This window comes from Beta vulgaris, chromosome 6, assembly GCF_026745355.1.
Source record: "Beta vulgaris subsp. vulgaris cultivar EL10 chromosome 6, EL10.2, whole genome shotgun sequence".
Classification (NCBI taxonomy): Eukaryota; Viridiplantae; Streptophyta; class Magnoliopsida; order Caryophyllales; family Amaranthaceae; genus Beta; species Beta vulgaris.
The window spans coordinates 14,055,806-14,127,240 of NC_079207.1; the positions used below are offsets into that span (position 1 = coordinate 14,055,806).

General features: G+C 34.5%; 5 protein-coding genes and 2 long non-coding RNA genes across 11 annotated transcripts; 3 read left to right on the forward strand and 4 right to left on the reverse strand.

The window, feature by feature from the left end:
- Positions 1-972: 972 nt before the first annotated feature.
- Positions 973-10,441, forward strand: LOC104895837 (uncharacterized). Its single transcript, XM_010682463.4, has 5 exons — positions 973-1,235; positions 1,330-1,462; positions 4,330-4,454; positions 9,080-9,226; positions 10,188-10,441. The coding sequence occupies exons 1-5, from the start codon at positions 1,059-1,061 to the stop codon at positions 10,320-10,322; spliced, it is 717 nt and encodes a 238-aa protein (XP_010680765.1). The 5' UTR covers positions 973-1,058; the 3' UTR covers positions 10,323-10,441.
- A 275-nt stretch (positions 10,442-10,716) lies between these two features.
- LOC104895838 (hypothetical protein) lies at positions 10,717-12,045 on the reverse strand. Its single transcript, XM_010682464.4, has 4 exons — positions 11,701-12,045; positions 11,503-11,592; positions 11,318-11,414; positions 10,717-11,087 (listed from the first exon to the last, which is right to left on the reverse strand). The coding sequence occupies exons 1-4, from the start codon at positions 11,915-11,917 to the stop codon at positions 10,937-10,939; spliced, it is 555 nt and encodes a 184-aa protein (XP_010680766.1). The 5' UTR covers positions 11,918-12,045; the 3' UTR covers positions 10,717-10,936.
- Positions 12,046-18,705: 6,660 nt separating this feature from the next.
- LOC104895839 (uncharacterized) lies at positions 18,706-27,873 on the forward strand. Of its 2 annotated transcripts, none has more exons than XM_010682465.3 (15): positions 18,706-18,902; positions 19,387-19,800; positions 20,373-20,450; positions 20,660-20,715; positions 21,241-21,360; positions 21,434-21,504; positions 21,750-21,843; positions 21,990-22,199; positions 25,398-25,649; positions 26,081-26,189; positions 26,337-26,404; positions 26,579-26,648; positions 26,744-26,818; positions 26,925-27,016; positions 27,550-27,873. In XM_010682465.3, exons 2-15 carry the CDS (start codon positions 19,483-19,485, stop codon positions 27,623-27,625), a joined length of 1,689 nt encoding a protein of 562 aa, XP_010680767.1. In that variant the 5' UTR covers positions 18,706-18,902; positions 19,387-19,482; the 3' UTR covers positions 27,626-27,873. The 2 variants fall into 2 exon arrangements, with proteins under 2 accessions (XP_010680767.1, XP_048501823.1); XM_048645866.2 differs by having other exon boundaries at positions 19,395-19,800.
- Positions 27,874-30,806: 2,933 nt separating this feature from the next.
- On the reverse strand, positions 30,807-31,597 carry LOC125498195 (uncharacterized). The gene is made up of 2 exons (XR_007274975.1): positions 31,191-31,597; positions 30,807-31,062 (listed from the first exon to the last, which is right to left on the reverse strand). It is a non-coding gene; the product is annotated as an uncharacterized LOC125498195 (long non-coding RNA).
- On the forward strand, positions 31,390-34,188 carry LOC130592011 (uncharacterized). Its single transcript, XR_008970034.1, has 2 exons — positions 31,390-31,516; positions 32,104-34,188. It is a non-coding gene; the product is annotated as an uncharacterized LOC130592011 (long non-coding RNA).
- Positions 34,189-36,600: 2,412 nt separating this feature from the next.
- Positions 36,601-43,859, reverse strand: LOC104895840 (hypothetical protein). 4 transcript variants are annotated; one of them, XM_010682466.4, is made up of 5 exons: positions 43,319-43,859; positions 42,456-42,588; positions 40,106-40,341; positions 39,175-39,976; positions 36,601-38,992 (listed from the first exon to the last, which is right to left on the reverse strand). In XM_010682466.4, the coding sequence occupies exons 2-5, from the start codon at positions 42,469-42,471 to the stop codon at positions 36,948-36,950; spliced, it is 3,099 nt and encodes a 1,032-aa protein (XP_010680768.1). In that variant the 5' UTR covers positions 42,472-42,588; positions 43,319-43,859; the 3' UTR covers positions 36,601-36,947. The 4 variants fall into 4 exon arrangements, with proteins under 4 accessions (XP_010680768.1, XP_010680769.1, XP_048501822.1 ...); XM_010682467.4 differs by lacking the exon at positions 42,456-42,588 and having other exon boundaries at positions 43,319-43,856; XM_048645865.2 differs by lacking the exons at positions 42,456-42,588; positions 43,319-43,859 and adding an exon at positions 40,464-42,437.
- Positions 43,860-62,039: 18,180 nt separating this feature from the next.
- On the reverse strand, positions 62,040-68,667 carry LOC104895842 (malate dehydrogenase, glyoxysomal). Its single transcript, XM_010682470.4, has 9 exons — positions 68,427-68,667; positions 68,112-68,330; positions 66,508-66,822; positions 63,533-63,622; positions 63,370-63,453; positions 63,006-63,041; positions 62,659-62,748; positions 62,477-62,571; positions 62,040-62,347 (listed from the first exon to the last, which is right to left on the reverse strand). The coding sequence occupies exons 1-9, from the start codon at positions 68,496-68,498 to the stop codon at positions 62,275-62,277; spliced, it is 1,074 nt and encodes a 357-aa protein (XP_010680772.2). The 5' UTR covers positions 68,499-68,667; the 3' UTR covers positions 62,040-62,274.
- Positions 68,668-71,435: the final 2,768 nt, after the last annotated feature.

Here is a 71,435-nt window from a genome sequence, read left to right on the forward strand (position 1 = left end):
AAAATCGAGTTTCTGTTTAAAAAAAAAATTCTAGTATATTAACATATGAAGGTACCTAACCACCCCGAACTTGGCCTCGATCCGGATGTAGCCCAAAGGGTGAACCGGGTGCAAACAACAAAAAAAAAAAAAACATATGAAGGTTGTTGAGAGCTTGAAATACACTCCCTTCTTATTTACTTGTTCTTTACAATAATTAATGGCACACACATTAATTAACAAAAATATTCATCGAAAAACTTGTTTAAACAAAATATTTTAATGAATGATTTTGTATTCATCTGATTAAATATGATAATATGTTTGTTTTTTCGGTATAAATGAGAGACTAGATGAGATTCGATCCGATAAATAGGAACATGCATCCAAGTGCATTTACAGGATGATGCATCCTTTAGCACTCTACTAAACGACATAGTTTTAACATTTTAAAATTTCATGATTTTAAGAAAAATAGACGATTGTTAGCGAGATTCCTTTTCCTTGAAATTTAGAGTTAACAAATATGTTTTAAAATTTAGATTAGATGTTTGTTTATTATATGTTCTTTTCATTATAAACTATGTACTTTGATAATTGGTTATTTAAATGTTTTTAATGTTTCTTTCGGGTGCACAATACTTAAATCTGAAATCTATGATTATAGATAAAGTGAAAAGTGCAAATTAGTAGGTACACACATTCGTATGGCAATGAATGTATGCTAACAAACAAAACACTATGTTATGAACATCAAAACACTATGTTATGAACATAAGAGTGTAAGACCTATACCGATGAACATATACTAACAAAGATGTATACATATTCATTTAGCTTGTTAGTCATATACATGAGTTCATTTGACTTATTATTCATATTATTTGACTTATTAGTCATATAATACACACCTTTATTACCATTCACCATAGTCCATACGAACGGGTGTACCATGTACCGACTATTGGGAAAGAATGCAAGAAAGAGGATGAGCTTCTATTTTTTTTTATTAACTTGGAAAACATCCATCAATTTGCCCTATTTTCTGCGATATAATTTTAAGGTGGAGAAAGAAGAAGATGGATGCTAGAGAGGATACAGAAATGGCGGCAAAGGAAGTCTTTAAAGCCGCTGAAATTGGCGACACTTCAGTCTTCAAATCTTTCTCCGACGATAAACTCTCTAAATTTCTCTCTCTTCGAAACGACGACGGTCGTTCTCTTCTCCACGTCGCCGCTTCTTCGACTCACTCCGAGGTTTTCTTTGGCTTTTTTTTCTCGATTTTTGTCCAAATTTAATCATCACTTCAATTTTTTTTTTTAACTTTGTGTAATTCATTCAAATTTTAAGGTGGTGGAAATTTTAGCAGAAGCTGATTCGACAAAGAAGGTGATTAATAGTAAGGATGAAGAAGGTTGGGCCCCACTTCATTCTGCTTCCAGCATTGGCCATCTCGATACTGTCTCAACTCTCCTCAATAAAGGTTTTTTATTTTTACCTCTTTTTTATTATATTCTAAATCTTGTTGTTCAAGCTTCTAATTCTAAGAGTTTTGTGTTAATGGATTTGTCAATTAATCTTCAAATGGCAAGTATATAATGGATATGGATATCATTAATCAAACTAGTTTTTGCAATATGATTCACATCAACTAAGAATGTTAAATTGTGATGAAACCATTAACAAATGGAAGTCAGAAATTCACTTAGGGTGTGTTTGGTTTGGAGGAAAGTGTTTTCCGCGAAAGCTATTTTCTTCTGTTTGGTTTGGACCGCATCAAGGAAGGGAAATACGGGTTGAACTTCAGTTTTCAAGGGTGGAAAATTACTTTCCCGAAGGAGGCAGGAGAAGCCACACTTTCCCCCACTCTATCAAACAATACCACAATACAAACAAAGGAAAATGGGTTCAAGGAAAGTTACTTTCTTTGCAACCAAAAAAAGGAAATCAATTTAGAATTGAGTTTTCCTCGGGAAAATGGTTTTCATGGAAAATCACTTTTCAGTTTTCCTTCCAACCAAGCACACCCTTAGTTATGATATAATTTCATTATGTCATTGCTATGAAGAAAACGCCTTCGGTTTTGAATTTCTGGCAAGTAGGATCAACATAGAATTAAATGCAGCAGTTGTTCATAGAGAGTTTGCTAGGTCTTGAAAGCTTGTGAGAATTTAATGCAAGAATATCACTTGGATTAAATGGCTGTGGATCTAAGAGAGGTAAGAGTGACTATAGACTAACTTCTCTGCTTCTCCCTCCATCATTCCGTTAGTGTTCTAGGTTGATTTTCTTGCCGTTAAGGTAGGCAGGAATTTCAAAGAGCAGAAAAGTGCATATTCTAGTTGTTGCAGTGTATAGATGGCTTCTCTAGCTCTTTATGTCGCTTATTCTTAGAAGTATCCGTTGGGATTACAAGTATATATTTCATTTGGAGTGAGGCACGGTATCATTTGACCTACCTTAAGCATGGAAGGAAGGATATTTGAGTTGATCATGAATTGGATTCTAGTCTTTTAATTCTTCTAGACAGGTTATAGAGGCCCAAATAAGTGAGATGATGTCAACTCGAATAGTCAAATATCAAATTTCCACTATGTTTCCATGCTGTTGTGGTTCTAGACAAGTTTTAGAGGCCGAAATAAATATGCAATGTGGTGCTCTCTTTGTTTAGCGTGTTCTAATTTTGCAACAGAGGGATTCAGAGAGTTGGCCTGTTCCCACTATGTTTCCTTTTGCCTGTTTTATCTTCTAACTCTTGCCGTTGATTTCGGAGTCGATAATTGGTGACTTAATTTATCTTCTTTTGCAAAATTAGGGGAATAGGCTGTTAGCTGTCACCGGAGGATAATGCCTTTTGCTGGCTTCCTAATGTGTTTTTGCCTTGGTAGAGATAGCTTTGGAAACTCTTGTATTTGTTAGAATCTTCATTTCACCTTGATTATCCCAATGGACAAATACACATGTTAAGAAGTGCTATTATTGACCAATAGTATAGCATATTTTAGTAGGGTTATGCATTAAGTGTACATAAGTGATAATAAGCATATAGGAACATCCACTTGAAACATTCAATAATAAAATGTAGGGTACTCAATGTTAGACATAAGGTACCATGCTGTTGTGGTGAATATTTTCTGCAGATATTGCTTTAATGTGCATGTAATCATTTGATGAACATCCTGCTAAGCATACTAGGTTTTGCGAGAGACAAATCCACTACTTGAATTACTCCGTATATTTGAAAAGAAAGGAATAACAGTTAGCTGAATCTGATTTATTCCTATTCAAGAGCTTGTTCATGATGGCATGCCACGTTTGTAGGAAGATAGCATAAAGCTTGAATACATAACTGGGGAGAGATGACTGTAGACTACAAATGAGCTCTACTTCATACCAAGGACTTGCCATTGGCCTGAATTGCTCTTTAGGGTACATTGAGGATTTTTTTTCCCTCCTCTGTCCAATTCTTGTGTCATTTTACGTCTATTTTGTATCCGCGTGTCAAGTTACTCAAGTATAATATCCTATCTTATCAATGTTCCAGTTAACATAAATTTGCAGCTCTGGTGATTTGTAAATTTGTTTTTTTCTTTGGTCCACTTTTGCCTTGTGGCACTTTGACGTATGACAAGATGATAGTCCTTTGAGGCAGTTACTGCACCCTGGTGTTCCAATTATAATAATTACAGAAGATCATTCCAAGCAGTTTCAAAGGACGAAACTTATGTTCCTGTCCTTCCTCACCCCATCTTTTTCTCTTTTGGGCATCAATGTGATCTTTTTTTCTTCTTCTATGTTATTTTTTGTTGTTATGTTGCATTTACCGTGACATGTATAGAATCACTATTTCCTGAACTGTTGTTATTACCACCTAGATAAACCCTTTTTATCGATACTATTGTTACTTTGACTGAAAAGTATACTTTCAAGCAACTGCTTTTACTATGTCTATTAAGGGGTTAGAAAGTATTTGCCTCCCTTTTTTGTCCTCCTATTTTGTGCTTCCAGTAGAAATAGGTTTTCCTTTGGCTCTTCTGGAAACATTATTTCCACCGATTTCTGGTGGCTAGAGGTAAGACTGTCAGTTCTTAATCTCTTAAAACCAAAATTATGGTGGTAAAGTGGTAACTATGCTGGATTTTTGTTGTTGTGACTGCAAATTTCAAGGAGGCCTTTTTAGTTGTTGCACTTTGTGCAGAGTTGCTGATATGTTTGTATGGCAATGTTCTGGTTATTCATTATATTGTGTACTCGCTGAGTCGCTGCTGCTACTTTATGTCTCTGTTTATGGATGTACATTTTCATACCAAAGTTTTGTTTCTGCTATTAAATGACTAGTACTGTGAACAGGAGCTGATGTTAACTTGAAAAATGATGGTGGCCGAACTGCTCTTCACTATGCTGCTAGCAAGGGATGGGTGAAAATTGCTGAAATGTTGCTTGCTCATGGTGCAAACATCAATGCAAAGGACAAGGTTCACTCTTATCATAAGCATTTTTAGAGGTGTCAAAAACTGGGCCGACCCACGGGTGAACCTGCATGCAACCCAGACCCAACCTGTTCCGAGCCGAGAGTGGTCGGTTGGAAAGCCGACCCATTCCGACCCAGTGTTCACCCGTGCCCAGTTTAACCCGTGGAATTAGTAACCAACCTGAGTTGGGCCGACCCAGTTGTACCCGTACCAGTTGCACCCGTGAATAACGATCCAGACCCAACCCGTTTCCGACCCAAAATGACCCGCACACCAACTTCACCGCCAATGACCCAGTTAAACCCACCCAGTTATCACCCAACCCAGTTATCACCCAACCCAGTCACCACCCAACCCAGTTGTGACCCAACCCAGCTATCACTGACCCAGTTGTGACCCAACCCAGCTATCACCGACAATTAGTTGTGACCTAACCCAACTATCACCGACCCAGTTGTGACCCAACCCAGCTATCACCGACCCAGTTGTGACCCAACCCAGCTATCACCGACCCAGTTTCGACCCAACCCTGTTACCACCCGACCCAACTAAACCCGACCCAATTTTTTATATATCTATAAAATCATTTAAATTTATAAATTTATAAATTTTCTTATATTTAATAATTAATTAAATAAAAAAATAAATTACATTTAATTTAAGAGTTAAACTTTAAATATCATTTACTTATTTATATTTTCTATAATTACCTAATATCCTTATTCTCAAATAATATTAAAAAATTATCCTATTAAATCTTATATACTCTAAATTTATTATCCATTTTAATATTCTACTAAATTTTCCTCATTTTTCTTTACCAAATTATCCAATTTAATATTTTACCAAATAATATCTCAAATTCTCATAACAATATACTAAACAACAACATATGAGCTCATAAAAAATTTGCAATTATAATAAATTATACAAAAAAACTCAAAATTTAGTGAAATTGCATAAAAATTACACAAAAAAAATAAATGTGAAATTATATGAAATTACACAAAAGTCAATAAATTTGGGGACAAAATTGAACGATATTATTATTACACAAAAACAAAATTAATCAACACAAAAATTAACAAATTAAACTAAAAAATGGAAAAAAAATCTTGAACAGAACTAGATCTGGCCGGACGAGTGACGAGTGACGAGCGACGAACGAAGACTGACGAGCTACGAGCTAAGACGGAAGACCGACCAGCGAAGACCGGCGACGACATCAGCTTTACTTGGTACAACTTTACTTTCAGTGTCTTCAGCTCCATCAGCTTTCTTTGGTCCTGTCATAAGACCCATTACAGGATAATCTTCCATTGCTTCTGCATCTCCAGAGTTAGGATCCTCTGCTTCATCCTTCGCATGAAGTTCATCTACAGGTTCTGCTTCTTCAGTAGATAAAACGACATTTTCTCCAGCATCAACTTTGCTCTTGGACATTGTTCCCTAAAAAAAAGTGAAAATAAAGTCGCAGTTTGAACATTGTTCCCGTCAAAATCCAAAAGAAAAAAAAACAAAAAAAGAGTTTTAAACATAGTTTCTCATCATCATAAAAGAAAACAAATAGTACAAGTTTGAATACTTTTCTTCAACTTGATTTACGTGTTACTCATAATTACTAATTAGATCGTAGATTGTTCAACTTGAAATATATTTAAACATTTAAAGGGGACCATGATCTGGTCAACATGTCAGAAAAGAAAATTTTAGGGAGAGAGTTAAAGATAGAGTCGGTGGCGGTGGTGAGGAGAGAGGGTGAGTGTCGGTGGCGGTGGTGAGGAGAGATAGAAGGAACAGATGAGACTCAAAGGATGATGGAGGCAGATGAAATTTGTGGGGAGCAAATACACTTCTTTTATACCTACTAATATTAGGGTTTCTAAATTCAATCTCATCCGTTGGATTGATATTATCAACGGATGAGATTAGATCCCATCTTTTTTATCCTCTTTTATGTTTCAATACACAATTGATGGTTAGATTTTAATCATTCTCATATCAATGGTTCTAAATCATAATCCATGATATCATTCTTTAGCCAATAGAAAAATAGAATTACCTAGCACATGGATTGATGACCTAGCACATGGATTGATAATCTTATATTCTTATAATCTTAATAGTTGTTGTCTTGGTTTAGTAACTTAAAATATTTAATAATTAGTTAATTATTATTATTTCATTATAATTTAAAATTTTAATTACCTTTATGAAGTTATTATTAGTATTATTTAAGTATATTATTATTATTATTATATTTTATTAGACTCCTTATAGCGTTGTTTATACAATTATCACACTATTACTCAATTAAGTAATTGTATAACTATATAGTATTTAAGTGATGCATTTATTGATCTCGGCCAATAACTTGTTTCAATCCAAATACATGTTTTTAGTTTCAAAATACATTTCACGTGAAGACTATTAGCTAAAATAGAGTACTATTCTTGAATTAGCTTATAATATAAATTGATACATTCATTAATCTTATCTAGTAACAACTTCTTTCAACTATCTAGGAATAAAATAGTGAGTTATTGAGTTGTTATAAGTATAGCATATGAACTCTCGTTATAATAACTTTTGCCTCATACACACTGTTGTTGTAAACATATGATTGTCATTTGTTATATTATTATATCATATCAAGAGTCATTCTACTAATTTATAATCAATATAGTACTAGATAGAGTATTGTTATCTTCTATTAAGTTAATTACTTAACTTACATTGATACATTTGTTGATATATATTATCCAATATCCATTATCTTAAACGAACTTACGCCGTCTTGAATTAGCTAATCGACTTACATTGATACATCGATCTAATCCAATATTAACTTGTTTCTATTCAAATTAGATGTTTTGAGTTTCAATATGAATTTAACTTAAAGACGATTAACTTAAATGAAACATTGTTATATTGAACCAATCTACTAAGTTATACGATTAACTTAGAGACGATTAACTTAAAAAAACATAGTCACATTTACATGAAATTCGATCATGTTCATCCTCTACTAACATAGTGTTTGATTATGTATCATTTTCATATGATATATTGACATATTCGATTAAGTGATAAGTGATTAACGTTGATTATGTTAATTGTTAGTTGTTACTTGTTAGATGTTAGTTGTTACTTGAGTACTTATGCAATCATCAATAAGAATAACTAAATAAGTGAATAACTAATAGTAACTGTACTGATTCAGACTTGAGAGTGAGTAAGTCACTAACTAACAAAATGTTTAAGTTATTTAATAGTCTATTAACCCTAACACTATAAGTCTATAATCAATAATCCTTATGGTTGTTAGTTGTTAGTTGTTAGTTGTTACTCACTTACTTGTTAGATGTTAGTTGTTACTTGTTACTTGAATACATATGCAATCATGAATGAGAATAACTAAATAAGTAAATAACTAATGAGTGATACTTAGTAACTTAGGCAATAGGCCAATTACCAATAGCCAATAATGGTGAATGGCCCAATAATATAAGATTATAAATATAACTTATAAGTTATAAGTCTTACTTTAGTAACATTTCAAATTAGTAATATAAGTATCAAAGTATTAATGATTTAATGTATTATTAAAAAATTCATAATATCAGTATAATTACAGATTACTATAATATACCACTATAAGTATAAAGTATAATGACTATAATCTATATCACAATACCTCAATACCACATCCACAAGTTATAAGTTTATAACAATCTCGACCCAAATCAATACGCCACGGAGCCGCCGGTTCGATATTTAGTCGTTCCAAGTAATTCCGACCCAAGTTATTCCGATATCGATTTCTTTCGACCCAAGTAGCCCGAAAGCCGATTTATTCCGACCCAAGTAATTCCGAAAGCCGTATTATTCCAAACCAAGTTATTCCGATATCGATTTTTTCCGACTCAAGTAACCCGAAAGCCGATTTCTTCCGACCCAAGTAATTCTGAAACCCGATTTCTTTCGACCCAAGTTATTCCGATTTCGATTTCTTCCGACCCACGTAACCCGAAAACCGATTTCTTCCGACCCAAGTAATTCCGAAAGCCGAATTATTCCGACCCAAGTTATTCCGATATCGATTTCTTCCGACCCAAGTAACCCGAAAGTCGGTTTCTTCCGACCCAAGTAATTCCGAAACCCGATTTCTTCCGACCCAAGTCATTCCGAAAGCCGATTTCTTCCGACCCAAGTTATTCCGAAAGCCGATTTCTTCCGACCCAAGTCATTCCGAAAGCCGATTTGGACCAACTTCACCTTATTCCATTCCGACCCAAATTCACCCAACCCAGATACCGGCCGACCCAGTCTCACCCGACCCATTTCCGACCCAGTTCCGAGCTCCTCTCACCCAGTTTCACCCGACCCAAGTTCACCCGACCCACCCAGTTCCGACCCATGACACGGTGTCACCCAGATTATTCCGACCCAAATCATTCCGACCCAGCTTGGGTCAACCCAAACCCAGCCAGTGACCCAGATTGACACCTCTAAGCATTTTGATAGAGAATATAAGCATCAAACTCGTATCTACTTTATTGTACCTTTTATTTTAGTCTAAATACACATATTGTGCATCATGGCTAATGCTCAAGCATTTGTTTTAGGTTGGATGCACGCCACTGCATCGTGCAGCTAGCACAGGGAACGCAGAGTTGTGTGAGTTTCTCATTGAAGAGGGGGCTGAGATTGATGCCATTGACAGAGCTGGTGAGACTCCTCTTATGACTGCCGTCATATGTGAAAACAGACAGGTGAGTATTAGATGGAGATTACCTTTCCGTGCTGTCTTCTTTATGCTCTGAACTCCTCCACCTTCATTTGCCTCAGGTGTAGCTTATCGATTCATGTCGTGTCTGACATGGCATGAAGCTAGGACACTTCGTTTCAAACCAAAAACTTGACAATTTTCTATAAAATGGACAAGTCTGATACTGGGGCCCTCGTATCTGAATACACTCTTTATTAGAGTGTGAGTAACATAGCTTATATGTGATTTTTCTCTCTTTTTGCACTCTTACTTCTTTGGGTCTTTCCTCAAACTTGAGGGTATGTTTAACACGAGTCTCAAGCAAAGTCATCAAATTGCTTTTAAAGTCTTGCAGTGGGTTTCTAATTTCTCAGACTCCTGTTAAAACTTTGGTTGTTGATTTACCACATGATATCTTAAAATAGGCCACTGTGAGTAAAAAAAGTGGAAAGCAACACATTTTTTTTTGAAGTTTTTTCTATCAAACAGTATTTAGGAGTCTGAAGTGAGTCTAAGGGATAAAGTTTGGAGTTTGAATGATTGTAATGTGAGTCTGAATAATATACTAAAGATGAAAGTTGGCAAATTCTAAAGTTTGAGAGAACTATTAGGGACAAATTTGAGACAATCCCATGGTGGTGAATTAGACAATGATAGAGTTCCTTTGCCTGAGTGGTTGTCATCTTGTTGTGCTTAAACTTCGAAAATTTACCCTGCTGCTGCACTTAATTTTTTGGTTGAGATGCATTAGTTTGTTTTGTAACCACTTACCTATATGACTCATAGAATTAGAGAATAAGTTTTTCTTTTCTTCTTTTGTACTCAATCCCATAATAAACTTCACGCTTCTCATTTTCAGTTGTCCCAAACTTCATTGTAAGTTAGACTTGATGATGGCACCATGATAGACACGTGGAAAGGAACTTGGGTCCATTATCTAATTTGATTATCTGATTTGGTGACAGGTTGCCCTTCTTCTAGTCAGACATGGAGCAGACGTGGATATCGAAGACAAGGAAGGTTATACAGTCCTAGGTCGTGCTCCAAAGGATCTTAGAGATGTTATTATTGATGCTGCAAGTGCCATGATGGAAGGCTAAACCAAAATGACGCACTCTCTATTTTGGGGAAAGAGACTACCTATGTAATTTTACATCAAATGTTCACATACTATTGTAAATGATGTTAGATATCCAAATGCAGTGCTAGATTTTTTTTTGACTTCCAAATTGTGTGATCAGCTCAGGTTTGACATAATTCAGTATATGCCTGTGCTAATGCTTCTACACATAAGTAGCATGTTAACAACTAACAAGCTTGACCTTTTGCTTCATTGGTCAAGTACTCAGAAGCTTATACCTGAAACTTTAGAACGAACTTTTGTCCTTTGCAAAATTATAGGTATCTTAAAGTGCTCCTCCAAAAACTTATGTATCTGACATTTAGATTTCAGATGGCTAAATTTAGAAACCAGCCAATCAGGAAAGATATGAATGTTCTTCAGCAAAACAATAATTGTGCTGTACGTATTTGCTATATGATTACCAAAAAGTTTATAAGCATATCACTCTTTAAAATTCCTCCAAAATCTACAGTAGAAAATAAATGCTGACAAAATATAGTCTAAATTTCTATGAAAATGAGGTCTATGATATTACTTGTGCGAAAGATCGATAATGGCTATGGCTCACTGAAAGATATAAGGAAAGTTAGATCATTTGGTAGCAGCAGCAGCTGCTGCCTTCTGCTTCAGCATTGCAATGAAATTATCTTTCTCCTCTGCTGTCATCCCTTGTGTCGAGCAATCTCCCACTCCCCACTCCGCTCCACGTATGCAATACTTATCCAATATTTCTTGCTTATTCCTGTCAATTTTTCCGAATCAATTCTCTCAGTAGTGATCTTTCTTCTGATAATATCCCCTAAAACAAGTTACTAAGGCATGGCTGAGTTGAGGGTAATGCATTACAGGATGACGAAAAAAGCGAAGAAGAAATGATACAGATAGTGCACATAGGGTGACATTGCAGTTTAATATGAGAACTTTTTGGGGATATCTTTGAAGAAATAAATTGTAATGGTATAAGAATTATACTTGTCTTTGTTCTTTTTGGAACGCTCAAGGAGCTCTTTCATGATAGGGGATGATTTGATTCTTTCATCATCAGCTGCATACTTCTTTTGGTTCTCTTCTGCAGGTATCATCAGACAATGAGATTAACAAAAAGCATTAAGCTTGTATTAGCCACTAACAGAGGCTATTAATCAAAATTAACACACCATTGAAGCGATCGAGGAATTCGATAGAAGGCAGTTGGGGACCTGGAACAGATTCTATTCCAGTAGACCCTGACAAAAATCCTGCTTGAGCTACAAATTATCACCCCAACAACATAGAAACAAAAAGGGTAGAATGTTACTAAAGATATATAAATTAGATTAAGAATGATAGTTTAGTGAATAAATGAAGAATATTACCAGGATTTGACCAGGAGAGTACTAAAGAAACAGCTAAAGGTAGACAGTATTTTTGGAATCCTTGTTGAGAGAGCTTAGAAAAACAAGGATTTACATTTGCAGAAAAGTAAATTCTGGACTGCAATTTCTTTGAGTTTGAGTGGTGAAAAGTGGAAATTGAGGATGGTATTACTTGAAGAGAAGAGGTCTGGAAGGAAGAATACAAAGATGAAACCATTGGTATGATGTTTCTCACCTTCCTTCGTCCTCTCAAAGTCTCCACTCCGTCTTACTAGAGACTATAGAGTAGAGGATTAGAAAAAGAAAAACAAACGGTTGGTATTAGTTTTGTTTGTCTCCCGCCCCATCGTTAAGATTACACAGATTGTGCGTGTAAAATTAAGTAAAAGGGGGTGTGTATCCGTCCAGGACTGGTTCGACGGGTGGATCGGAAATATCCAGGTCCGGACGGAATTTTTTCGGTACGATCATGTTTTGAACTAGAATTTTTCCGGTCTGGTTTTTGGACAGGAATTTGTATTTTTTATTCATAAAAAATCTTTTTGCTTAGATTTTTTATTCATATATTTTCATATGTACTCCTTCCGTTTCCTAAAGATCTTCCCACTTACTGTTCCTACATATACCAAGGAAAATCAAGTTATGTGGGGCATGGTGTGAGTAAAGTAGGAGAGAAAAATGGGTTAAGATAAATAAACAAATAAAAAAGGGTTAAAGTAGGAGAGGGAAAGGGAGTAAAATTGAATTAATAATGTAATGGTAGACCATATGATAGTGACATGAGAGGGTAAATAGGGAAATTTGTTTTGCCAAATAAGGAATAAAGCAAAAGAGGGAAGATCTTTTGAAAACACCCTTAAATGGAAAGAGGGAAGATCTTTAGGAAACGGAGAGAGTACAATCTAATTTATGCTCTTTTCAAAAGTTAATATAGATTTAATGGCTAAAAACACATTATTCGACGATGTCAAAGCGTGGATGGTGGACTAGAGACCACCTTCCTCTATGTGGTCCTGCTCCAAAACGCATGACTTTAAATATCAAACGTAATTTGAAGAAAGGGAAATAAATTTTTTTTAAAAAAGGAAATAATTTTTTTTTAAAAAAAGCCAAAATGATAGAACTCCCCAAAAATTCCGGATGAAATTCCCCTACAATTGCGCTAGATGCGTGGAATTTATAAGAAAAGGAGATAAAGAAAAAAAGAAAAAAAAAACAAAATGGTTAATTTGTGCTGATAAATACCCACGCAAGAATTGCGGATTGTTCCTGTAAACTTTTTTTTAACAAAAAAAAAAAAATAAACTACTATTATTTATTAGTTTTTGTTTTTGCAAACATTGATATCTTTTATTTTAGTTTGACGTATTATTAAGTATTAACACTAAATTTACGAAGTACTGGATTAACTCATTCTGCAAAAAAAAAAAAATTACATCAATAATAGTTGATTGTGAATTTCGAGATGATTCGAATTGTCGTTTTTTTTCTCAATTACATATGCAAATGTTCTTTACTTCTTTTGATGGTGTTCTTTGTTTGATACTTTCATGTTTTATTCATGTTTATCTTTGTTTTGTTGTGATTTTTTATATAGTTTTTTGTATCTCAGGTATTATATGTTTATGTTCTTTTATAATTAATATGATGTTCTTTGTTTGGTATCTTCATGTTCTTTCATGTTTTTATTCATCTTTGTGATTTTTGATAAAAAAATTTTTGAATCTCAAGTATTATATACACATGTCTTTTGCAATTAGTATGTTGTTCTTTGTTTTATACCTTAATGTTCTTTTATGTTTATTTTCATGTTTATGAATTTTAAAAGCCTTTTGTTTCTCAAGTACTATATAAACATGTTCTTTTATAATTATTATGGTGTTCTTTGTTTGATATATTCATGTTATTTTTTTACGATTTTATTCATTTTTGTGATTTTTGATATTTTTTGTTTAATAACTACTATATGGACATGTTCTTTTATGATCAGTTCAATGTTCTTTGTTTTATATCTTTATGTTCTTTTTATAATTTTACTCGTATTTGTGAAATTTACTCTAAATTTAATTTGTTAAAAAACAGTTTGATGGTTTATGAATTGTGTTAATTATGCTACTACCTATATTTCATTCTAATAGTTAGGAGCATGTCACGTGGGCTTGAAAGCTCTAACTTTGCGCCACGTGGCCTGAAGGATTAGATATATATATATATATATATAGATTATTTTCTATCCAAAAATATATCTCTACGACTAATTATTCTCACAATTAAAAATTCAAACTATGTTAATAATGCTATGTTGAAATATAATAGTGGATATTTGTTTTAGTAGTTGAAAATCCCTCCCTAATAAGAAAACTTTGTTAACGTATAGGACTCCGCAAATGCCGGCGAGGGAGATGTTTTATTTTTATTTTATATTTTTTACAAAATTCCTCTTACAATATGACATCCGTTTTGTTCGGTATATTGTGCGTTTTCGACCGAGAGCAGGATGCTCTTGGTGGTCACGAGACCAGCCACCTACAAATTTGCGCCTGTTCAGGGATGACTTTTTAAGTAAAAAAGTTCGAGTGAGATAAATCGAATTGATGTGGCTTAGCCGTTAATTGATGTACTAGGTGTTTGTGGTTATTAAAAGTGGGATGAAATCAACAAAGTTAACATGCTATTGTAAGGCATGTTTGGCAACGATTTTTTTAATCTTTTAGAAGTTTGACTAAGTGAAATTTCACTATAGATGAAAGGTTAGTTTTGGTGAAATAGCGTTTAAATTCTAGTGACATTTGAGGTAACTTTTAGAAAATGATTCATATGTTATTCTTCTGCAAATACTAATGGGTTTAATTAACAATTAAAACATAACGACAAACATTACATCTAGTATAATGTTCACAACTACTACAACATCACAACATCTGATTTTGTAGAGCAAGTACTTTAACTATTGCACTAGGTCAGTCATATGAGTAGCCAAAACCACAAAAGACCTAAAGGTTTACATACAAGTCTAGAGATCAAGTTACAATCGAGTCATCTCGTATTACGAATCATATTCAGATGTACTCATGAAAGACCAATGCACTCTACAAGACGGGTTTAGGTCGAGTCAAGTCAAGTGTGGATGGGGTGGGGTCACTTATCCTTTCATATTACATGAAACTTGAATAGAAGAAGTATGTGGTAGATCAATTCATATTCAGGTTCGATAATTATCGTATCCGATCATATGATAATTGGGTCAAATCGATTATCAGTTAATATCAAATCCTCTTCAGATCAATTAAAATCATCATACTACTTATTTTTTTTAATACATTTTGATCATCACCTCATGAGTTACAACTTACAACATATTCCGATTGGTTTATTTTATCGGCCAAGTCTTTTTTTTTTCATGGTTGCTAAATGCAATCTCACTTTACTAACACAACCCAGTAAAATACCTAAAATATCCCTCATAATTCCATTCACCATTTATCAATTTCTGCCTACTTCCTCCCTTTACCATTTCTTTGGTTTTTTTTTTAGGGTTGAACCAATTTAATTTCTAAGAATTCCTCCATTTTCGAGTGATTTCTCCATAACAACACAACAAATTCATTGATTTCTCTTCATCCTTTCTCCATTTCGTGGTTTCAAAACAGCAAACAGCAAATCGCGAGTTATAATTTGGAAGAAAACTGCGAAAATTATTAAAGGTTCGAATTTACTGTTTCGTGCAATCTGCACGAAACAGAATAGACTGTTTCGTGCAATCTGCATGAAACAGAATAGACTGTTTCGTGCAGATTAAACAAAACAGTCTATTCTGTATCATGCAAATTGCACGAAATAAGGCAAATCGATGCATAATAATTGCCCGACAATGCATAATGACGAAAAAATGAACAACATATATCAAATTTAAATTCGCTTGAGTCAAAATCATCGTCAATTGAGTATCATATTAACATTTGTGAATTAGGTCTTCTATGAAGTTTTTTTCTTCTAACAGTAGAAAGTAGGTGGAGAGGATATTTTGAGAGAGAGCGATTTTTTTAGAAAGAATATGATTATTTGGGCTGCGTTGTTAGTAAAATGAGGCTGCGTTTAGTACCTTTTTTTTTGTATTTTAACAGCTCGACGGACTTGCGTACAACGGTATAACTCAATATTTTGTGATTAACTGTTACCACTTACCAGATAGGCTGGCAAAGATATACAAAAGGAAAACATAAAAGAAAAAGCGAATAAACCAAGTATTAGTTGATAATATTATCAAGGACGTAGCACTAAAATATTTACTTAATCGTTTAGGTCCCAATTTCATAAGCAGCACGTTTGGTTAATACAGCGAAAATTCTCCGTTACAAGGTACGTACGCGTACCAGTTTAGTTGCAAGTACTAGTATCATGATTAGGTTGCGATTTATTCTATTGGAACCTAGAATCATGATAGGGAACGTTTTGATTGTGAGATTGTTTGGTAACATGTTTATGATTAGAAATCGATATATTGCATTGGAATGCATAATTCTATCGTATTATGAACATGAGCATTGTATTCGTATTATCTGAATCATGGTGTAACAAGAGTGTTACAAGAGAAAAGGTTTGGGTTCTGTAACTAAGAGAACATGTTAAATGATGCTATGTGATTGTGATACGAATGGACAATGTTAAGAATGAACTATGGCAATAAGCTTGTAGTTGGACTCCCTACAAGTGATGAACAATGGGGGGAGTGTGAGACTTGTTCTACACTCCTACGCAGGCCTACTGTGACGATAGTAGTGTCCTTATAAATTTTGATAACTCAAGTAGGCGGAAGGTTCCGTACGATCTTGGGGGTATGCATACTAAGGTGATGGGTGTGAGACGGAACGAAACCGTATTTGCATCATCTAATAGACCAAGTTGTCTATTAAGGATTAAGTAGCCCGTATGATTCTAATAAGATGACGGTTCCCGTTCGATGCCAACTAAATAAAGAGTAGAGGATGTAACGTATTGTAGTATCATGCTTAGGATTGTTCACTATTGCTTTGTTTATGTTTTATATGCATTCAATGATTTATTATGTACTCATCATAGCTGATTGTGTGTTATTATGTGTTTGTTGACTTGTGATGCACCATTGACGCTACAATGGAGAGCAGACTAGATGTACTGGTGCTGCTGCATGATACCGAGCATACTGGGGTAGTCCTTAGTCTTTGAACTCTATAGTGTTTTAATTAAGTATTATAATATTAGTATGATTTACTTAAGGATAATTTGTCAAAAGGGACCTTAGAATTTTTTGTTTTTGCGAGAAGGGACCTTAAAAAAAATAGTTGGCATTTAAAGGCCAAACAACAAAAAATATTGTGACGAAGGACCTTACCACCGGTTTCCGACGTTGACCAATCTTTTCAGGCATTGACTTGCCTCAATTTCTAAATGGCACCCGTATTTTAATTTTTCCCTCTTTTTTGCCCTACTTTGACAAATTTGTCCCTCCTAATTTCCCTTACTTATATCTGCTTCTTTGTACCCCAAATACCATTGCTCTACTACGCTGCTTTGCTCTGCTTTTCCTCCTTCTTGCTCTGCTACGCTGCTTCTTGCTCTGCTTTTTCCTATTTTCGAACAGTTTTGTGTTAGTGCAATGAAGAGATTAAAGATGAAAACTTTAATAAAGGATAGTACAGTGAACTTACCAGTTGCAATTAATCAGTTGGATGGCTTTCAATATTCAGCAGCACACCATCATTAATGGTGGTTTTCAAATTTTGGAGAGAGAAAGAGAGAGGGAGAAACAAAGGAGTTCAAGTGACAGGGAGTTGGGTATGTTTTTGGTATTTAGATGGAGTGCAATTATAAAGTTAGGGAGTGTCATTTAGAAATTGAGGCAAGTCAATGCATGAAAAGATTGGTCAACGTCGGAAACCGGTGATAAGGTCCTTCGTCACAATATTTTTTGCTGTTTGGCCTTTAAATGCCAACTTTTTTTTTAAAGGTCCCTTCTCACAAAAACAAAAAATTCTAAGGTCCCTTTTGACAAATTATCCTTTACTTAATTAGTTTGTGGTTTGAAATAAAGGGGTCGTTGATGACTTTCCAGTTGTAGTTACATTTTTATTTCCGCTGCATTTAAGTTTTCGAGACAACGTTTTGAGTTAACATTCATTTTTAATAAGCCTTGCGTTTCATCGCGGCGGTAGCACTCCCAAAGTCGATGCGACGTAGTCGTTGACATGTATGGATTTTGGGGGTGTTACAATTTTCCTCTCCATTTTCATTCTAACTAACATTCGTATTCATTATGTATTGAAATGTATTTAATATATTTGTGGATAATTTTTAAGATGAATACAATCTTGTAATGAAGATATATGACAACTTTGGGGACAATGGTGCATTAAATCATCCCTAAAAAAATCTCAAAAATATCAAACACATACATGAATACATTTGCTCTCCACATGTGATGAGTGAAATAATATTTTAATGATTCTCGCTCGTATTGTATTAATTAAAAGGAGATACCCCTGAATTCAACAATAAATGAAAAGAAAAAGAAAAATAGGTTTCTAAAATTTTGGCCTAAACGTCGCAAGAACTCAATTGTTTTTACCAAACTGTCGCAAAAGTTGACTTTTTATCAATTTGTCACCCGAACCTAAGTTTATTTACCAATTTATCATCCGAAGCTAAGTTTATTTACCAAATTGTCACCGAAGCTAACTTTTTTTTTACCAAATTGTCGTTAGGTGCTAATTTTTTTTACCAAGTTTTTTCTTCTAATAGTTAGAAAGTAGGTGGAGAGAATATTTTTAGAAAGAGAGATTTTTTTTAGAAAGAATATGATTATAAAAGTTTTTTGGGCTGCGTTGTTAGTAAAATGAGGCTGCGTTTAGTGTTTTTATTTTTTTAACAGCTCGACGGACTTGTGTACAACGGTACAACTCAATATTTTGTGATTAACTGTTACCACTTACCAGATAGGCTGGCAAAGATATACAAAAGGAAAACAGAAAAGAAAAAGCGAATAAACCAAGTATCGGGTATCCAGCATCTAAGTCAAATTCCCCAGAAAAATAAAAAGTGCAAAACAATCATATGTCGGGTTCTGGTGCAACTTGATCCTTGCAAGCTCATCATCATCGGATTTACCCAATTCTCTCAAATTTTCCAAACATATCGACGCCCTTCTTTCTTTCTCTCATCTCCAGGTATATTTCTCTTCTACCCACTTCTCAAAATCTCGACTTTGTAAGTTTTCTTCAGTTTAGTTCCTTTGTTTCAATAATTGCAATTCCCAATTTCTGGTTTAATTGTTATATTTTTCTCCCATAATGTAACTAGATTGTGCTTTCTCTATGTTTTGAATTGGGTTTTGTGGGTTTAGGTAAAGTTTGTAGATTTTGATTCTCATTGCTGACACAAGAGTTACTGACATGAAAATCTTCATTATGTAGTTGGGTTTTGCCGCAATTTGTATTTTGAGTGAGATTTGATTGAAGTGGCAAGAAATTCTTTTATGTGCTATGGAAGTATGGATCTATATTGATTCTTGCTCTCCCTTTTGCTAATTAGGTGGTAATGATGATTGTGTATCTGATTTTAATGGAGGAAATATTGCCATATAAATCACATGGAATTTGAACTTTCAGTTTCTGCAATGCTGAACAAACCATTGTCTTGATATTGTATTAGGTGGACAGGAGATATTAGCTTTTAGCTTATGAGGGTTGAGGTAGAAGAGCCCAGAAAGCTTTGTTGAATAAAAGCTTTTGATTGGGGAAACCGGATATGTATCGTCCAATGCCCACAGAACCCACTAGAGGTGGTTCACCCACTGATACTGGAGACTCTGTCGTGACTTTGGATCAAGTTCCTCGATGGAGTGACGCTGAGGTTCGCTGGTCTTTGGAACCTGATAGTGAAGACTCGATTTTTCCTAGTTCGCATTTCCCTGACCCTCTTACATCAGCTTCCACTTCAGAGAATGGAAGTAATGGGATGGTATCTAGATTTCCTGTTGACCATGAAATTAACTCCAAGGTTTATCTCTGGAGGGGAAATCCTTGGAATATTGAAGTGGATGCTGTTGTTAACTCCACCAATGAGGTAATTTCGTCACCCTTTTACAGTCTTGAGCTTTTGTATTTGTTGCATCAACATTTTTGTTGAGCTCTTGTGTTTGTTGTGTCAACTTCTTGTACAGTGTAGGTAATGATTCGTTTTTTTCAGGATTTGCTGATTATTGTTGCTAGTGCAATGTCTTGTTGCTGTATGATCTTTACGTTCTTAAAAACCCTAGTAACTATTACCCTAGAACTGAACCTGGATTATGATCATGAATTTTGAACGAGGCTGCATTTGTTTATTTGAATACTTGAGCGCACACATGGAGTTCCATGTGGTCATTCATAATACTAGTCAACGGCTCAACGTGCTTCTTTTCCTTGTATAGTTATGTCTCTCAAGCATCCAACTAAAAGTATGGATGATTATGGGATACATATATGGATGATTATGGGATACATATCGTGGGTGCAAAAGGTCTTTCCTTTAGCTGAAAATAATATGCTCATTATCACCTTTGTGTGACATACATGTTTGAGCATTTTAGTGTCTCCAACTATAGTAAGTAACTCACTCTCAATAACTATTTATATTATTACAAATCCTTCGGGCAGAATATGGATGAAGCACATAGCAGTCCTGGTCTACATGCAGTTGCTGGTCCTGGTCTGGCTGAAGAATGTGCTACACTGGTATGCAATTTCTGCTTTCTAATTCTGTATTCAAGTTATCTTTTGATTATCTACTTCTTTTTCCTTGTCGGAACGTATCCGGTCGTTTACTTTTGTTGATGTTGCCCAATGGTCCTCTGCCAATCATATTAGTCTAGCTACCCAATGTACTTTCTAGAATTCATGTATGATTGGATGAGTTATTATTTTATGGCCATGTCTTTTCGCAGGGTGGATGTAGAACTGGGATGGCAAAGATGACGAGTGCTTATGACCTTCCGGCTAGGTAGGTGGAATAGATTCAGCATTATTAAATTTATTTGAAGGTTGGTGGAAAAATCTCGTTTCATGGTAACAACGTTAAGAAACATATATATATATATTTTTTATTATTATTGTTCTGACATCTCAAAGCATTTCTGTAAGTGTTACATTGGTTCTTGTTTGACTTATTGAGTCTTCCCGTCCATCCTTTTATGATGTTAAAGGGCATATTCATGTTGACTAAAAGAAGCAAATTTCTGTCATGCCTAACTTTTTATGCAATTGGTGGATCTATGCCGTAACATACTATTTGATACCTATTGAGGTAACTGTTTAGTAGACTGCATCACTTACCTTGAAGAGAAAAGTAAAGCAAAAAGTATCTTGGGAACTTTTGTATGGAAGGTTGATATTCATTAAGTTCTACAATCTAGACTCTTGACATTTTGGTATTTGGACTATTCCCATTAATTGACTCTAGGAGTTCTTTTTTTTTGCTTTGTTTCACTATTGATGAAGCTGAATTGCAATGTGTTTATGTTCTTAGGAAGGTAATCCATACTGTTGGCCCCAAGTATGCAGTCAAATATCACACAGCAGCAGAGAATGCCCTCAGTCACTGCTACCGCTCGTGCCTTGAGCTACTTATAGAAAATGGACTTCGAAGGTTCGAAACACCGTTGTTTACTTGTTTCATGTACTTCGTGGGCATAAAACTTATATGATTTCTGCTTGTGCAGCATAGCAATGGGCTGTATCTACACAGAGCCAAAAAATTATCCACGTGAACCTGCAGCACATGTGGCCATACGTGAGACATTTCACTATCTCTTTTCATGCCTTTCTGTGAATAATGGCTTAATACATGGGCTCCCTTGCTCACTTTTATGGGTCACTGGGGTCTGGGATTGTATATTGTTCCTTGTTATGTGTCGAGTAGCTCTTGACCCTCCAGCCTCCTTATGGGTATTAAGTTTTAGTGGTTAGTTTCTGTTTAGTGTCAGTTCTTAGTGCAAAGCATGTTTCTGAGTTACTTTTTCTTTTATTTCTTGATAGGGACTGTAAGGCGATTTCTTGAGAAGCAGAAAGATAAAATTACAGCCATTGTGTTTTGCACTACCACATCAATGGATACGGAGATATATAAAAGGTAAGTACTGTTTTTTAACATTACTTTCTAAAATATTATACAAGTCAATATGTAAGTTAGATTCTCCTATATATCTGGGTTTATGTATAGTTTGATATTTTCAATAAGTTTTTTGGAATTCATTTGCTTATGCTCTTTATGTGTAGATTACTTCCGCTTTACTTTCCTCGTGATAAGCACGAAGAAGAGATTGCTATATCTAAGCTTCCTGCTGATGTTGGTGATGAGAATGGTGAAACAGTCATAGATGAACGTAAAATCAGAATAATGCCACTTCCGAATGTTAGAAGGATAGAGCCAAAACCTTCTCAAGCCTCAACTGACCTTCCTCTCAGTGAGGTTGGATCGGTTAGAAGGTCAGTTTCTCTAAATTCTATGTTTTTAAAATTCTACCATCTGTTTGATTGATTTATATGCTTATTGTGCTTTGACTTATCTTTTTTTTGGGGCTATGATATTATGACGGTTCATGTTGGCCGACCCCAAATCATTGTGTGCTGTGATATTTTATAAACCTATTTGATGATTGAATTTCCTATATAATCCCATCTGGAATAGAATTTCCTTGTAGACATTTTACTACTATCAAGAGGCGTAATTAGTTTCTAGTTTTTAATAATGGTATTTTAGATTAATGGCTATATAAAATAATTTGTTGGATGTGCATCTATGTGTTAAGTGATTATTTTAGTCAATCTATTCAATGAATGAATTTCATATATAATCCCATCCGATACGGGTTCTCCTTGTAGACATTTTACTACTATCAAGAAGTGTATTTAGTTTGTAGTTTTTTATGAGTGTTTTAGATTAATGGCTATATAAAATAATTTGTTGAATGTGCATCTATTTATTAGGTGATTAGTTTAGTCACATACAAGTATATGACAAAATGAAAAGTGGGACAATCATTAAGGCTCCGTTTGGTAGGGCGTAAAATATTTTCAGTGTAAAATGATTTTCATGGAAAACAATTTACAATGAAAAACACAATTCCAAAATTAGTTTTCCGTTGTTTGGTTACATGTAAGAAAAATGAGGAAATGAAAGGGAAAGTAAGGAGGTAGTAAGAGGAGTGTACAAGAGAGATAAGGAAAATAGTTTTCCCTTCATTTTGAAAGGAAAATGGTTTTCCATCATTGGGAGAGTAATTTTACCCCAAAGGAAAATGGTTTTACACTCTTTTGCCAACCAAACAATGTAAAACTAAAAATAGAGGAAAATAGTTTTCCGAGAAAACGTTTTACACCCTACCAAACGGAGCCTAAGCAATGGAGGTATATGTCATGTTGGCATGTCACTTTCCCTTGTTCTATTTGAAGCTAATCCGAGAGATTTTTTTTCTTGAACTCCTCAAATTGTGAATTTACATAATGTGACTGGTGTACAGCCATTAAATGTTTGTGAATTTAGTCTGTGTTGTAATAATTTTGTCCAAATCTGCATACCATGCATGCCAAGAAGCATATAGTTTAATGCCATTCAAGAATTCACCAAGGTAGCTTTATTCGTGCACTACTTTAGGGCCTGCTCACTTCAACTTATTTTAACTTAATATGACTTACTTCAGACAAAATAGGTTCACATAAGTTCAATTAAATTCAGAGAAGTTCGTAAAAAATAAGTTCAGGTACGTTTAGACAAATTAAGTTCTTTTTTGACAATTTCAGACAACTTGACACAAAGAAATAAGGCGTTTTTAGACAAAATAAGCTCAAATAATATAGTTTTAGACAAAATCAGTTTTAGTGAACAGAGCCTTAGTTTGTTTATAGAGACTAGAGAGCCTCACTCCTCTAGTCTTGGCCAGGTTACTCCTTGGGGCCACACTCTTTTGTGTTGGAATTAAATATTAGGATTGGTGGACCACCATGCCATATGTAGTTTTGGTTAATGGTAATATGCCGTAACATCAGGTGACCCATCCACAGTTTATACTCATGGTACCTTATAACATCTATTAACTTCCATATTGTTTCTCATGTATCCCACTTTCATTTCCATTGATTAGGACCAGGTGACGAGAAGAGTGCTACATTTTGAAATGAGTAAGGGAACTTATGTTTACTACCTTACTTGTCTAAACTAGACCAAAAAGAACTGGAAGTTTGGAACTTAAGCCAGTCAAGATTGAATTCCCACGTTCTGGGACATGGTTCGTGGAGGGTTCAACGATATAGATCAAAACTAGTGACTCAAGACTATGGATAATGTTCTTGGACCATGTAATAGATTCTCCTGATGTTGTTAGAAAAGAGCTATTGACGATTTGGGCTTTGGCTCAATCTGGTTTCTGAGGTTATGAGCATTGGATTTTTGGTCCTGTGGACCTGCATCTTTCATAGTACAAAGAGAGAAAAAAAAAAAAAAATAGGGCACAACATGAGAAAATCTATTACTTTGTCCAAGAGATGTGATCTATCGTTCCTAAGAATTATGAAGTGATGTATCATCATCTAGCAATCTGAATGGTAAATGTTTGATGCTTTATTGTATCTGATTCAGCAAAATCTTCCAGTTGTGAGTCTCATCTGTCATCACCTCAAATGATGTGTCCTCCAAGATAATGTGATAGATTCTCCTTGTGTTTGGGTGATATTGTGTTATCAGTGGTCTGAAGTTGGTAATCTTTACCAGAATGATGGAAAGCGTTGGAAAGTGGTTCACAGGACCTCTCTTACCTGTTTCGGACAAAAAAAAGAAAGAATGATGCTCCTGTAATCTAGCATCATTTCTGAGCTGAACTTCTGAAAGTGTGTGTGTCTTCTGTAGTTCTGTTAAATATAAAATTTTGATATATGAATGATGAAATATTACACACTAAATATATTATAATGTTATTTGAATGGAGCATGAGGATAAGGAATATTCTGTCTTGTCATGTTTAGCTGAGAGCCCATAACTAGCTGTTAATATTTATTTTAAAAGCCAAAACACGAAGGGTGTTTGACTGTAGGCTCCAGCAGTCTCTTTTCTGTGTCTTTGTGGTGTAAAAAGCTGCAGTTGATTGGTGTGAATAATGTGATGCTGCTGCTGCTATACAAACTTGTATCATGGTTGCACATTTGAGCTTTCCTCATAATCAAAATTTTCATATACTGGTTCTTGAACCAGTGTGCGCAAGCGTATTTAAGCTTAAACAGAGAAGAAATAAGAATAACATTTTTGAAATGTGGTTTACTTGTTTGGCTCCATCAATTCGCCCGCATCAACTAATTGTTGATACCTTAGCTTTTTCATGATGAGTTATAAAGGTAAATAATACTTGCACATTAAAATCTCAATCTTCTTCAAATGATGCCTGATTGTACCCCCACAAGATTCGATTTGTCCTCACGAATAAGCTTCCACTGACAAGCCTGATTTGGCATTTTCATGAGTGGAGAAGTTTCCTAAGTCATCACATGCAAAACCTTGCTTGTTTTCCTCTCTCTGCTCCCCCTTCCCCCAATCAACTTGTCCTTTTATATAATTTATAGGACTGGATTTTGGGTATTTGAATCACTATGTTGGACCTAGCTAAGAATTTTGGAATTTCTTATACAACTGGGCAGGGATTCTTCCTATTTGGACACATATCTGGATCCTGCATTTATGTCGCTAATTAAAGATCCAGATCAGAGACGCAAGGAGCAGTGGGAAAAGGCTGCTCAAGCTCAAAGTGGATGGAATTTTGCGAAAGTGCTTGGATTTGGTGATATTGGTGGTCCTCCACTATCTGCTGCTGAAGAATTTTCTCTCCATTCAAGATATGTCGCTAAAGCAAATTCTTCTAATCTTTCTGAGATTGCAGAAATGAAAATTGTGTAAGTAGTACTGTCTCACATAATTTTGCTTTTTTTTCACACACACACCCCAAACCAAAAATAAAATAAGAGATTTTTTCACTTGTGTAATGTGGCTTTACCAGAAGTATACACCATCGATGTTGGATTACATTGCCAATTGATAAACATATTCTCAGGACCTTGTCCTCTTTTCTAGAAAGTGCCTGTTTATCTTGCCACCTTTTTCTCATATAACTTTTGAACATTAAGAAAAGCAAGCCATCACAGTGTCATTTTTTTTAATATGATGACAATGTTAAAAGCATGCAGGGAACCAGAATATGCTATCCTTTGTATCACCTGATCAATTTTCTGCTCTGACCTATTTGATCTACTAAAGCTTGCATGCCAAACTATGAGATATCAGATAGGGAGTACTGTATTTGAGTCATGCTGCTGTTTTTCTTCAGATATCGTGGTGGGGTAGACAGTGAAGGACGGCCAGTTATGGTAGTGGTTGGAGCTCATTTCTTGTTGCGGTGCCTTGATCTGGAGCGCTTTATATTGTATGTCGTAAAGGTAAAGGACTTCTTTAAGCTGTGACTGGTCTGATTAATGATGGACTAGCTTCTTTTTTATTTTACTTTGATTCCATTCTGTATTATGTGGAGTGAATGAGATTGTGGTATTTTGCAATAATATGATCTCGTGATGATTGTTTTATAGGAGTTCGAGCCTATAAGTCAGAAGCCGTATAGTATTGTCTACTTCCATTCTGCTGCTTCTTTACAGCCGTAAGAATACTCTCTTTGAATCTTTGTATGGAGCCCACTAATATTTTTGTTCAATTTCAGTGTCAGAGATGCTATTGACCCTTGTATTATTACACGATAATGAATTATTAAAGTTATTTTGTTGACCTATGTATCAATTTTATATCTTATATATCTATTCTTTTCGGTGTACAGTCAACCTAACTTAGGGTGGATGAGAAGATTACAGCAAATACTTGGTCGCAAGCACCAACGTAATCTACATGTATGCCACAGGATTTCTATTATCTTGTTGATTATTGTCAACACTAAAAATAAGAGATATACATTAGGACTTATGGTCTGATATGTTTGATACAGGCAATATATATTTTACATCCAACATTCGGACTGAAATCAGCCATTTTTGCCCTTCAACTTTGCGTGGATAATGTGGTATGCATCTATCACATTCTATTAGTCTTGTAGGTCTTTCTTTTGCTTTTTCATTTTCAGCCACTAGATTCTGCATCTTTACCCATGCATCAATGTGAATGTCTAGGTTTGGAAGAAAGTGGTGTATGTTGATCGGCTACTACAGTTGTTCAGATATGTTCCCCGTGAACAGTTAACCATCCCTGACTTCGTATTCCAGTTGAGTATTCACTTCCATTTCTATGGCATTGTATCTGAATAATTTTCAACATTCCCAGACTTAGTTAGGTAAGCATGTCATCAAGAAGCAAAGATCCCATCTTTCGGTTTGTGAAAGCCTGAAACTTGCTGAATCTCCTACGAAATTACCCCCCCCCCCCTCTCGAGGCACTATAAATACACTTCACAGTGACTCATGTATGCACAATGCTCCAAGTTACAGCGACTGTTGTTTTTGGGCCACTACAGTTGCTTTTTTTTTTTTTTTTTTTTTTTTTTTTTTTTTTTTTTTTGGACACCGGAAAAACATACAGAAGCTAAAACAAGCAAACAAATCTAAAACGCCGTAAATAAATTCACTCTTATCACTCTTAAGAAAATAAATTCAAATAGGTTATAAAATAAGCTTCAATAAGGTCAATTTAGATAAGTTGTGAAAAAATGCACCTTTATTTGGATTGGGGGCTGAAGTCCATTGCATCTACAAGAGAGACTTTTCGCAGTTTTATGTAATATGATGATGGGTTTTGCAGGCACGATCTAGAAGTGAACGGGGGTAAAGGTCTAATTGTAGATCCTAGAACGAAGTACGTGTATCAAAGACCATAGGCTGGACGTTGGTGGCATCTGCGGTCAGAAATTTATTCTTTACTTCCTTTTTCTTTTTTGTGAACCAGAATTGGTTTGTAATCTGTCTTTGATCATCAATCTTGTATACTAATTCTACATATTTTCTCCCTTGATATTCTTTTTGTTCTATGTTTATGTATAGCAGTCGAGAAATTGATTGTTGTGAAGTGATCAATTTATGATTTATTATAATAAATTGCCTTCTTTTTTCCCATGTATACATTAAATCGTGTAATATATCCAGTTTTTTTATTTGCGGGGATAGCGATGGAGCTGTTATAGGCATCAAACTGGGGGATATCTAGTACCCATTTTTTTCCAATTGGTACCATGAAAAGTTGAAAACTACAGAATAATATTACATGAGTACTAATTGGAAGGATTTTGGTACTAAGATCTAATTGGAAGAGTTTAGTACTATGGTGATTAATTAGATCAACTAATATTAGTTAATGCTTTTTTTTTGGTACGAATTGCAAGAATTTTGAAGTATCAATATGGTTTTGTTAGATGCAAAATGAGTATCTCGCATATAGAAACCAATATTTTCTTGGTGGCGGTGTGGGTATTACATGGACTCATGGAGTTAGAGTGGACCCTTGTTAACTGGGACAGAAGAAAGTGAAATAAGTGACATTTTTTTTTGCCCTCATTAGGAACCTCTTGGTAAGAAGAAGGATCCTACTGGACCAGCACCTTGCTTAGTTCAGCTAGTCCAACTACACAAGTCAACGCTTGAGAGTAGGGGTAGAAGGGAATCTCTACTCTCAAGTACAAGTAGGTAGTAGGGTTCGAACTTGTGACCTCCAAGTCACAAGGTGAGTTACCCCATTACCTCCACCAAGTAAGCTTGTTTGTGAAATAAGTGACATGAGCTGGTGAGAATATCAAAAGTTTATATCCCATTATTTATTTTATATCCCCACTACCTCCACCAAGTAAGCTTGTTTGTGAAATAAGTGACATGAGCTGGTGAGAATATCAAAAGTTTATATCCCATTATTTATTTTATTCCCTTTCGTATTAATAGGCACCATTTTCACAATATTAGTTTGCATTGGGATATTTTTAAGATCTTTGTGATATACATCCGGATATAATAAACAAAGCGTTTTGTGTGTGGCTGGCCGCACCTATATTTATAGGCGTGGCCGCGCACACACCATTTTCAGCCAGCCAACTCATTTTTAAAAGGTCACATCTCACTCGTTTCTTATCGAAATTGAGCTTTTGACCAAGCTTTGGAAAGCTATCGAGCCAATTTTTCATCTCCAACTCAAATTTTCCAAAGATATAGGGTGTGCTATGAGATATGGCCTCTTGAAGTTGACACTTGTGCACAAACGTTTGTGAATAAATGGAGTTACTTGTAACAATAAAACGGAGTCGATAAATAGATGTGGTTACTTTTATAACAAAAGGGAATACTAATCAGTTTCTCTTATAAACGAATGATGTTACTTATATGAAGAAATTGGGTTATTTGTGTGAACAAATAGGGTTACTCGTAATGATTAAATAGAGTTGTCGTATAATTAAACAAGATTACTTATGTGAATGAATGAGGTTACTCATATGAATAAATAAGGTTACTTTTGTGAATAATTGGGGCTACTCATATCAAATAGGGTTGTCAATGATTAAGTAAAATTATTTGTATGAAGAAATGGGGTTACTTTTGCAAACTATTAGGGTTACTCGTATGATTAAGTGAGGCTACTCGTATGAAGAAAATGAGTTTATTTTTGTGAACAATTGGGGTTACTTGTATGATTAAGTAAGGTTACTTGTATGATTAAGTGAGGTTACTCATATGAATAAGCGGGGTTACTTTTGCGAACAGTTGAGGTTACTCGTATGATTAAATGAGGTTACTCTTATGAACAAATGAAGTTACTCGTATGAATAAATGAGGTTACTCGTATTGATAAATAACAGTTTTTTTGTGAACAATTAGAGTTACTCGTATGAATAGATAAAATTACTCGTATTGATAAGTGGGGGTTTCTTTTAAAAACAAATCATGTTATCGGTATGAATAAATGAGGTTACTCATAAGAATAAACTAGGTTACTCATATGATTCAAATAGCTTACTCATAGGATTCAACAAGGTTATGCCAAAAAACTAAACGAGGTTATTGTAAAAAGGGGGGGGGGGGTTTACTCATATACTATATTAAGGTTACGTGTAACCATGGAAGGGGTTACTCTTATAAACAAAATGGATTGCTTATGTGAATATAATGGGGTTACTGGTATGAATAAATGGTGTTACTCCTCATGAACGAATGAGGTTACTCATATTAATAAATGGGAGTTGTGTAAAGTTTCAGGTATGAAATAATGAGATTATTAATATGAATAATTGAGCGTACTCATAAGATTTAACTAGGTTACTGATATAATTAAGATAGGTTACTCATAGGATTAAACTAGGTTATCGATATGATTAAGATAGGTTATAAATAGGATTAAACAAGGTTACTCCAAAAACTAACAAGGTTACTACAAAAAATTAATGGTGTTAATCATATAATATTATAAGGTTACACATAACAATAAAAAGGGTTATTCTTATAATAATAAAAAATGGATTTACTTCTGTAGACAAAATAAGATTACTCATATGATTAAATGGAAAAGAACGTATTGTGTCGGACTCGTCCGACCATAATCTTTGGTCGGACGACTTTCAGGTGGTTCCAATTTTTTTTCAGTTGGTTTCAAAAAAAATTCAGTTAGTCTTAATTTTTTTTTCAGTTAGTCTTAATTTTTTTTCAGTTAGTCTTCATTTTTTTTCAGTTAGTCTTCATTTGTTTTCAGTTAGTCTAAATGAAAGTAAGTTACCTCTAAATGAAAGTAACTTAGGTCTAAATGAAAGTAACTTAGGTCTAACTGAAAGTAACTTAGGTCTAAATGAAAGTAAGTTACCTCTAAATGAAAGTAACTTAGGTCTAACTGAAAGTAACTTAGGTCTAACTGAAAGTAACTTAGGTCTAACTGAAAGTAACTTAGGTCTAAATGAAAGTAAGTTAGGTCTAAATGAAAGTAACTTAGGTCTAACTTAAAGTAACTTAGGTCTAACTGAAAGTAACTTAGGTCTAAATGAAAGTAAGTTAGGTCTAAATGAAAGTAAGTTAGGTATAAATGAAAATAAGTTAGGTCTAAATGAAAGTAATTTTTTTCGAAATGAAAGTAACTAAATCATTCAGTTACAATGTCACAGCTGAGTCATTATATCTGTACATTTAAAATATGAATACTTACGATGTAATCTAAAAAAATCGAAATACGAACAACTTCCCAAAAACACAAATACCTTGACTTTCAAATCCTCCACAACCTGCTTCGGAAGCAAAGTTTTGCTTGATTCTGATGAAAGAATGTTGACAAATCGTCGAGGTCCAGGAAATACTGGACAAAAAGAAAGCAGAAAAGTAATATCAAGCCCAGATATGGTAAACATGGTAACTATGTTTAGGCCAATATGATTAAGACTCAGAAGGCCAGAACATTGAGTTAGCAGTAATATGCCAGAATACCTTGACATATTATGATGATCATCTAAGAAACATCCATCACGAGGATGTGTTTTGATGATTTCGAGGAATATTATGGTTTTTTTTTTGTGTTTCGAAGTCCCGCACGACGACTGTTTCAGGTAGAATACGCCATGGAGGCAGTGAAGCAAGGTTCTGCTGCAATTGGGTTTCGATCTAAGACGCATGTGGTATTGGGTTGCGTTAACAAAGCCCAATCTGAACTTTCCTCTCATCAGCGTCGGCGTTTGAGTTTTGGGCTCAGCCCGTCTAACAGCAAGCAATGGTCAGACGGTCTGACCCAATACTTTCACTAAATGGAATTATAGGTATGAATTAATGAGGTTACTCTTTGTGCTCTCAAATCTTCTCCATTAGCAACTAATCAACATCAAACAATTGTTCAAAATGTGAACCTCATACATATATCGAAAATTACAAAACTACTTTGAAATGCAAAATCAAATACAAATCTAGTCTACGTCGGCAAAACGCAATCCGTCAATTGTGCGCACGGGCGTATGTAGAGGAAGGTGTGCATGAGTCAAAACGCATATTCATTAAACCAAAAATGGACGAAATGAACATACATTTGTTGATCTCCAATGAATACCGAAAAACATAAAACCTATTTTTTAAATTAATTAATTTCATTTTTCCACACAAATTTTTAAATACTTTCTCTTTATTCTCCCCAAATCCTCCAACATCTCTCTAATTTCTCTCTAACCTCTCTCATCAAACTCTTCAAATTCTTTATTTTTTTGCACAATTTTCGTACATGAAGATGAACACAACGAGTTGCAAAGCGAAATCGATAATATAAAGTATTAGATCTATACATTTTATAAGAAAATATGACATTTTTTTACATTTTGTATTATCACTTCTTTTTTTTTTTTTCCTTTTTTTCTAGTGAAGATCTTGATAGTGGTTTGTGAAAAAAATGAAAACAAACTTGCAATTGATGTCCCAATGAACAAATGAGAAAGCCCAATAAATAAAAGAGATGAACAAGACCGACATCTAGAAAAAAACCAGGTATTGTTCATTGTACTGTAAGTATATGTTCATTGTATTATTATAATATAGTCATTGCTTCGTGTTGGTCATATATTTATTATATTTAGCCATATGGTTATTATGTTTTCGTTCAGATGTTAGGTACAATTGTTCATATCTTAATTGTGTGTTTGACATATATTAATTGCATTAATAACATGAATTATGACATATGTTCATTGTCTTGTTATCACATGTTCACTGAAACACATGTTGGTCAGATGTTTATTGCATTTCAGTCATATGTTCATTATGTGTTTGTAATATATTCAAGGAAATATTCACAAGACATGAATCAACTATATATTACCCATTTTCGTTTTTAAGTCCCAACTATGGATTATTCCCTACAGATCCCAAGTTTACTATCTTGTGATTTTCATAAGTTCTGAGTAGTGATGGCCATTGGTGCAGGCTAGGCGGGCTGGGCTAAGATTTCAAGGCCCAAGACCGGACCGTGAAATTCATGGGTTGGGCGGGCTGGTTCGCGGGCTGAAAAATCTTGACCCACACTGGTCTGTTACCGATTTTCACGGTTCAGGAAGCAGCTCTGGCAGTTCGTGGGTCTAGTGGGTTGGACCGAGCTGGCGGGCCGGCATGAGAATTTATTTTTCAAAATTATTTAATCATTGAAATTATTCATTATTGTTACATAAAATCTTTAAAATGAATTAAAATATATGCAATTATTAATATTAATGAATAATTCTATTATTTTGAAATTTGATTGAATTATAATATATGCAATTTGTTTAAAATAAATGTAATTTGATTAAAATATACACAATTTGGTTCAATATTTACTTGGACTGGGCTAGTCCAGTTCATGGGCCGGACTGGACCGGTTTTGTGGTCCGAGCTGGGCGGTTTTAGTAGCTGACTTTAGTGAGCTGAGCTCAAGAAATCTGGCCCACGACCCACCCACCAATCTCACGGTTCGAGCTGGGCTGTACCGGGCTTTTTGTGGGCCCGGCCCACACGACCCACGAGGTGGGCTGGATGGGCTGGATTGACCCGCACTGTTGGCCATCTTTAGTCCTGAGTAACTTATAACCGGTTTAGAAGATAATATTTTCAAATGTTGGTCCCAATTTATAGATCTTTATCACTTGCTTAAAGTGTTCGAAGATGGTAAATGTTTAAAATCTTACCTTCTAAACAGGTTATACATAACTCGAGACCTATGAAAATTACAATATGGTAAACTTGGGACTTGCAGGTAACAATAAATAGTTGGGACTTATAAAATAAAATGGGTAATAGTTGGGTCCCCTTTTGTGATTTTTTCCTAGATTCAATGAAATGATAGGAATTAATGATGGGTTGATTATCATATATTTGTCTATAAATGTGTGATATTTGTTCAAACTTTGTATGATTATGTGATGTTTATTATACTATTTACAAATACAAGGTACATATTTTAAGGCTGATGTTCATTGTATTACTAACATGTTCATTTTAATTAGTCACATGCTCGTTATATTTGGTCATATATTTATTGTGTGTGGGAGCATGTTCATTCTATTCTTAGAATGTGTTGGTTGTATCTTTGAAAGATTATGTTAATTGTATTATAAACTTGAATAAATTTGTTTTAGTTAACCACTGCTCTTTCCTTTCTCGTATCAGTTCAATCCACTAGTTTAGACAACTAATGATACGTTACGGTGTCGAGATCTCACAAATCAAATCAATCGGAAATGGAAGGAAGCTTAGAAGCACAAAAATCTTCTTAATAAAATCAATAGTGTTTAATTAAAAAGTACCAAGGATGTTTCAGCCTAGTGGTTAAGGTTGAGGTGCTGTGAACAATAGGTCACAAGTTCGAATCCCCCCCTTCTTTGTACCGCCTCTGTGGCTTATATGGATAAAAAAAACATGTTCTTTTGTAAAACCCTGGTATTCATATGTTATATATTTTATTATTTTGCTTGTATTTCTACATTTGGGTACATACTACATTTTGAATTAACCATCTTTTGTAATTACTTAGTTTTTTTTTATAATTATATAACTCTTAAGTTGGATTATTCATTATAGATAGTATGTTGTTCGCAGAATCATATTTGTACATTACAAAGAATAATAATGATAACATAAATATTTCATCACAATGAACATATAAGTAATTTGAAAGAACAATTTGAAGAACTTGGATGAACAAACTTACAATTTTTGAATCATCGTATGTAAATGAAATGAGGAATGAACAATAGTAAATTTGAAAAATATTTGAATTTTGACAATGAGCGGCAATTTTGAATTTTGGAAATTCGTAAACATACTGAATTTTGGAATTAGTCGAAAATATTCAATCTAGAATTGCAATTGTTCATTCAATAGTTGGTATTTCATAAATAATACCTAAATTTGTCAAGTAGAATAACCAAATATTGGGCCATAAACATAAATAATACCTAAATTTGACAAAATTTCCAAATAATCTTAAATTTGATAGCCCTTAATTTTTCATCAATTTTTTTTATACCAAAAGACCCTAAAATAATTGTTCCCTACCACCACCCTTACTACCAAAGTGTTGAGGTATGGTTAAGTGTACTTTAAAATGGTTATAAACATTTCTAGCAATAAACAAACAAAAAAGAATAGCACGTGTATATCGCAATAGATGCTATTGTTCATTATATTTAAAAGTTTAAGGATATTACGTAGAAATTAAAAAAAAGCGTAATATAAAGTATGTTTACTACAACCACATAACAAGAATACCTTTTTAAATTAGTGATTTCCTTAAATTTTCTACCTTATGATCAAATAAACTATTAAGCAAATTAACTCTTTGCTTATTGTTGATTTTTTTTTTTTTCTTTTTTCAAAATTTGGCAAAAAGATCAAAGCATTAGCACTTTCTAAATCCATCAAATCTTTCACCTTGTTTTGGACACTTAAATATAGGAAGTATCCTTCACCTTGTTTTGGACACTTAAATACTAGAAGTAGTTTATGGAGAATTTTTTTTTATTATGGTGCCAATAAAAAGTAAAGTAGTGGCCAACTTCGTTCTTTTTTATTATACCCAAAGCCTACCCTAAATTCGCTAAACCGTGTAGATATTGCATAGAGTTTGAGTTGATTACGAATACATATAACATGTTCGAGTCTATTCAAACCCCTACTGTCCTACCCCATTGTTATCAAATGTCCATAGAAGTTTTATATTGAAGGGTTTCGTTCCAATTTTTGGTACAACTACCCAAATACTTTAGCAATTAGGTCATTTAATTCCCAAGCTTCTTGATTTTGCTTGTGTTTCTATTCATCAAAATTCAAAACCATATGTTGTTACGCTTATTAGACACCAAGATTTCAACCGGTGAGTAGCGTTCAGAAGATAGCAATTACCACAGTGGCAACAGATGGCCCCATTTAAAGTTTATGCTTTAGACTCATAAGACCTTTACAAATTCTTATTTTCCTATTCTTGTTTTTATATTCTAATTTTTCATTCTTTATTTTTTTTTGGCAAAAGGAATACAACATTTATGAAGGTATTTGACACTTGACAACATCTCAAAGCATATAAACCCTCAGTGACTCATTCGGCCTCAGCAATGTTATAATATGTCCTAGACTTATATAGCTGATCACAACCATTTTCAATTTTTCACATACATTCAAATAAATCAGATAAAATCATCATGATGGCTACAACATATTGTCAGATCGTCACTCCTTTACTCCGAGAGAGCTATATACGACAGCGATATGTTCCAAAAGTCTCCCACAATCCATGATCTACTCAATGATAAGTAGTTTGGTGAAAGAATCCGTTATTTGTTTCAATTTGTTATATTCAATGTCTCTTGTAGATATTGTATAATTGTTTATTAATTAATTGTTTTTACTTAAAAATAATAATACATTTTGTGTAACTTAGTTGGTTAAGTAATGGAGTGAACCTGTCAAACAAGGGTCGAATCGATGGATGCAATTTTCCAGATTTAAAGCGTTTTTTGTACTAACTTTTTGTGGCGGTTGGAGATTTTCACTTGCCATTTTCTGGACTGGATTTCGAATTAAGAGCAAATTTACATCATACGTAGCAGACCCAGTTCAGGTCAGTCAAGTAAAACTAGCAGGCCTTCTAGATCTTTTGTCATTTTTATTGGGTTTTACTTGGGACAAGTCTACTAGGAGATGATACACAAGACATGTGATTGAAATCCCGTTTATATCATTCCTTCGTGGATCCCTATACACCAAAATATAACAAAGCATAACAATTAACAAGAGTCAGGCGCAAATTGTCTCAAACTGCAGTCATGAAATTTGTTTTCCAAGAGTGGTTGACATGGTGCAGTCATGCGATTGTCTAACCAGCCGCGTCTGAAACAAGCGGAAATCAATAGTATCATACAGCATAACACTGCCTTAACATTTGATGACAAGCACACCGGTGCATATTCTGCTTTAGTTCATTAGCTCATGCACATAAGCTAGGACAAGAAACCCATGCAACATTATTCATGAAACAATACAAAGTTGGTTGCAAAGCCACATAATTAAAGGGGACCCAAATTTTGGGCTACAGAACATGTACAAAGACAATCCCCTTTTTCACTAGAAAAAAAGAAGGAAAAAGGAAAAGCTCAGTTTCAGACGCCTTAACGAACAACTCTACTCCAGTATTGTCCCTCTATATGTTCGTCGATACATAAATCTCCACCAAATAAATTAGGTCAAAGGTACAGGAGGAGGGGCAGGATTACCTGCAGGGTACCTTTGTCTTCGGGGACGTCTAGTTGTCTTTCCCCATCCCGTTAGGCTTCTATCCTCCAAACCCACCTCTGTATTGTTATTCTGTAGCTGCTGCTGCTGCTGCTGTTGTTGCTTCAATGGAAGAGCACATACTGTGCTTGCTGGTGCAGGGGCGGCTGCTACAACAGCTCGTCGCCTGCCTCTACCGCAACCATTTCTAGTAGCATTCCTGCGATTTGGCCCAGAATGCCAAGGATGACCTGTAGCTCTCATTAGGCCTCCAAACATCTGAAGATCTTCAGTTACTTCGTGCCTAGAAAGTGATGTAAGGCCCGGCAGAATGTCTCTCTGAAAGTCCCTTCTTTGTCTTCCTCGACGACCATGTCCTTTTCGTGTTCTAGTACTAGTTAAGAGGCATGTCCCTTTTTCTTCAACATTTGGAATTTCGGGAAAGCTCGGTTTAGGAAAGTACTCCTCTTCATTGCACTCTTTCTGTCTCAAAGTCATCAATTCGAAATCATCCAAACCTTCAGGTAACCAATCCCCATTTTCAACATTATCTCCATTACAACAAGCAATATCAACAAACCACTGAAGGGGATCATCCATGTCAGTTTCTATTTGAAGACAAGTTGCTTCCTCAGATTGTTCTAGGTTAACAAATGATGACATGGTAACAATTGCCGCTGCTGCTGACTCGGCAAGTTTGTTCTCTCCATCATCAGCATTATGTTGGGGTAGCTCCGCCTCTTTCTGTGTCTCCTTTATTAAACAATCTTCAACCTCCTCGTCTTCAAGAATGAAGGGGGCTTCCAAATCTATACCAGTACCAACCCTTACAGAGGTTCTCTTCTCTGCATAAGAGATTTCACATGGAATTTCCTCCTCGGTTAAGCATGAATTGAGATCAAAATAATGTCTCGGAGTAGCAAATTCAGTTTTAATCTTTGCCTCTACAACCACAACTTCTTCCTCATCTGAAAGCTCACAAGGTACATTCATATCAAAACCACCTTTTCTTCCACTAGTTGCACTCTCCTTGTTTACTGAACAATTGTGAGTAACTAAAGGTTTTGAGATCTCTTTCTTCGGTGTTGGAGGGTTTTCAAAAATGGCTACCCCAAGAATTTTTCTGCTACCATCAGCTATCTTCGCTTTAGCATCACCCTCACATGAATTTAATGCAGCTGAAGAACCCCATCGAGAAAGATCTGGTTCCAGTGAGTTGAGAGCTTTCCTTGATTTCTCCGCCTCGTCATTGCAAGTACCCTTTCCTCTAAGCCACGGCAAAACAGCTAGAGGATCCTCCGACTTGTGATTCTTGTCTATGTTCCTACCACTTTGCTGGTTAAAATGATCGTCAGACACACCATTTGGAAGTGCCACATTCAAGTTCATATCTTTAACGGGATTCATATCAGTACAACTTGAAGATCTGAAGTGGTGGATACTGGAGCAAGGCACCTTTTTATCAATGTAATTGTTATTTACATAATCAATGCCTTTAAAAGCATATGATGAACCTTCATAAAACCCATTTCTCACAGGCATTTCACTTCCCAAAGCTGAAGGGCTGCTATTTAGATTCCACTTATTATTACCAAACAAGTCATTGCTCTGGGCGGACGATTGAGGACTCTTGCTCAAGGAAGAAGAAGTTAGATATGGACTTGCTTGCACTGATATGGGCTTTTGGCTAAGGAAGCTTCCGGGTTTCCCCCAAGCTGAGGCACATTGATCCCATGACTTGTTTAAATCAGAGGGATGAAAATATCCAGGTTGATTTGGAAGATGAGAAGCAACTGATCCAGGAACATTGTAGCTGGACAGAGAATAACCTCTCTCAGACTTTTCAACATTACTACCAGATTTTGCTTTCCATGGACTTCCCTTGACATCACCGGTCAGAAAAGCCGGAGGTTGACAAGCTTGATCAAGAAGTATATGCACTGGCTGAGATGGCACAGGCATCTTTACTGGACAGATTCCTTGATTGATGGATCTCATACTGCCTTTATGTTCTATAATTTAAACACGGAGATATAATGATCAACAGCAGGCACAACTATCTAGTTATACTAAACGAAAAAGTCAACCAAAAAGAGACAAGAATTAACCACTAAAATTGAAGTTGTACTAAAAATCATGTATACTGAATGCAGGGGAACCACATTCTAGAAATGAAAATTGAGTCCATTATTACCTGATTCTAATGCATAGCTGAACCAGTCAGGGCCATTAGCTTTATTTTCAAAGCTGACATTATTCAAAGTCCCATTCATGCAGCCATTTTTGGGGTTCTGAGGAACATCCTTAGATGAACTCAAAAATTTTGTAGAAAGATCCCCGAACTGAACGTCACGGCGACTGCCACCACAGTGCAAGAAGTCAACAGATGAGACAGAGGTTGCTTCTTCCACATGTAGAGGCTCATTCAAGTCTGCCAGAGCCCTAGATTTACTGACATGAAGATCAGATCTTGAAGCATCTCCCTGACATTCAGTTTTTCCAGGATAGACCATAGATAGTTTGCCATTCCCTGTTGCAAACTTTCTATTTTTATCAGGGGATGGGCTTATATTATCAGAATCCTTGACATCATTGGATTGCTCCACTTCATCTGTGTCAATATACTCGTCAGCTGGGAGTTGCAGATCAAGCATTCGTCTTCTAAGTTTTGTGGGTCTGGACTCTGACTCGGAGTTCTTTGGACTATAGCAATTCGGCAATGTACTTGGCCCAGCTTGTATGCTCTTTCCTTTAGCAGAATATGGTGAAGAGTGAACAGCATCGGGAACTGAAATGAGAGGTCTACCACAAACTGAGTTTGACAACGGGAAAGTTGGACCATTCCATCTTTGCACATCCTCATATTGCAATTGGGATGGTACAGGGCTTGAAGAAGATGATGTTTCATAGGGAATTCGCCGTTTAATTTGTTCTTTCCTCCTGAACTCATCCATCAGATCTCTTTGTACTCTGTATAGTCGATGTAGTTCATAGACCTATAAGATACATTTGAATGGTAGGATCTTTGTGAAGTAAATTTCGGACTCAAACCTTTTATTATTCCGTCAATTCCAGCATAAGTTATTAGGTCAAACTCAAATAACCGAAATGTGTAGCCTACGTACCTGATTCTTAAATATGGCTTCATGCTCAATCATTGTTTGCTTTACAAGATCTTTCTCATATCCTGTCTGTGTATCAGCAACAGTCCTAGGCAGAAAACCATAATAGAATTGTCCGTTGGATAAATTATTCTCGCCGAAACAAGAAGGCCAACTAGCACCATTAGATTCACAATTAAGGTCCTTCATTGAGTAATGTGCAGGCAAGTAATTCTCAGTCTGCACCTTTGTTCCCATTCCTGCAAATTAAGGCAAAATAATTCGAGTAAGAAATAGGCACCATCAGATTACACTTGAACACAGCAGCAAACATGGACTCCCACAGACATATCAATAAAGTAATAAACCAATCCACACCTACTGATTGGAGAAGGGTAATAAAACAACAGAAACTTGTATTCTTCTAAGCAATGCCTCCTGCATACCCACCAGTAAATAGTCCCGAAATCCCCATAAGGATCCTCTTGCAACAGTTTACACGTCATGTAGCTCACATAATTGATACAAACATAGACATCTTTGCAGAGATTAACAGCTCACTATCCAACATCATATGCCAACTTGTTTGACCCTAAGCAACCTCAGGAATATAGAACTTCAGTAAAGAACCTCATGAATCCAAACAACCATGGCATCTGACGTTGCATCGTCCGAGCCTCTCAGGTCAAGAAGAGATGAGATATTAGAGTATATACATACAGCTCAATGATAAATTAGAGCGGGCAATTTCTGACAAGACCAATAACCCGAGCTAATGTTATAAAAAGAAACCCAAACTCGACTCCAACTGCACCTGAACACCCTAAAATCCACCCGATCCGACACATATACCATATTTTGTAAAATTATCTACTTTTAAATTAATATTAACATATTTTGAGCTTAGCCCAAAATCAAACCCGAACTTGATCCATTGACGCAAATTGCCAACTCTAGATGAGATACATATTCCATGGGGGTTAGGTCGCAACTGGGGATCACATTCTATCTGGACAAGCATCTCCCAATTCCCATGTCAATAGGAGAAAATTAGGTTATGTTAAGCCAATAGGACACCCTGATAATGACTACAAGTTATATTCAGCCTTAAAGTCAAAAGAAAGATTTACGTGTCATATCTATCATCATAAAGCAGAATATAACTTGAGAATCATAGAAGGCAATACTCGCACCAGGATGAAAAGGTCGCTAACAAGGAGAATCAGATAGGTTTCTCTGCGAAACAATATACTCTGACATTTTGAACATATCGAGGGGCCCAGAGTAGAAAAGGAAAGTGCATGAAAATTCCCCACATTGAGCACACGGCTATTCAGCCATACCTCCCCCCCCCCCCCCCCCCGGGGGGGATAATACCAGTTGAAAATTTTGAACATTTCTAGATTGGGACTTGTAATCTAAGATCTATGAACCATCACCATACAAACATCGTTTCTTTTCCTGTTTATTGAATTTACCTTCTATAGCAGATTGGCAGGACTCATTCCCATTAAAAGAAAGTATCCCTCAAACATTTCTTGCTTTGTGATCTAAGTCAATCTACTACTTCATCTCTACTTAAGCCCTATAAAAATGTTGCATTAGTTCCATTCCCATTCTCTTCAAGGATCAGAGAGAAACAACAGCAACCAAATCTAACAATCCTCATTGTCTATATTACCATGTTGTTTGACTACCAGCAGACCACGCCCTCCCCAAATGAACCAAAAAAGAAATCCTGCAGCTGTATCCAGATTTTATTCCATAAAATGAAACACATGTTTATGACTAATGAGATATTGAATTATCTGCCACATTATAAGAATAGCTTTCCCTGGGAAAAGCCTCCAGTAAACCAGTTTAATTACGATAAAGAGAAGCAGAGAATGAACTTGACACTAAGAAAACTATACATATATGTATAGCAGTACAAGTTTATAAATCTCACAAGTGTGGCTCTAAAATGAAACTTTTGAAAAGGCAGTACACTATTAATAAAAAAGCCTACTTGCAGTCGATAGATTACCAAACAACGGTAACCATGCAACAATGTGTATTACATTTCAGTGGCATGCTTTGAAAATTCAAACAGTACTATTCGTAAGATATCCCAGCAAAGCAGATTCCTAAAGTTGTCCCTCACCCAAAATATAGAGCAGTCCAATACCACTATATCCCAAGAGTTATCCCTCTATTCAAGAAAATACGCAAATGCATGTGATAAGCTCAAAACACTACCAGGGAGGCCAATAGTCCCATATGTCATCATAAGCCTCTAGAGGCCACTACCCACGGAGAACAACTCTGCTAACCAACACTGTCCTCCAGACAATCAATCAACAGAACAGATCAATTTCAGTTAACAAATTCCCACCTGGAGATAGTAACATTGTAGTATGGTACTATAATATCAGCACCACTTGAAATCCAAATCACTTTCCCACATACTCGAATAAAATTCCACAGCAATAAGTTGAATGATTCTCCAATTTGTCGCGAAGCATCATCTAAGTAACAGAAATTGATAGAATCTTAAATGCAACCTTGGAAGAGCTATGAAGTTTAGAAGACAGGGTCAATTTAACAAAAGCAGCATTAGCGCTCTAAGTAAATGCCCAAAATGCCAAATTACCCTATTTAGCTTGGTTTAATCTCTTTAACTTTCATGGATTAGACCTATAACTCATTAGATAAGCCCTTCAATCAATAATCAATCAGAAGATGTTAAGATTATCCCATTTAATATGTATCACACTTCCAAAGAACATTAAGAAGAGTAACCCATAAAGATAAACAGAACCCTACTCTTCTCAACAAGAAGCTAGAAGAAAGGCAAAAATTTAGACATGGGTTGTCAAAACCCTACTCTTTTCAACAAGAAAAAAGCAGTATAATTTTCAATACTTATTGATAAGGAAATATCAATTCAAGAAAAAATAATGAGGCAATAGATCCCCAATAGATATACACCCAACAATTTAAAATTAAATGCAATTCCCAAACCCAAATCCAAGCAAATATGAATGAGAAAAACTGGGGATTTCAGCACAGAATTACACAAAAATGCAAACTTTCTAAACAATCAAAAGCAACTATTAAATTAAACAAGACCCAATTATAGAAAAGAGCAAAGAATCAATTAAAGACTAACAACATAGTACCAAAATGATCAGAATAACCCAGAAATCAGAAACCCACAAATCTAATTTTAGGTAAATAGTAGAATAAAGATATTACCTTTAGACCCACATCCTCCAATCACTCTCTCTCTATCTAAACTGCTTCTCTCTCCAAAAGAGTCTTGCCTAAGGATTCAATCATTCAATAAGGAAGATTATTAAAGAAAATAAAAGTCCCCCAAAGTCCCATCATGAGAATTCAGTCCTCAGAGACTGAAAAAGGAATGAACTTTACAAATGAGTTTCAAGAAAAGATTTTTACTTTAAAATATAAACCCTTAGTTAGAAAAATAGTAAAAATAAAATAAATATATTTAGAAAAAAATAAAATAAACAAGTGGGTGTTTTTCTAACACCATTGAGGGAAGAGCTTATTAGATCGTCATCGAGTAAGAGATGGAAAAAGATGAAGATTTTCGATCTGATGGGCCACTGTCTGAAACTATGGAAGAGAGAGAAAGTAGAGAGAGAAACGATTTTATTTTTCTTTTAAGAGAGAGAATGAGAGAGATCCCAGATAAGAAATCTTCACACAAACAAACGACCTTCTAAGAACAGTGACATGAAATTTGTCAACATCCGGTCTCTTTTTATTCTCTGCTTTTTTTTTTCCTATTACTTCTTTCTCTCTCTACTTTCTCTCACTTAATTAGTAGCTTTTTTCTAGGAGAAAAATATTTACTTTTTTTTGGGTTTTTGCGGAAATGAAAATTAAATTGGGGGTATTTCTAGATTCTCTCCACTTTCGTAGCATTTGGTATGATGCTGATAAATTAATTCTTTTTTTAATTTAAAAAGATATAATTTATCATTATCAACAACTTAGAAAAAGATTTAGTCTTTTTAATGTAGAAAATTTAATAATGACACTTGTACTGTACACCCAACACGCCTCCAGTACTGCAACAACACAACAAACTGTATGAAATGCAACTAGTGCTCATAAACATTATCAGTACTAATAATAGTAATAAAATATTAGTTGATCTTAATTATCTTTAGCTAAATTTTGGTGTCCTGTATGAAATGTTCAAAAGCCGTTGCTATTGATTTGATGTCTCCCTGAATTACATACTTTTTAACCTTTAGAATTTGGATTGAAGTAAAAGATATTTCTATCATTATAAAGAATTAATGATATAATATCTCCGTCCTTTATTAATTTACCCACTTTGACTTATAACACTATTCATCTTTATTACTTTGACCGTTATTTGTACTTTATATGTAAGGAAAATATAATCATGTGTGATATTGTTTGATTCGTCTCAATATGTAGTTTTAGAATATTAAATTTTTATAATTTTTACAAATACATAACTAGAGATATTATTACTCAAAGTTTTACATCGATAAATGTGAAAAGTCAAAAGGGGTAAACTAATAAAGGACGGAGGGAGTATACGACTTTAAAGATTAGGAATAAAAATCAATATACTTTTGAAAATGGTAATATTAGTTTATAATTTTATGTCAAGTTGTGCATTTATTGGTATTTTTTATGATAAGTGTTTTTTTAATGAAAAATCAGAAGTTATTACTCAATATTCTCATTTTTAAACTTCTTATATGAATCATTTTCTTATTTTATATTTTAATCATAAGAAACAAAAATCTAAACCTAGACTAAATCATACGTTATATAATAAATGTAAACTAATATTTCCTCAAGGTTTTTTAGTTGCATTTTTTGACTTTTATATTTGCTAATAAATAATTTTGACTATTAATATTTTTATTATCTATCAAATAAATTTTATAAATTATTATTTTTAAAGTTCTTCCTACGTTTCCTTTTAACTCCAATTCATATAAATTTTCCTACTTTTTCTTTGTTCTATATTTGGTAGATTTTCGTTATCTTTTCACTTTATCCTACCGCCACTTGTTAGACCTACGTATTATATGTCAATAATCCAATTTAAATAAACAAAATAGATTCAGTTTCACGTATTCTCTCCTCCATTTTACGACTCTGTCCTTACCTTAGTTTATGTCGCTATACAAATATTTGATCAAACATAGCATACTAGCACTATATGCACGTGATGCGTGCGATAATATATTAATGTTAATAGTAACATGAAAAATTGTTAAAAAACTAACTTAAGAGTATAAATGTGTAATATTTATGGTAAATAATGATGAGCGTTATGATTTTTTATTTGCATTGTTGTAGTGTAAAGAGTTATATTTTCCATAAAGGATTATGTCGAGGTATGATATGTTATCTTGTATTTGATAGATAATTAAACAACTCTCCTTTTAAACAATGATCTAGGTTGTATATTATGTATTTATTTGTTTAAAAATATATATTTTATAGGTTTATTTTATGAGTAGTAGCTCAGTTTGATTTCACTGGGTGATTGAGGTTTTTAGGCATACTATGGTGAATAGTGTTTCAATGAAAAAAATTATAAATTGATATTAACTAATGATGAATGTTTATCTCTTTAATTATATATTATCCCAATTGATTATACTCCCTCCGTTTCCTAAAGATCGTCCCACTTACTGTTCCTACAGATACCAAGGAAAATCAAGTTGTATGGGGCATGGTGTGAGTAAAGTAGGAGAGAGAAAGGGGTTAAGATAAATAAACAAATAAAAAGGGGTTAAAGTAGGAGAGAGAAAGGGAGTAAAATTGAATTAATAATGTAATGGTGGACCATATGATAGCGACATGAGAGGGTAAATAGGGAAATTTGTTTTGCCAAATAAGGAATAAAGCAAAAGATGGAAGATCTTTTGGAAACACCCTTAAACGGAAAGAGGGAAGATCTTTAAGAAACGGAGGGAGTAAGTCCCAAAAAATAAAAATAAGATGAATATTATTCTCTAAGCTCCTTAATTTTTGTATGGTTTGTTAATGCATGTTATTTGAATTTGTTATTACAACTGAGAGTTTATATAGTAAAAATCTTAGTAAATATTTGCTTTTATAATTGTTTGAAATTTAATTAGTCATCGATTTATATTTTTAATTGTGAGTTTCCTCTTTTTACACATTTTTATGTGTTTCTTTTTGGTGATGTAGACATTTGCTTACTACCCATGTTTGTAAATGAGGAAAGAAATAAGAAAACCTTTTTTCAAGAGGAAATACCATAACTTTTTCCTTGACTTATATGATAAAAATAAAGAAAGCGAAAGTCAAAACATCTTGATTATTGAAGATATGGAATAAAAAAAAAATACCCTATAGATTGTTTCATCAGTAACGTAAAATTCAGTACTTAACTCTTCCCTTTTCTTTCTATCCCTGTTCCGATGTCCTTTAAAATAAAATGTATTTTTGATGGCGATATTCCCTCTTCTTAAACAACAAAGATCTGGATTGTGAGCATTGTACCTTGATAAACCTAAATTTTAATGTGCAATCACATGGCAAAAAAATTACAGCTCAATCAAGCCACACATTTGTACGATCTCTAATTCTTTCAAGAATCAAAAGCAAAATCAAATGAAATGTCACATTTTCCAGCTTATGATGTGAGATACTTTAGGTCACATTTAATGATATCCTCTCAAGTATTATGACAAATTTTCTATGCATATATTTAAGTAGAAAAAATTTAATGCAATTGTGTAGAAAGACAAAGACTTAATATTAGTTATAATGATTTAAGGAAAAATTCACATAAATAATCTCAACTATGACCGATCTGTCAATATTGATCTCAACTAATAATTATTCTGGTATAATCTAAATTAGTATGTCTTATCCATAATATTAATATATTATTCCTTAAACCTGGTTACCAGCTAAATAAGTCACAAGAGTTCCTTAACTCCCTATTTCCCTCCAAAAGTTTAATTTTTTTATTTTATCTTTTTTTAAAATGGACTTCAGTAAAGTAAACCCCCAACTACACAAGTAAAACCCTTTAATTTACCACAGCCCACCATTACTGCAACTTTGCTACAGTTGCGTGGAAGAGAAGAAATACGGCCACCATTAACGACATTTAAAGAAGCTATTTTTAGAAGCAGACAAGGCAATTTTGGTCTAGTATTTGAACAACGAAAAGGTAATTTTTTGATTCCTCTCTTTCATACTTAGTAATATGCATGAATTTTAGCATTTCGAAATTCCATCTTCAACAAATTTATCTATTATTACAGAGATGAAAAGTTGAATTTTTTATGTTGATTATGGTTTAGGGCTATGGTGAATAGCAAATTTTGCAATTGATTTAGTTTTATTTTGTTATTTTGTTTGATTAAGGGATGAATACTATTAATGTGGCATGGGGGTTTCTTTAGTTATAAGGATAAGCATGGTGTTCTTCGATATTATGCTGGAAAATATAGGACTTCTCCTATTGATTTTGATCTGATGTGTTGGTTTTGATTAGTTGAGTTAGCTAAGAAATGTGGAAATTATGATGAAATTGCTGAGGTTCACTATATGATTCCTGGGGAGTAGGATCTTGAGGTGGAACTTATAAGGGTTAAGAGTGATGAGGAGGTGAGAGAGTTGATTTCCCATGTAAAAACAAAACAGGGTAGTGTATTTATTGTTATGTCATTCATGGCATTCCTGATGTTATACATGTGTTATGGGAGGGTGAAATAAGAAATTCACCTAAAGGGACAGTTGGAAGGAGAAAACCATACATCCCAAAATTAAAAGAAAGGAAAAAAAGAGTCAAACAACCAAGTGAACCTTTTACTAAAAAGGGTATTGACTCAACTTTTGACCATTTCACACCTAGGGTTTTTGAGGTGGGCAAAAAACCAAGCTCCTCAACTGTTGAACCTCTCCCAAAATATTGAAAATTCACAACAAAGGAATGAGCCCATAGAAAACACCTCTGAAGAACCACAAAACACTTAATCTCCACAAATCACCCAAGTCACTCAATTATCTTCACAAATTATCCAAGATAACATTCACAGTCCAAGGACTAATGAAGTACCACTTGAGGCAGAACATGATGGCGGGTTTGCATATGATTGATAGATCCAAGGACTGATGAAGTACCTACTTAGGATGAGTTTTTGTCTAGGTTTGATTATAATTTTGAAGATTATGACCCTACTAATCCTGAATTTAACCCAGAGGTAGAACAGGGCAGGTTAAGTGAGGTAGAGCAAGAAGGAGTTGAGGGAGGTAACAATGGAGAGAGACATGTCAGTGAGGAGGAGAGGAGTGTTGAGGATGAATCTGATAAAAATTTAGACGAGGGTGTGCCTTTGTTAGATGGAGGAACTAGTGATGAAGAGTATGTGAGAACAAGGGAAGCATTAAATGGATGGAATGCAAGGGCTTTAGATATTGCAAGCAGGTTGAGAAAGAGGCTAAAGAGGGAAGGCTAGCAGGACAAGCAAGACATGCATATTGGTGGGAGTAATGGTGAAGCCACTGAGACAAGTGACTCTTTGAGTGAATATGAGGACACTGATGAAGAGATACTCACTGACACTGATTAGGAAGACAACATAATTGTAAGGAAGAGAAAAGTGAAAGTACTTGTAGTCGACAACAGCATTTACTACAATACATTACAATGGACAATGTGTATAAGGTTTGAGAACAGGGAGAAGTTTAGGAGCGCGGTAGTTAAGTATGATATTGCTGAAGGCAAAAATTTATACTGGAGTGTGAGCAACAAGAAGAGGCAACAAAGACTTGGGGAAAAATGCATGCCTAATGTCCTTTCAGAATATATACAAGCTAGGGAAGCAAGAGATCTTGCTTTGTGGTTAAATCACTCACATTAGAGCACACTTGCAACAAAAATATGGAGTCCAACAGGCAAATGAAGACAAGGTCGGTGGCTGAGCAGTTGCTTGAAATGTTTAAGTCAAGGCCACATTGGCCAGCAAAAGACACCCATGAGACAATCAGGAGGGCTTACAAGATCATTGTAAAAAGAACTATGCATACTAAGGTGAAGTATCAAGATCATAAGAAGCTTCATGACAGTATGAAAGAACACTACAACAATAGAGGCAGGTATATAACAGCTCTAACAAAGTCAAGCCCAAATAGTGTATTCACCTTGGTGGCTGATCCTTCAGCAACACCCCCTATATTTCAAACGTTTTTGTGTGTTTTGAAGGGGTAAAACAAGGTTGGATGCAGGGTTGTAGGAAGGTCCTTTGTGTTGATGGGTGTTTCTTCCAGACTTTTTTAGGAGGGCAACTATTAGCGGATGTAGGTAGGGATGCAAACGACCAAATGTATCCTTTGTATTATGTTGTGGTTGAAGGGGAAACAAAAGACTCTTGGTTGTGGTTTTTCAATGAATTGAAGAAGGTGCTTGGTGAAACTAATGGCAGTGACATTACAATTGTATCTAATGAAGCTCAAGTAACTTTCTATGCTTCTATTTGTTTTCTTTTAGTAACTACTTATTAGATATTAATATGTTAGTTACTATAGATTGCAGGCCATGTTGAATGTTGTGCACAATGTCTTGCCACAGGCAGAGCATAGACTTTGTGCAAGACATGTTACTCATTGGCATAGGTACTTTAGGGGAGATGAAATGAAGATTTTATTCTGAATGCTGCAAAAGGCTTACAGTAGTGAGAAATATGAGGATGCATTAGAGGAGATGAAAAAGGTTGATCCTAGTGCAGTTGTATCATTCAAGGCTTATAATCGAAAGTGCTTTTGCAGGGCATTTGTAAGGAGTAATACTAAGGGGGCGTTTGGTTCACATAGTGGTATGGGTTTGGAATCATGAATGAAATCAAGGTGGTATAGGTTTGGAACTTGATACCTAATACCATGTGTTTGGTTTTATTTGGGAATAAATTTTTTCTTCTATTTAATACCTAGAGGTATTGGTATGAGCCAAACCCACCTCCCCCCTTGGGTTTCTAAACCCCATGCCTTATGGGTTTGACGTATGGGTTTTAAATCTATAAAATTATTAAACAAACACTAGGTATGGGTTTTGCTCATTCTAAACCCATACCTCATACCAAAATGATATGAACCACTAGTGGAAAAATGAAGAAGGGCTGCGCTAAAAAAGGCATGTAGGGCTGCGCTTTTTGACAGCAGCCCTTTCAGTAGCAGCCCTTCACTTTTTAAGTAGGGCTGCGCTAGAAAAGCGCAGCCCTTAAGCTAGAAGGGCTGCGCTAGTTAGGAAAAAGCGCAGCCCTTCTAGCCCAGAAGGGCTGCGCTAGTTAGAAAAAGCGCAGCCCTTCTGGGCTAAAGGGCTGCGCTTTTTCCTAACTAGCGCAGCCCTTCCTACCAAAAAAAAAATAAAAAAATAAAAAAAATTTTTTGTCATTTTTTTTTACTCATAATCTCACATTTTCTGAAATTAAACAGAAGAGAAGAGAAACGAAACGAAAATACTAAACCCAAAACAATAAAAAGAATGAAACGAAAATGAAAAAAAGGAACAAAAACTAATATACAAAGAGAAGTATACAATAAGTATACAAGAACATTAATCAAAACAAAGATGAAAATACAAGAAATTATATAGAAAGAGAAGTATACAAGAACATTAATCAAAATAAACAAAGAGAAGCATACAAGAATAACATTAATCAAAATAAACAAAGAGAAGTATACAAGAACATTAATCAAAACAAAGAGAAGTATACAAGAACATTAATCAAAACATATAAACAAAGAGAAGTATACAAGAACATTAATCAAAACATATAAACAAAGAGAAGTATACAAGAACATTATAGATCTGAAAATACAAGAACTACAACCTAATAATGTTTAAATACATAAAACAAAACCCAAATACATAATTTAAGGAAAAAAAAATTTCGGAAAAACTTAAAATGGCTATTTGGAGGCTTAAACGAACTCGGATGGCTTAAAAAGCCTAAACGTCACGGCGTAGCTGTGTGAGTTTGACTCGTTGGCTCGTTCCGCTTCCGAAAAGGTATCACAATAGGCAATCGGACTCCGTCGCCATGTTTAGTGCAAATCATTTCAAGGTTTTTGTCGCAAATGTTTATGGGAGTTTTGAGATAGAAGAGAGGATGAGAGAGAAGAGAGGATGAGAGAGAAGGAGGAAAGGAATAATGAGGGACGTAGAGAGGAGAGAGAATGAGAGATAATATATTTGACGAATCCCCGCTCAATATTTCAAAGCCCGCGATTCCGAAATTTCAAATTTTTTCAGGAAGGGCTGCGCTTTTTTAAAAAAGCGCAGCCCTTCTTACCTACAGAAGGGCTGCGCTTATTTAAAAAAGCGCAGCCCTACTATGAAGGGCTACGCTTTTTTAAATAAGCGCAGCCCTTCTGCTTAGTAGGGCTGCGCTTTTTTAAATAAGCGCAGCCCTTCACTAGTAGGGCTGCGCTTTTACGAAAAGTGCAGCCCTTCCTGCGCAGCCCTTTATGTTTTTTCCCCTAGTGAACCAAACACTCCCTAAGTGTGATGTCATAGTGAATAATATGGCATAGACTTTCAATGGTTATATACTAAATGCAAGAACAAAGCACTTAATCTTCATGCTTGAAGATATTAGGACAGCTTTAATGCAAAGAATTGTGGTGAAGAAGGAAGAAATGGAAAAAGAAAAAACAAAGATGTTATGTGCCCTAGGATTAAAGCTAAACTGAACAGGAGAAACTACGAGCTGCTGAGTGTTCTGTAATGCCATCAACATCCACTTTGTTCTAGGTGTCACACAGGTTAGACACTTTGGAGGTTGATGTTGATGCAAGGAGTTGTACTTGCAAGAAATGGGATATCACTGGTGTGCCATGTTGCCATGGTTGTGCTGTTATTTTCTTCAAACATGAGGAGTCTAAAGCCTATGTGCATGAGTGCTACACTATGAAGCCTGAATCCCACCATGTGTTGGAGAAAAACACTGGCCAAAGGTGGACCTGCCATTAAATCCTCATCCTATTAAGATAGGTCCTAGAAGACCAAGGAAGAACAGAAGAAAAACTCCCATTGAAGATCCCAAGAAGTCGGGGAAGTTGACAAAACATGGTGTAGAAATGAGTTGTAGTGTGTGCAAATCAAAGGAGCATAATAAGAGAAGGTGTCCTGACAAGGACAAGGTAGTTGAGCCAAAACCTAAGAGACCTAGGGTAAGGCCCAAAAAAGGGGGGGTCCAGGAATGATGGAGTTGAATCATCACAAGCACAACATCACTAACAAACAACAGAACATTCTGCACTAGGAAGATATGGGAGAACAATCATAAGAGGAAGGAGTAGAGGGATCAAAGGAGGTGGTGCCAGGGATGGAAGGGGTGAAAATAGTAGTATAGGCAGAGGTGGGAGGGGGGCCAGTGCTCTTAGAGGGGTAAGAGGTGACAGAGCTGGCAGAGGTGGGAAGGGGGGGGGGGTCAGCACTGTTAGAGGGAGAGGTGTTAGAGGTGGAATAAGTGGGAGGGGTGTTAAGGGTGTAGGAGTTTACTTTGATGAACAAGGAAATCCAACTACTTTCAATAGTGAAGTGCAAGCCAGTCAACTGTCTCAAAGAAGTACATTAGCAACAAATGCTCCTGCTAGCCAACCTAACTCATCACCAAATCTTTGATCATTTTACTTTTGCACTGAATTTTGGCTTCATTTTGGTTTAATCTTGTTGTGTTTGTAATTGAACCTTAGATCGTTTAGGTCTGATGTGTTGAGTCAACCTTTTTTGGGTTTACTTTTACTTGTCAAACAACACTGCATATTGTTGGCTCAATTATATTGGTTATTTCAGATTAATGAATTCATTTTGATTTCTCTTACTCTAGTTATGATTGCAAGTGTTGTGTTATACGCACAAGTCGATTGAAAATTATGCTAAAGTGTAAGATTGTAAAAAACAACAGTTGCAAAGATTGGAAATAACTGAATATTTTATTTACTCTATTAAACGAAAAATACACTTCATTGAGCTAATAAATACTACTACTTTGCCTTCCTAACATATTTGTCTAACAAATTCCACTTCCTAAATGACCAAAATAACCAACAAAAAAGTGCACACAAATTGAACTCATTGTCAATTCCCACAAAACATACAAGCCAAAACAACCCAAGACAAAATTAGGGTGTAAACCAATTTCTTCATTCATTGCTGCATTCTTGAACCTTGTTTCAATCAGTTCCACCTTCAACATTTCACTCTTAATTCTTCTTCAATTTCTCGACTTTCTCATGTAATATGGTATTCTCTGCTTCTAACTTCTCAATTAACTTTTTCTCTACCATTACTAGTTCCATCATCAACCATATTCACATCATCAAGGTACCATTAAATTTACACCACAGACAAATTAATTTAAAGATATAAAATCCTAAAATAATCAAATCAATTGCAACAAAAAAAAGAATAATTTAAAAAACTAACCGGTGGAAATTTAGGGCATCCCCAATATCGTCTCCCTACATTTTCTCCTCGCTTGACAACCTTCACAAAAGCATGAAGACGATGAAAGCATTGTAATCCAACTGAAGAAGAATCACTTGCGATCTTCTTTCTTCCTTCTCTAATTTTTCGCAACTGGTTTCTTTTTTCCTTTCAACTAGTTTCAACTGCTTTAAATGGGGGAGATCACCTAATTAAAGGCAAACATGTAACTTAGTTCACGATCACCGGTTATAACAAGTTAACCAGGTTTAAGGACTAATATTGTGGATAAGACATAATAATCTGGATTATACAAGAATAATCATTAGTTGGGATTAATATTGACAGACCGACCATAGTTGAGATTATTTATGTGAATTTTTCCATGATTTAATATGGTTTACACATGCAAATTGCATACTCCTCCTTTCTTTATAGTTACAAATTTCGTTTATGACCATTATTCTGTTTTATGGCAACTCTTTTACTTTTCTAATTTTTAAATTGTATAATTAATTACTACCCTTGTTTTATATTAATTGCATCTTTTTTCTATTTGAAAATTCCACATTGATTGCAATATTGCCTTATATAATTTAGTATATATTTCGTTTTTCTCTCCTATCACATGAGCCACTTTTTTTACATATCTCTTTTTCTTTCATCTTCGCATAGTTTCCTTTAAATTAAAAATGTGTCAACTTTATATGTTACAATTACATATGAGATGGAATGTTACCCCGCAATTAATGAAATGATGTGTATGACATTGAAGAAATATAAGTTGTGTCTACCTTATACGTTACAATTATAGGCCGTTTTGGTTGTATATTTCTAGAACTCCTCAAAGCTGGGAATCAGAAGAAATATTGGGTTAGTTCCTCTTCTTGCATTTTAGTGTCACTATTTTGCTTGACTCATTTATTCACTTAAGTCTTCTTGTCCAAGGTGCCTTATCTTTCTTTTTAGAAAATAAATTTCAAGAATCTTGACTTAAGATAGTTTTTTTTTTAATATGTATTAACAAGTTTTAGCAAGTTCTATCAAGTTCATATAAGTTTAATTTAGTTCCAATTAATCATTTTATCTTACAGAATAGGTCCAAATAATACATGATTTTGTCCAAATTAGTTGAGTAGATGAGTTGGTGTTGATGATGATAGAGTGTTGATGGGTTGTATACAAAGCAATGTGATGAATCTCCTTAGATGGATGATAACCTTTGATTTACTAGTCTTGATGGTTTCCCGAAGAAACACACTCCAATGCTTAAGGTAATTGGTGACTATATCAGTTGAGTGGTTCTTTGTGAATGCTTAATGAACATACTTGCATAGTTGCATGAGCATGGCATGGGAGTATTTATAGCAAGGAAGAGAGGGCCAAACATGGGCTTAGGACTTAGGTCATGAGTTTATGTCGTTCCCTTTCTTCGAGTTGCACCCTTGGAAAGCCATTAGTAGGTGCTTCCCCTTTGGCAAGCTTAGAAGAATGGGGGCTAAACATATACCAAACCTTTTGATTATTGGTCCATATTCTGACCCCAACAATAACTAATAAGTTTCAATTAGTTCAAATTTCAGGTTGAATAAGGTAAAGAGAACGCACCTCGAATTCATTTTTGATATAGTATTTTAAATAAGCAGGTGTCTTATTAATTTTACAATAGGTATTATACATATGTACAAAACGGGCTTGTCTGATTCCTCTTCCTTGAACCAAACAGTTGCAATAAGGTAATTGTGTGGGACTTCACTTCACTTAGCTTTTAGGAAATGAACTAAATAGACCAGGAAATTGTCTCAATCTTTTTTATTCCCTATTTCTCTTTCTCAGTTTCTTTTTATTTCCCGCAGTATACTAAACGTCCCTATGTAATTTTGATTATAAAAAAATATCAATCAAAAAATAGGACTTGGAAGCTAACGCATATAAGATCTCTTTTGACAACATTGAAATAACTATAATCTGAGAATTTTGACTTAATCTAAAAGGTAAAAGCAATCAATGTTCGCTGATATATTGTTTAAGGTAAATTTTAGTGGCTGAGATACTCTTTTAAAAATTATTAAAATAATAATTCTTGAAGGTAAACGTACCTTCTCAAGATAGAGTTTTGTTTTTCTAACATATCATCTCTAATAATTAGATGGTTTAACATTAAGCTTAATGTTAGACCAACTAATTAACCGCTTCAACCAATTAACTGCACACTTTTAATATCTTTACTGTATATATTAGTTATGAGCTTCAACCATTTAGTTAAGCCAAAATTATAACTATTGACTGGTAATATGTTAACCCAAAATTCAAAATAATCAACCAGAAAAACATATCAACCACCCATACCGTAACTATCAAGCCAAAACCAATTAGCCAAAATATTGTAACCATCAACCAAAACCATAAAAATCTATCGAAATAATTACTATCAACCCAAAAACCATCACTATCTATTGGAAACGATAGTATGAACCAAAATATCATACCCATTAACCCCAAAATGATAATTATTAATCCAAAATCATTAATATTAATCCAAAAGAATACTCCCTCTATTTTTTATCTTTCTCACATGGAATCTTGACTCTATTCATACTTAGAAAAAATCTTCTCAATTTTTCACAATTTAAAAGAAAAGTTATAATCATATAGGGTCTTGTTTGATTTGTCTCAATTAGTACTCTAGTCTTTATTAATATTCAATTGTTATAATTTTTACTAATATATAAGTTCAAAGTCATGCTGTCATGAATCAGGAGACGCGCACTAGAAAAGTGAGAATGATAGAAAAAAAAACTAGAGGGAGTAAGTATTAACACAAGAAAAAGTTTAATTAATTACCATAAAACTATAACTATATCCAAAAAATGATAAGTATTAATCTAAAATCATAACTATTTATCCAAAAAATACCATATAGTTAATCCAAAAACTTTACTGTTGGTCTTGTAAGAGACCGCCTACTTTTAATTTAAAATTAGGCTCGGCCCAATCCTAATATTAAGAAGAGAACATGCATCTTTTTTAATATTGTGACCAATTTAATTTATTTAGGGATCAAGTTAATTTATTTCATGACCATTTTAACCTATTCAGTAATGATATTCTTTAACCATTCAGTGACTAGTTTAATCTGTTCCGTAAGACTATCGAGTTAGTGTTTGAAATAGTCTGTTGTAGTTGGAGAATCAAGAAAGCAAAGGAAGGAGAAGAAAATGGATGACTAGAATAGTGTTCGGTTAGAGTGAAATGGAATGGACTTGTTAGAAAAATTCAGTATTGAGTTCGTCTAATCTATACTAATATATTAAAAGGCGTGTGTAACACAGGAACGGTGCCACGTGGCGCTCTCTCCCTAGGGAGTTTTAGTTCATGTAATCCATGTACAATAAAAAAAATAGAAATTGCATAGTATAAGTTTTGATCCCATGACCTCAAGTTCATGTACTAAAGTTTTAACTACTAGACCAAGTTGTATTTAGTGCTATCATATCAAAGTACAATATTAATAAATGAAATTTTTCTTACCTCCGGGGCATAGCCCGGGCCTAATAACTAGTTTTATGTTAAAATTAGAGCGCATATTCTATTAATTTGTGAAACTTTAACTATCAAAATAATAATCATAACTACTTACCGAAAACCATATTAATAACTCGATTATCATAACTAATAACCAGAAGACCATTTAACTAAAAACTATGACTAGTAATCTAAAATTGATAACTATTTTATTCAATTAAATACCATAACTATTAATTCAAAATTATAAATATCAGCTTGAAAACCATAACTAGTAATCTGAAATTCTCAACTGCTAATAAAAAATTATTATTGTTAACTAATAAAAATAACTATTAACTCAAAATTATTATTGCAACAAGAATTTTTCTTACACTGAACTAGATGGTTGACGTGCCTTTAATCCAAAACTTTTAGAGATTGAAAAGTGAGAATTTATACCCAGAAGCATAAATCTAAACAAACACCTCAAATATGAGATTGATGAGAGTCAAACTACCGACCATGAGATTGGGAGGTGAGAGCCCACATGATTCTCGAACACTTATTTTTTTGACCAAGCATGTAGTTTGATAATAATTTAGAGAAAAAGATTCGTTGCAGTTTGCCACTAAAAAGAAAAGTCTAAGTCCAGCCATAGCCCTTAGCCCTTAGCCCATAGGTATACCGTATATTGTTTCCAATTTCCATTGATGTGTTATTACTACATTTATTTATCTTTGTTTGTTTCTTCCTCCTACTTATCCTTGAACCCGTTGCTCTCACTAGTCACCAGTCAGTCAGTCACCACCATCAAGGCTCAAGGAGAGGATTGGTATTATTATTTATTACCACATCAATAACCTTAAACTATAGATTTTTTTTGAGAAAAAAAGTCTAGCATATTTGGACTATACCATAGACATTGTCTTCTTTGCGTATCATATTTATTATAAGATTTTGACCATCTTTTCATTCATACATAGTGAAATATTATCATATACTTGCTACATTTGTTAAGTATGAATGTATGATGTGTGATATTAAAAGTTGAACTTTTCATATCCTTAGTACAACTGAACAATTTTCAAGCAAAAACTGTCAATTAAATAAGTTAATTTGTACTTATTAGGATTCTAGAAATGTTTGACGTTACTACCTTCTTCGCAATCGTAGAGTTATTATGATTACTTTTAAATTTTAAAATTTGCAAAAATATTAGTAGGTTAAGTAAGTCAACCTATCCTAAATCCATCTTTAGTTTTTGAGTTAAAGGGAATAATTTTTGAATTGAATTGTTCAGCCTAAAAAACCAACGCATATATTTGAACGAATTAATAAGATTGACTTGCTTAACTAAAATGCATTAAAAAACTTAGACTAAGACTTTTGAAAATTTTACTCCTTTTGTCCCACAATATAGTATTTATTTATCGTTTTTCATGCATATTCAAGAAAGTGTAATATCTCATTATTTGTATTAGATGCTATTACTTGTATTTGAGAGTAGATAGTTTTTTTTTTCCATTCTTTTAGAAATAAATACACAAACAACATAAATTGAAACTTTTAGTGAACTGTAAAATCTATTTCAACAATTAAAAATTGACTTAAATAAACAAAAATAACCAATAGTATTACAACAATGTAAAAAATTAAAATAGAAAATTTTTAAGGGTTATGCTATATACATTGCTTAAAGTGGAAATTAATTGTAAATTTATGACAAAAATTTGCATTAATCTATGTAATAAATGATCAATTAATGCTTGTTTTCTCATTTTTAGCTTCTTATATACTCCCTCCGTTCCAAAATATAGTTCCCATTTCCCTTTTTTCACGGTAATTTATGCAAGTAGAATATAAGAGAGATAGTAAAGATTTTTTGTTTATTTAAAAAAATGTTGTATGGGAAAAGATGATTTTAGGAGAGAGAGTGGAGAATAATTGGTGAAAGAGCATTAATTCTAACATTTTGGTTGAATAAACAAAGGAAAAAACAAAGTTCAAGAAGAAATAAATGATGGGACACGGTTTTTCTAGACAAATTACGGAAAAATGTAAAACTAATTATGGAAATGGAAACTATATTTTGGGACACCCAAAATGGAAATGGGAACTATATTTTGGGACGGAGGGAGTACTATCCTTAAGACTGCATTTATCTTTTCCCACTTTAAACAAGTACAATTTATTTGAAAATCCAAAAACAAATACAAGCATTATATTATGAGACAAAAGCCATATTTATTTATCACGAATCTATTCATATATATTAAAAGGCGTGCGTAACAACGTCGATGCGCCACGTGGCACTCTCCTCCTGCCACTAGAATTTTGCCACGTGTCTGTTAACGAACAAAGTCAAGTGGTCATTATTTAAAAAATAAATGTGTTGAAGCCTGGGCTCGAACCTCTAACCTTACGTAAGGGTTTTCAAAGAATCACCATCTCATCTAACATCTCTTAATGATCCATGTTTCCACAAAATTATAAATATGTGTTGTAATTAGTTAATGTTATCCCTTGCATCCTTAAAAATAAATAAATTTGCATGTTGTGTTGACCACTACAGTACTACCCCTAGGGAGTTTTAGTTCATGTAATCTATGTACAATAAAAAAATTTAGAAATTGCGTGGTATAGGGTTTGATCCCAAGACCTCAAGTACATATACTATAGTCTTAACCACTAGGCTAAGTTGTATTCATTGTTATTATCATAAAGTATTATATTAATAAATAAAATTTTTTCTTACCCGGGGCATAGCCCGGGCCTAATAACTAGTTCCCAACCTACATTATGAGTCCAAGGACTTCATGATATTAGGTTGGCGAGTTGGGTTAAATTGAGAATGTAAATGTATAGCAGGGGTTTTATCGTAATTTTGGATAGGATTATAAGATTCTGACTTCATCCGTACATTGAGTCAAAATCATATCACATACTCTCTTTCGGGAATCCCACAAGTCTGGGGCTGCGAAGATCTGCGTAACAAATGTCACCTTAATTTCCACAAAAATAACAAAAACACCCTCCATATCTGATGACGTGGCTCACTCTAGTGCTACTTTTTCAGGTGGTCCTACTCCTACAGATCTCCATTCTCCCGAAATTCTTGATGATCTGTACTTCTTTCTTATCACTCATTTACTGCTATCCACGTGTCTATTGTCATCATCATTAAACCATCTGTCTTTCTTTTCTTTTTCGTTTATTTTTTTGGTTTTTTCTATACATACAATCTTTTGGGCTGTTTTTACTATTATTGAGAATTGAGGCTCTAGTATGGACCATGTGCATGTTCTTAATTTATCCGGCCCATTATCTTTAATAGAACCAGGGCCTAATTTTTTTATTGGATCGCTTTAGCCCATTATGATACTTTTAAGGCTTAATTTTAAACACGAGCTCAACCCAACAACTCGTGACTTGATAAACTGTCATTAATAAGGCTTTAATAATAGAGCTTTTTTTAATAAAAACTAGTTGTTGGGCTGTTGAGCCCTGATGATACGCTAGGTGATCTAATAAGTAAAAGAATTTAGGCTATGTTTAGTTCACCTGAAATTTTCTGATCTGAACTTATCTGATCTGATCCGAACTTATTTTTTCTGATCTGATCTGATCTGATCTGATCTGATTAGATCTGAAATAAGCAAAAATAAGGTGAACTGAACATAGCCTTAGTGTTTAGTGGGCATTTGGTCACAGGTAAAATTCATAGTTTGGTGGTTGGATAATGACTTTATTAATCATATCAATTTAATGCTTGCATTATATAGGATAACACTGCTACGCATACCCACCGGATAGACAACCCATTACTAATAGTAGATTTAAAAAATATTAATTATGTTGAGTTGAATTCTATTACCACAATTCTTAATAAGTCTTTATTAAAGGTGTATAGTCTACTTGGTGGGTAGACAAAAAAATTTCCAAGAAAAACTATTATCATCAAAATCGAAGCGATATTGTTATGATAAGATGAGGGATCACTTTTAAAGTAAAATTTGATTTCTTACCCAAGTGATCTATTAATATCATTGTAAACAAACTTACACAACACTTACAAAGTTTCCTTATCAGTCATCACCCACCAAGCCAACATACCTTGAAAGTTGTAGCTATCATATGGACGATGTCATCAATAACATTTCTTTTTGCCTTTGATAACAAATGGGATTATGAAATCAGTTAAATCGTGTAATTGATTGGTGACAACTGACAGATAGGATAATGAAAGTTTATCTGATTGCATGATTAATTTAATGGATCTTTACGTCTTTTAAGCTTTTCTTGTACCAAAAAGATATATTGCTTTGTGTAGAAGTAGCTTGAAAAAAAAAACAGATTAGTGGGTTAAGCTACGCCCTTGTATGAGGGCATATGTTCCAAGACTGGAGAGTGCAAGGTGACATGTAGCTGAAATATAGGGAGACTTCGTCCATTTAAGCTCCGTTTGGTAGGGTGTAAAATATTTTCCATGAAAATGAGTTTTCTCTTTCCTTTTATTTTCCGTTGTTTGGTTTGATAAGGGGTGTAAAACAAGATTTCAATCAAGGGAGCTTTAGGTGAAAATCATTTTCCTTTCAAAAAGAAGGGAAAACACATTTTCATCCCTTTTCTTAGCAACCTTTTACTATCCTCTTATCCATCCTTTCCCTTCCCCTTCCATTTTTCTCTTTTCCATAACTTTTTTTACATTGAACCAAACAAAGGAAAATTAGCTTTGCATTTGAATTTTCCATTATAAAATGTTTTACATGAAAAATCATTTTACATTAAAAATGTTCTACATCCAACCAAACGGAGCCAGACATTAGACTCACCGTTACAGGATAACAGCAACTGAAATGTGTTGATAACAAATAGCGCTATTTTTTGGGTCACTAAATTATTCACCCTTTTTTCTACGACTATACATTATATACTAGTATTAAGCTTCAAAGGCTTAAAGTAAGAGAGACGAGAATGAGGTACACAAATAACACAATTATTATGTATGCATCACACAGAGGAAAGATAGTACTAAGAAGTAAGTAAAAAAAACCTAAAGATAAGCAAATGTGTGACTCTCATTTTGATGTGAAGAGACAAGAAAACTACTCTTTTTCCCCTGGTTTTTCTAACAAAGCTCATTTCAGATATGCCAATTATTTTCAGATACATTTGACTAAGCACCTAAAACTTTGCCTGGCGTTTATGATTTTCAGTTCCTCGTAAAGGAAACACCCTTCTCAATGCTTCCTGCCAGCTCCTTTTTCGCCTTCTCCAAGCCAGCCCTATTATATATATTCATGCAACTTGTTTTAGCCAAAAGAAAATCATAAAAACGAACAGAAAACACCTATAAGAACATAAGTTGATTTTCAGCTGCAAATCATAATACTACCAATGTAATGTTAATGTACCTTTCATACTCATTTAATGGACCAAGCGGGAAAACCTCCTCAGCTCCAGAGCGACCAAGCCTTACTTTTGTTGCAAAGAATGGCAGTTCAGTCACCTACAAGTGAGAAACAAGTGTATTATGTGAATTAAATAGAATTTTAAAGTACTTGTATATGTAAGTGCAGGAGGGGATCGAGCATGCCTGAGAATCCACAAAAGCACATTCAATAACACCAGCATCTCCCCTCAAACCTCGAAGGCAAGCATCAGCAAATTTGACAGCAGCATATGCCTGCAGTTCAAAGAATCTTATAGTCAATCTCGGTTTCTTTTACTGAAGGAGGCACTAGGCAGGGTCATATATTAGCTGAATCCAAAGATCATTGGTCATCTAAGTTTGGGCACACGTAAAAAAACAGAGAGGTGATCAAATCTAGACAATGTGAGGTTTATTTTAAGGCTTTATCTAAAATCCCATCCCATATTCCCATCTGAAAGAAAGAGACACAAATTAAAAACTAAATCAAAGTGAGATTTACAGCAACCTACCATTGAAAGAGTGGCGGATCCAGCCCCAGCTTTTGCCTACAAATGACAGAAAAATATTCAGCACTCATTAATGATCAATGATTTACTTCTTTAAGATGAAACGGAATTCTCAGTTTATATATAGGATAAATGAGATGCATTGCTACACCTGAATTCTGAATTTGCCAAATAAAAGAAAGTTAATCCTCTAGCTCATGAATCGTGAGGCATAAGAGCAAGCTAAATCCAGGTGATAGATGAACAATTTACATGATTAAAGAAAATGCTCATCAAGCAATCCAGTATATCAGATTTCAGGGAAAAGAAAATTCTCATCAGCCAAATAGAAAAGAAATCAGACAAACAAAAAAGAAACAATAGCAACCTCAACTACTTCTGTTCCACCATTTTGGATGCGATCTGTCAGGGAATTGATTTCTTCAGGAGTAAAGCTGCATGGAGGCTTAACCTGCATCACAGAAGAAACTGTAACATGGCACCATCACTAAGATACAAATTCATAACAGATAGCATTCACTTTCACAAACCTGGGACAAGAGGGGAAGAATTGTAACACCAGCATGGCCTCCTACCACCGGAACATCAACCTCTCTAGGATCAAGTCCCAAAACTTCAGCCTGGAGAAATACAAACAAAAAATTTGCAATATTAAAAAGCCAGAAATGATAGACTTGAGTCATGTAGGGGAACAATTAGCAGCTCAATAACAGTCCATATTCCATACATTCTTTAATTTGAGAAAGGGAGGGGGAGGGGGAGCATGGTGCACCATTAGGCAGGGACCACATCTCAAGCATATATAACTACTTGACATCATCGCAAAGAAAAGGATTGATCAACCTCATATAAAAACATCAGATTTGATCACAATGACTGTTATAACTCCATCTTAAAAGCGAGCATCCCTATTTATAATCAGCCAAAACAAAAACTGTTGTCTTTATCTCATAGAAGTATTACAGGTTTCATAGATGTCATCCATTTCATTCATAGAGACTAGAGCTAAAAGAGTCACCATTTGTAACTTTGTGTCACAAGTCAGTAGATGCCCAACCTATGTCTCTCACTTCCTTCTGTTTAAAAATTCATGAGCTGACACTTCCACGCATAGTAGGGAATAGGACAAGGCAACCCATTTCTCCTGATTTTTCTGTTTTGCACATACAGTTTGTCATCCATGGAGTTAAAATTAGCAATTAGGTGCAACAAAAAAAAAAACTTCTGCTCGAGTATGATAGTTTGTTGTTTCTTTGATACTTGCAGACGGAAGTAAAGCGAGTGTGAAACCTGCGCCAATACCTATTGAGCTTGATTGAGAACAGGGGATCCATAAATCAAAAGCCTCCTTCAAATGAAATGTGAAACCACATTTGTGCCAAATCCCCAGGAGAACTTGAGCTTTGAAGACAAAAATAAGCAGAGAAAATATATCAGGCTTCTAGCTTACATAGGAAGATTGAAGAAGGTTGTGTGTCAAACAACACAGTACAGGGGTTACATAGGAAGATTGAAGAAGGTTGTGTGTCAAACAACACAGTACAGGACTAGTCATAGGAAGCTTAAAAGTGGAAAAGATATTCCTCTCAAGTCTTGAAACCAGTAAGGAAATATCGCTCAAACAACTGTGCAAGCCTCCCTTCTGTCAGCCATTCAGTGTGAGAATCACAACAAGCCGCTTGAACCAGATAAGCATGCGTCAAATGGTCTCAACTCTCAAGAAGATAAAAAGCAGGAGAACGGAAAGGTTAAGATCTGCAACACCAAAACAAAGGTCCGAATGACTTCCTGGAACTCGAAAAGACAATATCCTTCTAGTCTAAATCACAAGATGATCACATTGCACTAGAAAGGAATAGAATTCTTTGATTACTTGAGTCTTGAAAGGGAAGTATTTCCACACGTCTTGCTTCTAGGAGGTCAAACTAGCAGCAATTCATAGTTTCTACACAAGGCATTTGCAGCTGTCAGCGTGAGACTTGCTCAAAATGTGGTTAGTTGGATCCAGCTTTCAACTCAAATCGATCCCCAAGGCATGAAGTTCAACATTCTTCTATGGCTTGTTGCTGCAGCTCAATTGTGAGGCATGTGTTGTCATGACCATGGCATGTGACCTATGGAGCATCTACAGCACACAGTGTGCGAGAAGCTGAGGTGTATTTTCACAGAAGTAGCAAGCAAGCGGATCAATACTACCATGTTTGTGTCACAGCTTTTCTTAAACGAATTCAAAGATCTTGCTCTCCGAGTCCAAAAAAGTGGCATATGCCCCTGGAGGACAAGTACTTGATGCTGCGTAGGGACTTGGGGAAGAACACAAAGTGAAATCTAAGTGCCATAAATGACCAGGGTCCAAGTCAATGATGTTATTACAACTGCAGGTATTATTCATAGGCGCGCACATTAATCAGTAGTAAAAGTATATGGAGTTGGTTTATCTTAATCAACTAAAATATTGTTTCACCTTTAAAGGAAAGGGGACGTGAATATTCATCCTCAGACTCCCTAATTGGTGACAAGATACAAATTTCATATCAATTTGTATCATGTAGCTTCTCACATGGGGGAAGGAAGGTAGCTCATGCCAAGGCCAAATCTAGGGTTCCACAGAGAAGAAAGGATATAGACTACAGATGGAAGAGGCCGTCACCGAATGAAGAATCCTGAACCTGGACGTTTCCGCCATGGACGTTTCCGCGGTGGATTTGGGGCGATTTTTTTTGGTTTCGTTGATGGTTGTGCCGTGTGCGTGGCCTCGGTGGTGGTGTGCGTGGTTTCGGTGGTGGTTGTGTGTGGTGGTGGTTGTTGCGTAGTGAGGAGGTTTAGTGATGGTGAGGATAAAAGAGAAAGTTAAGGGTTAAATTTTATTTGCAATTGCACTTTGGGGGTGATTTTAAGCAATTTTGAGGGATGTTTAACAATTCTCCAACTATATATTAGTAAAAATTATAATATGCTGATATTTTGACTATATATTGAGACTAATCCAGAAACACTTTATATTATAACATTCGAAGTCAAACTTAGTATATGAAAAATGCAAAAGTCAAATCTTGCAAATATTAAGAAACAAAGGAATTATATAAAATACACTCTTTTGTGAAGTGTGAACAATTCTACGGGCAATACGAAAATTCAGAAAAATCTGTTATAACTTTGCAGGCCATATTTCTAAGTTATGTTTAACGTGTCAGGCTTACATTCACAAACTATTCAAGGTGTTGGTAAGTGGTTATATAACTAATATTAAAGGCTAAAGCAGCAACTCTATCTGATGAATTCAGACTTGGGATTCACAGATTTGAGAAATTGCTCATTTGAGCATGAGTTGAGTTAAATGAAGATCGGATACCATGCCCACGGTACTTACATGAAATATCAAAGCAATAGCCAGAAAGCATAAGAACATCATGATGATAACCTTGATCATGAGTTAGAAATCATAAACTAGAAGTAGCCGTTTCTAAAACTTACATACAAATCATTGAAAGACAATGAAGCGTACCACAAATGTATTGGCCCTGACAACATCAAGCATTGTAACACCAAGCAAACGCTTTGGATCGTATGTACCAGCCTTCTTGAAAATCTCTGCAGCAATAGGAACTGTGGAATTTACAGGATTACTGATTAGGTTGACAATTGCTCTCGGACAGCACCTTGCAATCCCTTCACTAATTGTCTTAACAATTCCAGCATTAATTTTGAATAGATCATCCCTTGTCATCCCTGGTTTTCTTGGAACCCCAGCAGGAATGATGATAAGGTCCATGCCTGTCAAGGCCTCATCCAACTTATCTTTCCCCACAAAACCACGCACCTATCCAGTGAAACAAAAGAATCAGCTTCAAAGAAACACAAAACGACATTGTCAATTTTGGTATGATTGATCCAAGGAAGAACCACAAGAATTGAGGTAAGAAAGCAAGAATGGGGGAAATTTATACATTAGAGAAAAAGGAAAAAAAATTCTCTCCTCTTCTAAGGAATTCAGAGCTTAGGTGAAATTCTTTCCATGTTTTTTACACTTCATCTTAATATCTTAAATCATCCAAATAAGAAAGTAAACCTGATACTTCAACACCAAGTCTCCAACTCCATTTCACTATACATCATGTTGCTTACACGAGGTTTAAAGATTTAACAAGCTAGTATTATAATTCTAAGTTTAAGCAATAGGAACTCTCACCTAGCGATTAAATCCATTTGTTCAATAATAAGACTTCAAAATCAATTACAACTCATACACTCAAATGTCCTAACTTACGTCCATTACATTATACAACACCTTGCTTACATGAAGCTGCTATTGACCTTCTCAAGTGAAACAATAGGAACTTGCACCAAGCTTACAATCCATTCGATCAACAATATGACTTCAAAATCAATTACATTTCAAACACCTAAATATCCCAACTTCGCCAAACCCGCTGTCATAGCTTTGCCATCCTTCTCTTGTAGTAAACACTTAATTCAGCTACCATCATATTTGATATTGTTACCATTCATCATAGATGACAAAACTTAACTGATGAAGCAACAAGATTCTTTCTACACTCCAAGGCACCCAATTCCCATCCCACCAAAATTTATATCAACCATTCATTATTTCAACTTCTACCAATTATGATCCAAACTAAGCTTGGTATCAGAATAATATCTAAATAAATGTCAAAAAAAAAAAAGATTTGCTTTTCCAAAATACTATATAGACTTGAATAAATTTCAAAAAATGAAATCTAAGGTTAATAATGCCGGATTCTAAAATCAATGTTACTATAGTCTATAGACATTAACAGCTTTAAAAACTATGTATTGCACAAAAAGTAGTACTAATTACTCAAACTAACAGAAACCATCAAAAAACCTAGATTCAACCAATTAAGTAGGAGTTGTTTTTCTCCATCACACCCAATTCAATTAAAAAAGTAGGAGATGTTCATTGGTATTGATCTCTGTGTACAAAATCTAATCCTTGATATTTATCATGAGTATGGTTGGTTCTCTTTCCTACGAACGTGTGTATGTACTAAATTCGGCATCAAACCCAATTCAATCAAAATAAGTAAGAGACTAATAAAGTATTCAATTGAAAAATAGAAATCATACGACGGCGCCGGTGTCCATGTGGCTGATATCGGCGGTAACACCAAGGGTATTAACGACGTCGTATAAGTGAAGAACAGAAACAAGTGGATTCATCTTCATCAACATGGAAAGAGGTTGACCAATTCCACCAGCTGCTCCAACTATTGCCACCTTAAATCCAGGTGCTGCACCTTTTGCTCTACAATTCATCCGCCCAATACTCGAACTTCCCTCCATCATCTATAATTTCTCAATACACAAAAACAATTCCATTAAAACTCGTACAATTTTACTTGATTATTTATTACTAGAGGAGAGAGAAAATGAACAAAGAACCTGGAAATTAGGAGGATGAAGATGAGCTGCAATCCTCGCGATACGTTGATTGGCTTCTGAAGTGCTCTGCATCTTGGTGTTTGAGGAGAGAGAAAATGAGGAGGTGGTGAAGACGATGATGGTGATGAAGAAGAATGATGACGGTTGAAGTTTAAGTTTGGGAGGGAGTATGGAGAAATGTGCCAAATTAGAGAGAGATTAGTGTGTGAAATGAATTTTATTGGGGCCCTTTCCCTTATCCTTCAAGGTGAACCTTCCAAATCAGTTGTGGCCTTCCGTTTAATCTATGGTTGTTGCTTGCTTCTTCGTTTTTATTGTTTCTGGATATGTTTTTTATCCCTTCAACTCATTATAAATGTTTTGCATTAATCTATTATAGCACAAAATTTGAAGTAAGAATTAAGGTTGTTCTAATTGATTTGAGACCCGTTTTTCATTTATGTAATAAAGGTTTGACTTTTGAACTTTATTCCTTGTAAAGTGAAGTTTTAAGAATTTGCATCTTACATCATTGTGTAAATTTACATCCGTGTATAAGATGCAAATCGTAAATTTGTAAAAAAATTTAGACGAGGAAGAAAGACTAATAACTTTTTCGGCATACTTCCTCACATTCACAGGTGCATTGACACTTAGCGGCAAATATTGAAGATAGAACGATCAAGGAAAACCACTCCCATTGCACAAATTGAATCTTACACTCGACGTACAATTAGAATGCATTCTCTTCAACTTTGAAAAAAGTTATTACAAGTCCAATCAGATCGGTTCAGTTTCTAAGGTCCAATCAGATCCAATAAGGTATGATTAGGTTTGATTAATTAGGTACATTAAGTTCCAATAAGCTCCAAATAGTCAATGATCAATAAAGTAAAAATAAAATTTTTATTTAAAATACCACTATAATTATATAGTATTAGAGTCATATTATTGTCTATTATTTTATTTTTTTATTTATATTACTAGTAATAGATTATGTTATTACTAAAAAATATTATATCCATGGTCAAGTAAGGTTAACAACAATAATAATCATCATTATAATATTTTACTATTCGTCTTTAAAAAAATATTATTAGAAAATGTCATTCATAACTGATTAATAATTACTATTTTAATTTGAAGTGTAAACTTTAATAATTACTATGTCATAACTAATTACGAAGGGTAATATTAATATTATTACTCACCAAAAAATTTATCAAATAAGTGTTAATTAGGTCCAATAAGGTCTAATAAGTTTCAATAAGGTCCAATCAGATCTAATAAATTCAATTAGTTCAGACAAGTTTAGGGTTTTTAAGATAAAGAGAATGCACCCTTAGTGCAATTTTTGCATACGAATTAAAATGCAAGCAACAATAGATGTAAAGGGGAGGGTAAAGCAAAACGAACTTCGAGTTTTATTCAAAATAATATGATGAATTAAGAACATCTAGTTTTATCTAAAGAATATTTGTGAAATTTAATGATGGAAAATTTAGTTAATTCAACTAATTAATCTATTTACCAAAAAGTGCTTCGGTTTTCAAAAAACTGCTTAACATTCACATTTTTCCAAAATTTTGGATGTCGAATCTATTGCTTTTAACACTTTTTCTCACTTAATCTCATATAAGTGTATGTTTACGATTCAACAAATGAATCACCAGACAAAAACAACTCAACACTACAATAGCCAATATTAATGTACACTTCATTTTAATAATGTTGTGTAATATTGTGACTAGTGACTTTCACGGGCAATGCCTCTGATAAGAGGTTTTTAGTGTGTCGTTAACGCACCAAAAATCGATTTTCAAACAATATTTATAAAACCTAACGAGCAATTACTAAGAAAATAGTAAGGGCAAGTCGAGGGTCGATCCAGAGGGAAATTGGGATCAATTAAAGTCTATCAAGTCCAGACTACATAATTGAATGGTATTTGGGGGTTTGAAAAGTTTTGGTAACAATTATGACTAGCTAAAGACTAGAACTAACAAATAACAAGAGTTTAAATATCAAATAAGAAGACACTAGAGTTAAGGTTACTAGTGTGAATAAGAACGGATAATGATTGTTAATGCGATTGTGAAGCAACGAAGACGATTATGCAAGGTTTAGTTTTCCTTCTAAAGTACTCGAGTCCTCTCTCGAATGGTCCTCAAGACTAATCACTTAATCAATCAACTAAATTCTCTCTCGAATGGTCTTTAGTTAAAAGATTAAGAGATTCAATAAGTTCGGAAACCCCCTAATGAAGGATCCCCTTAATTTATACCCAATATCTTGGCCTAGAAATTAAGTTGATTTTTGGGGATGATAAAAGAGTTCAAAATTCGATTTAAGAACATTTAAAATCAAAATACCAAAGTATAAATGTGATCAATATCTATCCTAAGGTCTTCAAACACCAAGATCAATGCATACACTTCTTTAAAACATCACAATCACATCAACAACACATTTAAAACCCTAATTCATACTTTCACCCTATCCCTAGATATAAAACTACTCACTAATCATGGAGTTTAAGCAATTGAAAATAAAATCTATGACTAATCTAAGGCTAAACATGATTAAAAAAAGATTAAACTAATGAAAATCACAATTATGAAACTAAGAAAATGAAGATATAAGAATAACCAAAAGCAAGAACAAACACGAAAAGAATGAAATAAAAACTGAAACTTTAAATTAAATTGAGTGAAAAGTACCTTGAATATAAATGGAATCACAAACTATGATCACTAATCTCAATTCTCAATCGAAACTCAAGTGTTTTCTCTCTAGTGTAAAACCCTAAAATATTCTCTAAGAACTAGAATAAAACGTAAGTCTTTTTTCTGAAACCAAAAACGTCGTTTTTCCGAAAACGACGGGTGTGGGCGCACCATGATGAGGTGCGGGCGCACCAACATCAGGTGCGGGCGCACCTAACTCGTCTGCCTCAAACTTGGACTGTTCAACTTAAAACGAGCATAACTTCTTCGTTTTATATCCAAATCAAGCTTATGACCAGTCATT

What these genes read in the sequence shown, in the direction of transcription:
- LOC104895842 (XM_010682470.4), bottom strand. Translation starts at nt 68,498, where the DNA reads ATGCAGAGCACTTCAGAAGCCAATCAACGTATCGCGAGGATTGCAGCT. An exon ending in TTCATCCTCCTAATTTCCAG is followed by an intron (nt 68,331 to 68,426) that starts GTTCTTTGTTCA and finishes GAGAAATTATAG; the next exon opens with ATGATGGAGGGAAGTTCGAG. An exon ending in GTGGAACAGAAGTAGTTGAG is followed by an intron (nt 63,042 to 63,369) that starts GTTGCTATTGTT and finishes TGTCATTTGTAG; the next exon opens with GCAAAAGCTGGGGCTGGATC.
- LOC104895839 (XM_010682465.3), top strand. Translation starts at nt 19,483, where the DNA reads ATGTATCGTCCAATGCCCACAGAACCCACTAGAGGTGGTTCACCCACT. An exon ending in GAGGTTGGATCGGTTAGAAG is followed by an intron (nt 22,200 to 25,397) that starts GTCAGTTTCTCT and finishes ACAACTGGGCAG; the next exon opens with GGATTCTTCCTATTTGGACA. An exon ending in AACTTTGCGTGGATAATGTG is followed by an intron (nt 26,819 to 26,924) that starts GTATGCATCTAT and finishes GTGAATGTCTAG; the next exon opens with GTTTGGAAGAAAGTGGTGTA.
- LOC104895840 (XM_048645865.2), bottom strand. Translation starts at nt 40,587, where the DNA reads ATGACGTGTAAACTGTTGCAAGAGGATCCTTATGGGGATTTCGGGACT. An exon ending in AAGCCATATTTAAGAATCAG is followed by an intron (nt 39,977 to 40,105) that starts GTACGTAGGCTA and finishes TGTATCTTATAG; the next exon opens with GTCTATGAACTACATCGACT. An exon ending in CAGCTATGCATTAGAATCAG is followed by an intron (nt 38,993 to 39,174) that starts GTAATAATGGAC and finishes TTTAAATTATAG; the next exon opens with AACATAAAGGCAGTATGAGA.
- LOC104895838 (XM_010682464.4), bottom strand. Translation starts at nt 11,917, where the DNA reads ATGGTTTCATCTTTGTATTCTTCCTTCCAGACCTCTTCTCTTCAAGTA. An exon ending in ATTCCTCGATCGCTTCAATG is followed by an intron (nt 11,415 to 11,502) that starts GTGTGTTAATTT and finishes TGATACCTGCAG; the next exon opens with AAGAGAACCAAAAGAAGTAT. An exon ending in TCCAAAAAGAACAAAGACAA is followed by an intron (nt 11,088 to 11,317) that starts GTATAATTCTTA and finishes AAAAATTGACAG; the next exon opens with GAATAAGCAAGAAATATTGG.
- LOC104895837 (XM_010682463.4), top strand. Translation starts at nt 1,059, where the DNA reads ATGGATGCTAGAGAGGATACAGAAATGGCGGCAAAGGAAGTCTTTAAA. An exon ending in CTTCTTCGACTCACTCCGAG is followed by an intron (nt 1,236 to 1,329) that starts GTTTTCTTTGGC and finishes TCAAATTTTAAG; the next exon opens with GTGGTGGAAATTTTAGCAGA. An exon ending in TCATATGTGAAAACAGACAG is followed by an intron (nt 9,227 to 10,187) that starts GTGAGTATTAGA and finishes ATTTGGTGACAG; the next exon opens with GTTGCCCTTCTTCTAGTCAG.